General features: G+C 40.3%; 3 protein-coding genes across 3 annotated transcripts; 2 read left to right on the forward strand and 1 right to left on the reverse strand.

Annotated features, from left to right (window-relative positions):
• Window positions 1–29283: 29283 nt before the first annotated feature.
• On the forward strand, window positions 29284–29856 carry LOC141601781 (uncharacterized). Its single transcript, XM_074422084.1, has one exon. It carries the CDS (start codon window positions 29284–29286, stop codon window positions 29854–29856), a length of 573 nt encoding a protein of 190 aa, XP_074278185.1.
• An 18-nt stretch (window positions 29857–29874) lies between these two features.
• LOC141601782 (uncharacterized) lies at window positions 29875–30579 on the forward strand. The gene has a single exon (XM_074422085.1). The coding sequence runs from the start codon at window positions 29875–29877 to the stop codon at window positions 30577–30579; it is 705 nt and encodes a 234-aa protein (XP_074278186.1).
• Window positions 30580–33572: 2993 nt separating this feature from the next.
• On the reverse strand, window positions 33573–34040 carry LOC141601783 (uncharacterized). Its single transcript, XM_074422086.1, has one exon. The coding sequence runs from the start codon at window positions 34038–34040 to the stop codon at window positions 33573–33575; it is 468 nt and encodes a 155-aa protein (XP_074278187.1).
• Window positions 34041–72089: the final 38049 nt, after the last annotated feature.

Consider the following 72089-nt stretch of genomic DNA (forward strand, 5'->3'; position numbering starts at 1 on the left):
GAGTGTTCGCTTTTTTCTATTTAAGTATAATTAAGATTACTACGAACGTTCTTGCCATTTGGCACGTCGCACGTATAAGTTATTCTCAGAATTTCGATGATAAAAAAACGTTTATAGTTAACTAAGTCATTACAAAATATTCAAACAAGTGGCACGTACATCGCACGGGCATTAAATCTAGTATATATTTATAAAAGTGGCTTTTTTCAAGCGATTCTAAGCTGTCCACATCATCAAAAATTAATTTAGGAAAGTATCATAAATAATATTTTTTAATATAAAAAATAAAGTAAAGAATCTTTTAATTATTATGATATACAACAACAACAACATCAGAGCCTTAATCCCAAAATGATTTGGGGTCGGCTGACATGAATCATCCTTTAGAACCTTCCATGGGTGAACGCACACCTCAAAATGCAAATAGAAAAGGGAAAATGAAAAACAAAGGGAGAGCGAAAATGTAATGCAAAGTCAAGTTAAACTTACAGGTTTTAAAATCGAATTCCGGGTTTCTTTTATAAAAACTTAAAGTTTAAATCGAGAGAAAAGATTAAAACGATTTTGAAAACCGAAATAGAATTAAGGATCGGAATGTCTTAAAAGTAAACCAAGTAAAATATATAAGAAAGTGGTTGGTAAAAAAAATGTAATAAAAGGGAGAGAAGAACAAAAAATTTAATTTTTTAAAATTAAATAAAAACACTAAATATGTCAGAAAAACATCAAATACTAAAAATCCACATGTATCCTTTCCCTCCATTGTGCCCTCTCCGTCACCATACTCTCCTCAAGCCCCAGAAATCTCATATCGTGCTCTATCACTCTCAACCATGTCTGTCTCGGTCTTCCTCTACCTCTAGGGACCTTTTCTGTTCTCCAAGTCTCCAGCCTCTTAACTGGTGCGTCCATAGGTCTCCTTCTCACATGGCCAAACCATCTTAGTCGGTTTTCCATCATCTTGTTCTCTATTGGCGCCACTTTTACCTTTTCCCTAATCATCTCATTCCTTAATCGATCTTTCCTTGTATGTCCGCACATCCACCTCAACATACGCAACTCTGCCACACTCATCTTTTGAATGTGACAATATTTCACGGCCCAACACTCGGAACCGTAAAGTAAGGCAGGCCTAATTTCCGTGCGATAAAATTTTCCCTTTAATCTTTGGGGCATATCTTTGTCGCATAAAAACCCTGAAGCACTTTTCCATTTCAACCATCCCGCTTTAATTCTGTGAGCCACATCTCCATCTAACTCCCCATCTTTTTGAATAATAGATCCTAGATATCTGAAGAAATCTGATCCCTCAACCACATTCCCATCAAAAATAATACTCCCCGCATCTGTCGATCACAACCCCGCCACCTTAGTGAACTGACACCTCAAATATTCAGTCTTACTCCTGCTCAGTCTTAATTATTATGATATATATTAAATAAATTATATTCAAGTGATTTTTTTAATTTTTATATAAACACTTTTTACATTTCATTTGAAGAAAAAAGTATCGTTAAAAAAATTATAAAAATAGTATAATTAGATTCGTGGTAAATAATGCTAATGTTAGAGTATAGATTTAATATTATTTGAATATATTTAAGATGATATGCTTCTTAGTATTTTATATGTTCCACATTGAACATATAAAAATAATAAAATTGTCCCATATCGAAATATTAGCATAAGGTGGAGTGATCCTACGATTATAAATAGAAGGCATCCTTGGAATTTATTTATCAACCCCAAATCTTTTGAGTCTCAATTATTGTCTTAGAGAGTTTTTAAGAGTTTGTATCATTATCTTCACAATATAATATAAAAAATATTGTGGAGAATGTTTTGATTATTATAATAATATTTCCTATATTAAAATAGGTTTAATGTTTATAATGTTTTAATTATCCAATTTAATGAGAATGAGAATATAAAAATGAGTTAGGTATGATTTCATTACAATAGGTCTAACTCACTGAATATTAGTCAAACAATTAAGCGGACAACAGTTGAAATCCAAGTATAGCAAAAAGCTCATGGTTCAGCTACCATCTTAGCTCTAGGAACTGGCAACACACTCATAATAAAATGCTACAAAAACATTTTACTAAAAGACCCATAGGCCATAACGGCTTATGTAGTCTTAATACCAAATTTATTTGTATTTTATTATCACGAATTTTTATTTGAGACGGAATTATCCGTCTTCAATCTTTTTTTGTTTAAATAGGTACTTAAATTAAAAGAATTACAAACAAAGTTCATACATCAATTAAGAGGGGGTAGGAGGTCTGACTCCAAATAATAAATCGTTATTAAATCGAGTTGGATATCGAACTAGGTGCGAAAAAGATGATGTACTTCTTAGTATGCTATATGTCACACATTGAAAAATAATGTAGATGTGGTGAACATACTACGTATAAATAGTAGAAAAGGTGGAGTCATCCTATTATAAATAGAAGAATTGTCCCACATCGAAAGATTAACATAAGGTGTGCTGAGTAGAATTGTCCCACATCGAAAGATTAACATAATGTGGGGTGATCTTATCACTATAAATATGAGTCATCCTTGGAGCTTAAATATCAACCCAAAATCTTTTGAGTCTCTTAAATATTGCCATAGATAACTCTTATAATAGTTTGTATTATTATCTCCACAATAGTGAAATTTATTTGTATTATAGTTTTGATTTTGGTGGTTTCGCAATTATATATTATATATAGTTATATCATCTCCTTTTCTACTCAAATTTAGTAGTTTAGCAATAAGTTATTTATTTTTTAATTTTTAAGCTGAATTTTTAAATAACGAACATAAATCAGTAGTATACTTATTATATAAGAGAATTTAAAAGAACATTACATAATGTTAATTTTTCATGTTAATTTTTCAAGTTTTAACATTTTTTCATTTAGAGAGTCCAACCCTTAAAAACTACTTAATATTTATAAGAAAAAAAAAATGTTAAATTTTGTACGTAAGAAAAACTTTGGACTTTAGATAAGATTAATTTGTTAGCAATAAGATAAAATTGCACAAATATTACCTATATACGTGCAAAAAAACTTTAGACTCTAGATAAGATTAGTTTGTTAGTATTTGCTCATTATTAATCGGATTGGATGTTGAACGTACGAATATTAACATATAGTATTTGCTCTTTTTATTAAATATAACCACTATTAGATATAATGAGTAGCAATTGTCCGTATTTCGGGATTCGGGTTGGATGTCGAGCTAGGTGTGAAAAATATAGTGTATTTCTTAGTATGTTATTTGTTCCACATTGAAAAATAATGGAGGTGTTGTGAATATACTACGTATAAATAGTAGAATTGTCCCACATTAAAAGATTAGCATAAGGTAGGGTGATCTTTGATTATAAATAGAAGTCATTCTTGAAACTTGGGAATCAACCTAAAATATTTTGAGTCACTTAACTATTGTGAAAGAGAGCTCTTAAGACTTTCTATTATTAACTGTTAAAATTAAAATTTAACAAACTATAATTTTGTTGTCACTAAATTGTATGTTTGCTTATAGTGGCCAAAAACATATATGGTTTATCGTTTACGCCTTTACGGTGGAATGATAGCAATAAGGTGATCATAGGCGTATACATTACATGTGCTTTGTGAAAGAAAGAATATAAAATGAACTCTGTGTATCAGTAATTAGAAGATTAATTATTATTAATTCATATTATGTAAGATGGTCTTATTAATTGAACAAAAAAAATTGAAATGACTTATTTAAAAGCATGGCATGTGTAACTAAATTGTCCATATTTGAAGGGTAGGTATATGGTTCAAACAAAATATCTACTCCCTCCGTCCCAGTCAATAGTTTATATTTGCTTTATTCCCCCTCACAAAATACACCAAATGTAAACTATTCATTAATTTCACACATGTCTTTATATTAATCATAAGGGCTATCAAAGTGTCCCGATTCCCTTACACCTATGATGATTAATACTTGGGGTTGTTTGGTTCAACACCTCGGAATGGAATGGAATAGAGTTTGATAGTATGGTGGTATGAGGTTCTAAATCCATACTTACCTAATCTTGTTTGGTTCACTACAAGTTATAGAAGGGGGAATAGAGTTTGAATCCAAGGGGGGAGGGTGGTATGAAATTCCAAAGGGTTGGGGTGGAGTTAGAATCCATTGGGTATCTAACTTCGTTCTAAAATCATCCAACCAAACACTTGAATGGTGTCAATCCATTCCATTTCATTCCAAATTAGCAAACCAAACACTCTTTAATAAATTTTGCTAAAATTCGAGATAACAAAGCTTTAGAGGCTACTTAATGCTTAGAATCAAGTACGTATCAACAGACCATAAGGGATTAGGATACAACAACAACAACAACATTATCCCAGTGTCTCAATGGCTCCCGCAAATTGCGGTGTAAAGGGGGCAGGATGTACGCAGCCTTACCCTTGTGTTAAAAACACAAAGAGGCTATTTCCGAATTACCCTAGATGAAAATTGCGTCGAGAACTGCATTGAAGGACTGCTACTTCACAAGAGAAGGAAGCACAACCACTTTAGTGAGCCATTTTGTTTTACTCCATCATAATCCAGAACCAAAGAGTAATGAGTCTTTGGCTCCATTGGAAATATGGAAAACCATAAGGGATTAGGATATTTCATTTTTTTTAGAATTATGTGACACCCGAATTTGAACTTCGAAACACCTATTCGATAATTTTCTATAACTTAGTTTTAAAATAATCAAGGTCATTAACCCGTACGAAGTACGACCTTTCAAACTAGTGGGTAATTATACTAATCATGCATTTTTCTCTCTTAATCATTGACCTAAAAATGACCCGAACCCGGATTAATCCGGCCCGCTTGACTTGAATAACAAACCCGAAAAACACCCGAAATGACCCGATAATATGCAGACCCGAAATGAGCCAACGTTAATTGGCACGACCCGCTTAACCCATTTTTTAGGTCTAGTTCCAAGGTTTAGTTGTTGACCATCGTGGTACAACAATGTAACTGCATCACTAATTGAAACCGAGTGGATTTGTCTCTCACTAATGAGGTTTTTCTCGTGTGATTGGACTTCTGTTAGGGATCTCTTGATTCTATTATCTGGTACGATTTCCCCAACTGGTTGTTATGTATCTATTGTGAAGTACCGAAAAATAGTTTTAAACCCGTGCAGAAATTGCATGGGGTGCTTCTAAAATTTTAAAATTAAAAGTTAATTAATTTGTCAGGTGTAACATCAAGGAAGGGCACAGGAAGCTTATCCTAAAGAGTTGGGCATCTTGCTGCAACCCTTACCAGGAAGGTGGCTTTAACATCAAGGAAGTCTTAGCTTGGAATAAATGCATTATTTTGAAATGGATCTGGCATATTGTGCAGCAATCTGATAGTTCTTGGGTTACATGGAATCTCACTTACAACATCAAATCAGGGGACTTTTGGACTCTGAATCCAAAGAGCTACTATTCTGAGAATTGGAGATGCATTCTTAAAGTTAGGAATGAATTACTGGACATTGCAGGGGGAATTTGTGATGCTATTGCTGTCTTGAAGAGTTGTATGCAGCAGAATAAGCTTAAACTCCATTTGCTGTATGATAAGTTCAGGTGCAGGGGGAGGTTTGCTAGTTGGGCAAGGACTGTTTGGACTCGTGCAGTGCTACCTAAGCATAGTATTTTTATAGTGCTTGCTATGCAGCAAAGACTTGCTACTGTAGATCAGCTTCAGAGGAGACACATACTGATTGTGAACCGTTGTGTTCTCTGCAAGAAACAGTGTGAAACCCATCAGCATTTGTTTTTCAAATGCAGGTTATCTGCTTCAGTTTGGCAGGGGATACTGGCTTGGATGAACTTAACTGGTAGAACCATGAATCTCAGAAAGGAATTGCATTGGATTGTTGCTAGGAGGCATAGTAGGCATTGGAAGGCCAAATGGTTTGTCAGCTGTCTCAGTGCGTAGGTTTACAGCAATTGGGAAGAGAAGAATTTACGAATTTTTCAAGACCTAGAGCATGATATTGACTATATTATTAGAAGGGTCCAGTATGTAGTTAGAGTAAGGTTATTGTTTGTTACTCATTCCTCATTCGAGGATGACACAGTTGGGTCTCTAAATGTCTAAGTAGTTTAAGCTTATTGGTTTTACTTTTGTAAGATTTGCCTTTATTCCCTATATGGATGAATATACGACTTGCTTTTCTTGCAAAAAAAAAAAAAAAATTATCAGGTGTAGAATAAGATCAAAATAAATATAAGCATGTGATGAAACTCGTCTTGTTTTTCATCTCGTTTCAATTAATATACTCTCTCAATCTAATTTTTATTGTCCCTATTTTCTTTTCTGGGAGCATTTAAGGATAAGTGGTGATTACCAACTTTACCCCTTAAATGAAAGAAGAATCGAGGTTTCAATTTTATGGTGGTTATGATGGTAGTTTTATGTGCAAAAATGCACGGGTTTGCTATCTAAAAATTGGGGAGGAAATATATAGATGTGTATAAGTTTATATCATATTATTAAGTCAAATTTGTTTAAAAATTTAGTCAATTAAGGGATTATAAAATCTCGCCTTAATATTTAGATGTATAGGTGAATGTGTGAGTATAAAATTTATGTGTTCTATTTTTGTTTTTAATAAATTTATTTACCACAAATCAACATTTGAACACATAATGCCACAAATTAAATTAAATTCTTAAGAATGCATACTATTCAAAATAATTAGAATAGGTTATATATAAGACATGGATTTTTAATTTGTCTTTTGTTTTTGTTTGTTCATTTTCTATTATTAATATTTATGCAAAAAAAAAAATACAGAGTATAATATATGGTTTTATTTTTAATTTGAAACGACTGAGACTATAAAAGACAAAAGATAAGAGATTAATTTGGAAAGACAAGTAATTAAACATGAAATAAACATGGAGGACCTCATATTTAGAATAAAAAAAGTGTGTTTTTTAATTCCTTAAAAACAGGGGATGATAGAAATTGGCTAAATAACTTGGCTTTTATTACTAGTAGAAGCTTCCAACTGTCCAAGAAATTTAACTTATTGAAAAATTTCAAGGTATATCTCGAGTGTATAAGATGTACACTTTAATTAATGAGAAACCTTAATTTTTATTTTACAAAAATTCTTTTTTATTATTTATAGAAAATGTGGTCAATTTTAATATTTTCACTAGATCGGGTGTAGGTGTGTACCCAAGAATTTATCATTTTCTTGTCAAACTTTAGATTAGTCTCACTATACACGGATATATTCGTCTAAACTGAAAGACGTGTCAAATATGCTTAAAGTGGTAACATTTTTGGGCCCCACCATTCAACTTATTGCTTGTCTTATGCTTAAAGTGGGTGGATATTTGGCCCGTTTATACCTATAAACGGATATCTCTCGTTTATAATGAGAACTTGTGATATCGAATGTATAAGATTATCGTACACTTTAATTAATGAAAAACCTTAATTTTTATTTTACTAAAATTCTTTTTTATTTATAGAAAATGTGGTCAATTTTAATATTCTCACTAGGCCGGGTGTAGGTGTGTACCCAAGAATTTATCTTTTTCTTGTCAAAGTTTAGATTGGAGTTAAAGATGAAACCGAAAACATGGAGAGAATCAGAGAATGTATAATCGGTTTTGATAAAGGCAAAGTTGACGTTAACAAGATCAAACCAATCAGTCTGTCAAATATAAGAAAGAATAATTAGTCTTACTTAAGACTAAGTGTATCCGTCTTATTAATAAGACGGGTCATTTTGATACAAAATTGTAAATATGGGCCGAGTAATAGAGAAGCGGGTTGGCGGTTGGCATTTATTACTACGCATATAGATATGCGGCTAAAATGACTAAAGTGTTCACTTTTCAAAAATATGCCTGACACACTCAACATATCCCGTCATTTCACCTTGTTTCTCCCTCCATTTTTCATTTCTCTCTCTGTTTTCATTTCCCTCTCTTCACTCCTTCTTTACTCTCTGAAAATAAAGCTCCATAATTAATTAACAAAAGAAATGGGAAGGAAAAAATGGCAAAGAAAACCCCTCCCAAAAAGGCGTCAAATATAATTGTCGAAGAGGTTCCATTGAGGTCAAACGCTACCGGAAGGAGGAAGGTTTTTGTTGAAGAAGAAGCTGATGAAGAGGGAGAAATGGGTAATTGGAGGAAAACTGTTACCACTTTTTTTTTGCATATTTTTCTGTTACAAATTTGTGCATGCATTAGGGGAAAAACTGTGGATCTGTATGTAAGCTTCAATTTTATGTTTATTTCAATATTTCTATTAATTTTTTTTATTTTGACTGGTAGGAGATGATGTTGTGACGACAAACGATAAATTTTGTGTGGCAAAAAAAGGCCGTCCAAAATCGGTTATGGGCAAGAGAAAGGATGTTGTCATTGAAGATGATGTTGATGAATCAGACATTGAAGATTCTAAAAGTGAAGGAATAGAACCACCACCAAAAGTGGTGGAGAAAAAGGCTTTGTTAGAATTAATAGGGGTGTGATAGTGGTATTTGGGCCGCGTATAGTAATCGTTGGTGAAATTAGCGGAGTTTTTGGAACGATTAGTGAGCTTGTACGATAGTTATGAGATATGTGACGGAAATTTATGTGCCAGAGATGCGTGAAAATGTGGAATTGAATGTTGTGACATGAATAGTGAACACGTAGGTGTTTGCTATAAGTTAATGATGACGGGAGTCATATACGAGTTTATAAATCCACAGTAATTACTATGATGATAGTTATAGTATAGTTGAGTTATAATTCGAGACATAGCATATAGTAATGCGTGTATGCCTTGCTTGTTGGTTGAAATTTTTCCGCTGCGTAATGTTTGATTCGTGCAAGATGAATTGCTTATGATAGAATGTAAGACATGATTGAGTAATTTGTTTGAAAAGTATGTATTTATGTGATGAGTGAAAGGAAGAATTGATGTTAATTATATGCTTCCAATTGAAGTGAACACGAGTTTAGTAGTAACATGTAAAGTAAAATTTAAGTGTAATATGATGGCATGAATATGTTTATAAATAATTCGGGGGCAGGTAAACCGAGTTAGGTAACTTATATAGCGTAATGTGATGTGCATCTTATTCGTTGGGAATTGCATTTTGCGCGATAATGGTTGTAATACGTGATGGAGTGTGACAATTCGTGCCAAATTCCGAACTAAGTTTGGAATCGACACACAATGTTGTTTTGCAGGAATCTTCAAGTTACTTCGTACTTCTGACTGAGTACTTAACTATTCTTCACCGAGTGCGAGTGCTTACTCGACCGAGTAGACCTCACTTGATCTAGTTAGGAAGCTATGGCGTCGGGATGTGGGGAAATTTCCTACAGATACTCGACGAAATAGCTCCTACTCGATCGAGTAGGGTGGTACTCGATCGAGTATCCTAGGCACTCGATCGAGTAGGATGGTACTCGATCGAGTACCCCAGGCACTCGATCGAGTAGGTTACTGTGCAGTGAATCCTACGGGTTTCTTAAAACCCCTAATCTTTCTATTTCTTCTTCTTATTCCCCTATATTTCGAAACTCCTAAACTACTCTCAAACCCTTATTTCCTCTCAAATCCTCTCATACTCTTGGGTTAGTGGTGATTCTTGGGTTAATTTCTTTGCATAATTTCGTTTCTTTACTTTGTTAATCAATCAAGGTATGCTTTTCTTCCTAATTTATACGATTTATTGCTTTGAATGTGTTAGAATAGTGAAATAATCTGAAATTTTCGATTCACATGGGTAGGTTGTTGCTTTTGATAGTTGAAATATGAATCACATGCCTCCTTTCCATGTTTGTTGGTGACTAATGGCTGTAAATTAGATTAGAAATTGCAAAATTTGAAACCGAAATTTCTAGGGTTTCCAAAAATTGAAATTGATTTTTGGTTGTTTTACAATGGTTAGATGGTAGAATTGAGCCCTATGTATCGTTTATATCATGTAGAAGGATAGATTTTGATGATTTTACTTTAGAAAGTTGCCTTAAAACTCCGTCTTAAAAGTGCCACAAGTGGAAATTCGTGATTTATAATTGGAATTTGGTGTGGTACATGACTGTTTAAGTGAAGATTTAACTTCAATATGATAATAGAGATGATAATTGATGAAAATATGCCCAAATTATCACAGTTGTAAAGACCGTCTGAAAATTTTAGTTGAGTTGTTGGACATAATATGAAGGTGATGATGATATGTTATAAGTTATTCTTTTTTTCATGAACTAGTAAGAATGCCTCACATGTGATTAGAAGTGTGTTTGGAACAACTTTTAGGATCATGCTAGGATATTCAAATTTGTTGAGCATATGTAATCACCATGGTAAATTCCTTTCATAACGATGGCTTGTAAGTAGGGGTAAACGGAACTCATATGTCAACTTGGGGAAACTGCTGGTGAACGTGTGTACTTAGCTTAATATTCAAAGTTAACGGCATAAATTATGTGCTTCACATGCTGAAAGTTGTTGATAAATTGGTGTGCCTAACTGTGTATGTTGAATTCAAATTACATGAAATAAATGTTTGCATGTTTATACAAGTTGTTTGAACATATGCCTAAAGCAGATGCCGAGACTGAACCTTGGAACCCGCCAAAGTAAACGGGGGAGGGGTAATCCACCTGAGATGGGGGAAGGGAGTGGACCTGTGGTACCCGCAGTTCCAGAATACCCTTCAGTTGTTTTTGTTGATTTCAAGCAGAGGGAGCGTTTTGTAGCCTTACAAAAACGCAAAATGAGACCTACGAGGTGTATAGACACTACTTTGTTGGAGGAGTTGGAGATAGAGACGGATGTCCGTCACATTTTTGAGACCTTGGGTCTTATGGGTTTGTATAGGCTGAGGAAACACTCTTATCCTTTTCTCACCTTGGAGTTTATGAGCTCCTTTATCTATGACCCCGCTGGCCAGACCGTTGAATTTCGGTTGATGAACACTAGTTTCTTGCTTTCTATGGACCAATTTGCTTCTCACCTTGGGTTGGCCAAGCCACCCAAGGACTCCATCACCGATATCCCAGCTGAGTGCAGTGTATGCCGCCTAATGCCTTGTCTGACCGGGAAACCAGCTCCTACCTCAAGCAACATGCTGATTAATGACGTTCAAAGATGTTACTTTGAGGGTCTTTCTTCGTTCTCTTTCAAACCTCCTTTATGACGAAAGGATATCGAAGGTGAACAACCATGAGGTGTTACTTCTGATGTCTTACTTGAACCCGGAGCGGACCAGGAAAGTGGTCTTTAATGCTCCTTCCATGGTTTGTGCCACCCTTGACTTGATGGCCACTGCCTCTACCCGGTACTTGAGTTGTGGCGCTATCGCCACTCGGTTAGCTGAAAAGCTAACCTCTTTCGAGGCTTCTTCGGAGTACGTGCCTCTAGTTACCCCAGTGCCCACCATGGACCGTGAATACTATCTCGACCTGAAATGGTTGAGGACTTTGGCTGACGGTAGCCTAGCTTGGAGGGTGTGGGGCATGAGTTGGATGAAGATTCCAGCTCCTGAGCACCTCCCACCCACGGAGCCCTTGGAGCCGACGGTAGTGACGGTGGACTCCGATGATGAGGAGGAGGAGGAGGAGGATGATGATAGACCCCGCCATCTGCAGACCTACCTCATCGACGACACCATTCTCGAGGTGATGCCGGAGCCGACAAAGGGCGAGAATGCATCGGTCGTGGAAGTGGAGTGACCTAGGTTGGGGAGAGGACCCCGTCGAGTGAGGGAGAGGACCTCAGAGACTAGACCACGGCCGGTGGCACCACAGCAGCAGCTGCCTTTTCCGTGCTACCCTTACCTCGACACCCCGGAGACGCGATCCAGCTACTTGGCGGAGAGAGTGTCATCTACTTTGACACTCAGGAACATGCACGAGATGGCGTACACTCAGGGGATAGGGACCGAGGGACCTCACCCGGTTTGGTGGAGTGGAGTTGGGGACTACTCAAGGGTTTTCCATTCCTACGGGGTGAAACAATCGACGTGGGGGACACCTCAGTCCTTTGCCTACGGTGGCTTGACCCTGTGGTACGTGAGCCCAGGAGCAGGAGCAGGAGTTGATGCGGGTGTGGGTTCATCGGGTGCGGGTATGTCTGGAGGTGGTGGGGGTGATGATGAGGTGATGGTTGAGAAGCAGCAGCAGCAGCAGGAGGAGTGATACTCCTCATTTCTATCCTTGATCATGATCGTTAGTGGTAGATGTTGGTAGCATGGTTAGATTTTTTTTAGTTTTTTTTAGTTGAAACTTTATTTATGGATATGTATTGTTGGCCATAAGGCCGGATTGGTTACTTAACGTTGTTGCAGGAATGATTTTGGGGTCGGGAATTCATCCCGGCTCAAGTTATGTGACGGTCATGTATATATATATGTTGGTCTATGACAGGTGTTAGAGGAATTTGGCCTGTAGGTACTCGACAGAGTACCCCGTACTCTATCGAGTAGCTGCAGGGAGGAAGGAGGAAAAGTTTCTGATCTTTGGGCTACTCGATCGAGTAGCCAAGACACTCGATCGAGTATCATGGCACTCGATCGAGTACCGCTACATACTCGATCGCGGTACTCGATCGAGTTGCACTGTTACAGGAGGTTTTCGAAAATTAAAAATGTTCAATTGTTTTATAATTGCAAGTTTCATATTTAACGTGGTGGTTAGTGCTTAGTAACATCTTTGAACCGTTAATTATCTATGTTGGAAGTCGTGCTTGAGTGTTCTATGCATATTTGTCCCAGTTAATGAACCGGTGATAGATTCTTTTGCTTAAATGTTGCATCCGCCTTGTTCCTATCTCATTACTGGAATTACATCTTCTCACACGTTTGTGCATACCATTTTAACGTGCCTTCTAGACGGCGGCTAGTTATTCCGGTGGCTTGTGTATGATTTCTAATTTAACGAGTATATAGTTAGCGAGTAATGTCCATAACAAATAATATGGTTTTCTTTAATGTTATGATGCATATAATAGGTAATATGTGTTGTAATTTTGGTGGTGAACTTCGGGGATGAAGTTCCTTTTTAGAGAGGAAGAGTAATGTCGCGAAAATTATCGCGAGATAAAAGGCTGATTTCGAAATTATGTTTTGCCTGCTTATAAGGTTTTGTTGTTTAATTGTAAAATTTTCTAGTACCTTGGTTACTTTACTTGTATGAAGTGAAATTGGTTACCTCGTTTGTGGAGTAATTCATGCGTTGTAGTGAAAATGATAGAATGAATTGTAAAGGACCGTCATAAAGAGTTTTACCTCGGCACGCTGCGTCGTAATAGAATGAATCGAGTAATACGGTGATGTTAATTGTGCAGTATGAGGTTGATATGAGATACGTTTCGGGTTGATAAATTGTTGTCACATGATGACCGATGGTTGTTTGTGTTGGCTCATATGGCAAAGCCGATGTTTGATACATAATCATTAGTAGGAATTGATGCATACATGTAAGAGTGACAATCAACGGTGATAATGCTTGCATGATAGTGGTAAGAATCGATAGGTATAAATGTAGACGGTGATGATGATGACATGGGGGGGGGGGGATGGTATTTCCATGGAGTAATGGTTTGAGCGGGAAGATTGGTGAGGTCGTGTTGTTTCCGTGTCTTGAGCGGGAGATAGGTGAGTTGAACTTCGGGGACGAAGTTCTTTTTAAGGGGGGAATACTGTAATACCCGCCCTTTTAGGGACCCTTTGACCAGCGTTGACTGACCTTGGGAGCGGGAGTAGTCTTAGAAAAGTGTGCCAAAACCATCTTGGGGTGCGTGTTAAGAGTGGTACTCAATAGAGTAGAGGCTACTCGATCGAGTAGCTAGGTTACTCGATCGAGTGGGGGGCTACTCGATCGAGTATGTTGGGTACTCGATCGAGTACCGAGTTTTCAGCGAGGGTTTTATATCGCGTTTTGTTAAATCCGCAAATCACTTCCGCCACTTTCCTCCTATCCTTCAGTCGCCTCTTTCCCTTCCCTTCACCTCAAAACCCCCATGGAAGCCTTTGGAACATCCTTTTGCCTTAGGAGAGCGTCACTTGTGTCGGGTAGCGGTCTCTTGCTGAGTTTTCTCTCTAATAGGTATGTCATAATCATCATCCGTGTCCTTGTTCTTTTAGTTAGGGTTTGCTTGTTAGTAATAGATAATTATATTGTGGTTATAGGCGTTGCTTGGTCGCTGGACATGTTGTTTGTCGGCATGGATTGGTTGCGGCCGCTTAAAGGTAGGTTCGCCTACCCAGTTTCTGTAGATGGTCTAGTGTGTCGGTCGTTGTAGTTGTATTGTGATCGTTAATATCGTAATTGTATTGTGACGGCTGTGGTTGTGATGGTGGTTGTTGTCTCTGGTTCTCAAGATATGTCTCGGCTGAGTGGGGTCACTTGCGGGAGTGGCTTCACGCCCAAGTTTCGCCCTTCGTGGAACCCGCCACGGAAGGGGATGTGCACATTAATGGACAGGGTTATCGCTCGGTATGATGAGCGGGGATTTGGTGGGTACGGCTGCGGTCCCCCACTGGCAGGACTGGTCCAGTGGACAGTCTGTGACAGAGTTGGTTGGATTATCGTGATTGTGTGTGTGAGTCTGATAGCATCGTATTGTGTTGATAGTTGTAGCTGTTAATATTGTGTCTTATCTCAGTACTGACCTTGTGTGGTTATTTGTTTGTTATGTGTCTGCCGTGATCCCTTATGGTGAGCAGTCGGTCTTAGCAGGTGTTGATGTTGTTGATAGTTGGAGTCCGGGCAGGGATGAGTCCTCACGAGATATGATGGTCATAGCGAGTAGCCTTTGAGTTGTATCTTTATATCGTTTATTGGTTTAAATCGCTTGTAATATAACTTAATAGTTCTTTTATCGACATTTGATTATTACTATACTCGGGCAACCGAGATGGTAACGCCCTTATATCCTAAGGAAGGCCTGGTTAAGGCTCCTCTGAATATGGGGGTGTTACACATATTCTGCACCCGCTCCCCGAGTCAACATATTGAGCAAGGTCAAAGCCAAAAGACAGCAAGTCAACGTATTAACAGCCTAACCGACAAAGCCTGTCGGCCTGTCACTTGGATCTCGGTCTCGGCAACTAGCCGGCCGAGAGGCATATCCGCGTACTCACATCCAGTCCCCTCGGCATGGAGTCAACCAGGCCAGCCGGCCTGCCATGGGTCCCTCGGCCGAGGGTAGAACAGTCTTTCCACCTGCTAGCCACTTGGCCACTTGGCCACTACGTGACAAAAGGTGAAAGTCTATAAATACTCCACTTCTCTCATTGAGAAAAGGATCCCAAAAACATCTAATAAACTGGTATAAAACTCCCTTATCTCTCTACAATATACTTTGCCAAGTTAACACACAACTTAATCTCTTTAAGTTTACTGACTTGAGCGTCGGAGTGAGTACGCTCGGTACCAAGCCGAGCCCTCAGTTTGTTCATCTTTACAGGAGAGACCGAAAGGAAGAGACAGGCAAAAAGACGTCATTCATCACGCTTACGTGGTCATAAATCCTGCTCCGGAATTACACCCGGAACAGAATTTATAGTGTCCAGACTTAGCTTCTTATTATGTTTACCACAAGCGAGTATCTCACTTTAATAAAATAAGGAGAGAGTGGTAGTGTTACTCTCTCAAACTCTTTTATCTTTTACTCGTTTATTTCACAACTTAACTATTAGTTTTTTGGATCGACATTTCTATACAAAAAACATGATTTATAGCGAAAGACTTAAATAATATATTTTTACTATTAGCAAGGAGTTAAGGAGATGTGACTTATGCGAATAAAAATTCTAGAATCAATACGAATTCGATACATATAACCATAAAATATAATTATATATCTTATGTTCTTGATGAACTTTTATGTGAGCCATTTTAACAATTATTCTGATGCATATTTTGAAAATGTCACATTTTATGTTCTAATAATATATTCTGTGATACATATAAGATTAAATTTGAGAGAAAAGTAAGATGATATTATAGGGAGCAAAATTCTAGAGGGGAACTCCCGTAATTATTATTAGTAGTAGAAGATGGAAAAAACTAAATACACGTTTTATGGAATTACACAACAAAATAGAAATTTATGCATATACAATTCCAAACATAGATGTTTCTTTTTCATTAATCCAATATTGTAATAAAAACAATACTATTATACTCTGTAAGAACTATTACGTTTCCTAATTAATGAGAAAATAAAATATACAAAAATCATTTAAAAAAACACTTATCTAAGAATTATTGTGAATTACATAAGAATATATTTTATTTAAAACAAAAAAATATTTGAAGGATTAAGAACATTGGAAATCGGAACACGAATTGGAGAATAAATATCGGTTTTTTTTAACAATAATCACGCAAAATATTTACTCCGCTTATAACCCTATTAAAATGTCAAAATGACATCTCTGCATCATACTTCAACACTTTGACTAAGCAAATTGATTTGTAACCAATTAGACAAAATTAACATAGAAGAAAAGTGTAAATACGGAATTAAAATGTATGAAATAGTGAAAGACAATATAGTATAATTTACAAACTTTTGGCAACTGATATTTTAATGATTAGAATGTATAATATATAATGTAAATTTTCAACCACTTATTTGAGATTCATGCTATCATTTGATATTGTATATACACCAATATAGAAAAAGAAAAGGCGACAAAAATGAAAAAGTCATTCAAACCAAACAAAAATATGTAAAAAAAATTCATACTCATAATACCAATTTCATGCAATGTTATTGATATGTGAGTATATATCATCCTCGTGCAATTCGAAAACACAAAACTAATAAAGAAGATTCTAATAAATTCAATATATAATAAAGAAAAAATTTTATAAAATAATTTATTTATCTATGTGCATACTAAATATTTTGATTAAAATGAAATTATGATTGTTATATAATGGTGAGGGGAAAGCAAAAAGATCATCATTATATAAAGGTAATAAAGTTAAATAAATGGATAAATTTATAACCAAAGTTATGAGAGGGAGATAAAAGGTTTGTATCAATTTTTTATTTTTTGATTTTTTTTAATGTGTGTGTGTTGCGACATATATTTTTTTTTTAAAAAAAATTCTTTATAAGCATGTGACATATGAAAATCGAAAATGACATTTTTTATGACACATGGCTTAGTAAGATGTTTAGTTTTACATTTTCATAATATTGTATAGAGGTGGCATGGAACTATTTATTTGAAAATTAAAATAGTGGTACAAAATTAACTCTATCAATTGTATTTAGCCAATGTCAATACTTTTGTAGTCTTTTTTTTTTTTTTTTTACAAAATATAGTACAAAAGTACGTGATTGTATTGACAATTCTAGTCTCACAACTTTAACACTATTGTTATATAAAGTTGAGAATACAAGGATCAATATTCACATTAACTAAACATAATTGTACTTTTGTATTATATTTAAAATTTACATACCCTAAACTTAAAAATCAATAAAATATTTTAAAACTCAATTATTTAGTAAAAAATAAAACCCCGACATTAAAATATCATCATTTACTTTTATATTTTATTGTTGTTAATAAATTTACTCTTAAAATGAAAAGACAAAATTTAATGTTTGTTAGTTTAATGTTCCAAATTCTTTTTACCTTTTTTTTTAGGTGATGATGTGGCTTGCTAAATCTCTATTAGAAAGAAGAATGGTGAGTTTTGGTGCTTTAGATTGTCTTTTTATATTATTTATTACTAGATGTTGTCATATATATAACAACTTGGTTAAATTGTAATGTGGTTACAAATAGTTAAAATGACAGAACAAATATTAGAATTTTATGTTGTTGTAATATGTATTCAATAACAACATATATGTGACTATTTTGAATATTTGAAATTGTAATTTCTTTGTCAAATGGTAATATGTTCATATCTGTGTCCAATGTTGATGATAATGTCTCCATTTTATGTGACAATTATGAATTTGTTTGTTCAATGTTCCCAGGTAAAACTATCAAACCAAAACCACTAAAAAGTGTGAAGCCAAGGTTTGAAGTTGGGGAAACATCAAAGAGAGTGAAAGAGAAAATGATTGTCCGATTGAAGAAGCCAGTGGAAGAACAAATGGAGAGGAAAAATGCTGATGTGAAAAGGTTGGTAGAAAAGGAGAAGGAGGTTGAAGGTCACGGTAACCAAAGAGCGTTGTACGAGCTGATTCTAATGTTGAGACCTGCGTAGAAAAAAGCATAGAGGATATAAGGTTTGGTGGGCTTTTGGAGTTGAAAGCAAATGCATTCTATCATCTTATGGCAGACTCGTTGATGGAGTGTTATGATGACATTTAGCAAATGTTTATGTTTAGTGAAAAGACCAACTTTGTCATCACCAAACATGATGTGTACGACGTGTTCATGCTGCCATGTACAGAGAGGGATGTGCATTTGACATCTGGAAAGAAAAAGGACAACCCTGATCGGGGTTTGATAATGTCATGGAAGGCGAGATATAATGTGGCTCCAAGTCATGAGATATCACTAGATAAGGTGAAGAAAGAAATGCTGGGGTTGGTAGATGGTGGCAATTTGTTTAAGAAGTTATTTGTACTGTTCCCGATGAGGTCCTTCTTAGCGCCCATGGTGCACAAATGTGTTGATCAGATCTGAGGCTGCTCCGAGCGGTGAAAAATGTAGATGACATAGTGAGGCAGGATTGGTGTTCCTATGTTATACTTAGGTTGAGCGAGTCCGTTAAATCATACAAGAAGAATGACACCACGAATGTGGGTGGCTGCCTACTATTTCTACAACTGGTTTATTTTCACCGCTTGAGCTGGAGGAGGAAACCCACAAGTCGTGAGCTGCCTTTGGTGAAGCATTGGACATACGGCGATATCAAGCAAAGGGTGAAGGAGGCGAAGGTTGCATACAGTAGGAATGGGGGGCACTTTGGTATAGGCGAGTGGCAGATCGAGTTTTACCCAATATCATGGAATCAGCCTAAAGTGTTTTACCGCCTGCCTGTGGAGGACCCAAATACGTTAGAGGAGAATGACCAAGGACCATAACCCTCCCTCTCCCCGATGGACACACTAGGTGGATCAACACCATACACTAGAATTGAATTTTCAGTTGAAAGTATTATGGCCCTTGTACCCATAACCAAGACAAACTCTTTCTCAAATAAACGAAACAATTCAATTGTGTACACCTGAGAGGCGTGTTTGTAACACTACGGATTTTCTTTGGTGACTACTCGACCGAGTAGAGCCTACTCGGCCGAGTAGTGCTGCTGTTGTGAGTTGTTTTGGTTCTGCCGATGAATACTCGGCTGAGTATAGTGAATACTCGACCGAGTAGAGGATACTCGACCGAGTATAACTTTACTCGGCCGAGTATTCGGTCTGGCGAGTATTATTTTGACGGTTTGATTAGGGAGTGTTTAAAATTATTTTATATCGCGCGTCAGTTTTCAAAACATCATTTCAACTTCATCATTTCTACATTAACCCTAATCTCTCCCTAATCACTCCCTAATCATCCTATAGCCTTGTTGTTTGTGAAACCTTTGGAGTCCTTGCGCACAAATCCTCATTCTACTGTGGGTAAGTTTTATTCTACGTTATTTGTATTCGTTGGGGTTACTGTATAATTACGGAATTGGGATTATGGGGGTTGTGAAATGTGTAATTGTGTAATGTGATTATGTTATAGGAGAAGACTTCGTAGAGGAGCCTTTCTGAGTGTGCAAGTTCTTTTCCACTGTTGATTTCTAAGGTAGGGTTTCCTACTCAGTTTACTGTTCTTGTAAGACATGTTTGTTGTGATTATTATTATCTGTTGATCATCAAAGTGTAGATATCATGTGATTGATTGTGGTGGAGTCACTTGCGGGAGTGGCTTCACACCCTAGTTCGCCCTCCGTGGAACCCGCCACGGTAGGGGATGTGCACATTAAGGGACAGGGATTGTTGTCGCTCGTTGAGGAGCTGGACTAGGTGGGATCGGCTGCGGTCACCAACTGGCGGCGAGGATTACTGCGATGCGATGGGTAATCTAGCGGGCTACACACTTCGATGTGTAGTCGATTACTGTGTGAGAATGGAGGATTGGGAATTGGCAATGATCAGTGGATTTCTCCGTTTGTTTGTCTTAATGTTTGAGTAATACTGACCCCGTGTTGTTTGTGGAATCTGTGGTGATCCATGCGGGGATGGTGAGCAGGCTTGACAGGTATTGCTAGTGTGAGCTTGGGGACTGTCTTGGGAGTACCGTTATCATCAGTCATAGCATCACCATCTGAGTCTTAGATTGGATTTCTTTTATAGTTAAACTTTGGAGTTGTATTTTGTAAACTAGTATTTGGATTTGGGATGTTGTAAACTTTATGTTTTACAGTACTTTAATAAATGTGCTCAGTTCAGACGCTTTTGGTATGTGCTAACCTCGGGCAACCGAGATGGTAACACACTTTCATGGTAGGGTGGTCCTGGTAAGGCACCTTGGTATGAGGGGGTGTTACAAAGTGGTATCAGAGATGAAGATTCCGGCACCTAAACAAATAAATTTAATGAACCTAGGGAGTCTAAATAAAATGAACCCGGGGAGAGTTGTTTGGAGCTACCGCAAAGACTCGGGAGACGTCCCGGAGTCGCAAATTGGCCCTCACTAACTCGAGCCGGTAACATGGGGAAGTGTGATGAGAGTTAGGTTTTGTATGCATATGTATGTGAAGATGCATGTTGGTAATAAGGATAGTTGAAGGTGTGTGTTGAGAATTGTAAATGTGGTGATGGAAAAATGGAGGATGTGACGGGTGTATGAATGTTTGTCTTGTTGGAGTTAGCGTATGCACGATTTGTATGCTTATATGATTATAACGTGGCATTAAAGTTCTTGATATTTGAATCGTATGCTGATGTGATTTTAACATGGCATTAAAGTCCTTGATGTTATGTGTTCGTTGCGGGAATAGTTAGCATGATAGAGAACTTTATACTGTATACCCGTGTATTCTGTGACTCGGTCGAGCAGGGCAGGTACTCGGCCGAGTAGGGAGCACTCGGCCGAGTAACCAAGCACTCGACCGAGTATTGTTTGGCAGTGATTACCAGTAGCTACTGTATGTGACAACTCGACCGAGTAAGAGGTATACTCGACCGAGTAGTGGCTACTCGGCCGAGTGTTGTTTTACTCGACCGAGTGTTGTTTTCGAGTTTTTGAATTTCGCTTCTGGAGTCGAAATACTCGACCGAGTATCTAGGATACTCGACCGAGTAGTCGTTACTCGACCGAGTATGTTTCTATACTAGGCCGAGTGTTCTTTGGGCGGAGGTTACTACGTTTTGAGTTGTAGGCTTTTGTGTTTACGTTTCCGTGTTTCTTGTCAGTTCAGTATGCCGCCCAAAAGAACTCCCGCGCAGATCCAAGCTTCGGAGATGACTCTTGATGAGGTTGCTCGTATGATTGAGCAACAAGAGGCTCTCCTTGAAGCTCTCAAAAATGTGGGAAAGGGGAACGAGAAGTCGATGGATGCAACTCAGCTCAGCATCATGATTGCTCGCTTCAACCCTCCCACATATGATGGGGTAGGTGAACCAAAGCTACTCGAGAAGTGGCACCGTGAGATTGAAGCTCTCATGGAAATGGTTAAGTGCCCCGAGGACATGATTGTTGAGCAGGTAGTGTACTACCTAAGAGGTGAGGCTGCAGTTTGGTGGCAAAATGTCAAAGAAGATGCTAGAGCTTATTACCAGGCGGAAGGAGCTATTCCTTGGTCTGGGTTGAAGAGTGCTATGAGAGAGCAGTTTGTGCCGGAGCATATCCGACACAAGATGAGATCCGACTTTGATTCCTTCACCATGACCGAGGAGATGACGGTCACTGACTACTATCATCGGTTTTTGGAGCTATCTCGCTATGTTGAAGACATGCAGCTAGGACAGAGAGGTTTGGCTCTCCGTTTTGAGAGGGGTTTATCTGCTAAGATAGTGAGTCGTATGCCAGCTGGGGTTACTACTGCCCTCAAGGACGTGTACCTGAGAGCGGGTCAAGCTGAGAGAATGGTAGATCTCTGAAGAGAGATCGATGAGAGGACTGCTGCTGAAAAGAGGAAGGCTGATGGTGGAAACAACGAATGTATCGACCAACAAGAAAGGGAACTTTAGTCATGCTAAAGCTTTTTCTGGGGGATCTGGTTTTTCGGAAGGATCTCGTGGCTGGGGAAAGAATGGGGGTCGGAGTGTGAGTGGCAACTCTAATCTTACATGCTTCAACTGTGGTGGGATAGGCCACAAAAGACGGGAATGCACGAGCTACAAGCCCGGCAATGGTTCAGGAGCTCGGTCAGGGAATTTTTCTCAGGGGCCGACTCAGAGTTTTGCTAGTAACCGACCGGGAGGTTCATGGGGAAACAGAGGTGGACAGGGCAACCAGGGCGGTTACAACAACGGTGGTGGTGGCTCTTATCAGCAACAGAACAATAGCATCACTCAGGATTCGGCAGCCAACCCAAGTACCTCCAATGCTTCAGTTCAGGGTGGAGGACAGAAAAACAGTGGAAAGCTCTTCATGATGGACAAGCAGGAAGCACAGGATGATGCTCATGTAGTTACCGGTACCTTTCTTGTTCATAATGTACCATCCTTTGTTTTGTTTGATTAGGGGCTACACATTCTTTTGTGTCTAAGAGTCATGTTGTGACTATGGGTTTGGGGAAGTTTGAGGTTGTAAAAGATGATGTGTTCATACCTTCGAGGGAGTCTGTGTCGTGTCTCAAGCTGTATAAGGGGGTATCCATGGTAGTTGGAGGGGTAGATTTACCAGTAGATCTGTTAGAGTTTCCTATGGATGGGTTCGAGGTGATTGTCGGGATGGATTGGCTGGGTAAGTATGATGCCAGGATAGATTGTCGGCAAAAGAGGGTGTCCTTAAAGGGTCCCAAGGGTGTTAAGGTGTACTATAGAGGGTTTGTGGTAAAGCCTAAGTGTAGGTTCATAGCTGTGATGACTTTAAAGTCATGTTTGAGGAAGAAGTGTCCCTTGATTCTTTGTCATGTGAGAGATCACCGAGTAGAGCCACCGACAGCTTCTGAGATATCTGTGGTGAGAGAGTTCGAAGATGTTTTTCCTGAAGAGATACCGAGTTTGCCTCCCAAGAGGGATGTTGATTTCAGCGTGGAGCTTAAGCCGGGAACGGGTCCTATATCTAAAGCACCATACCGTATGGCACCTAAAGAGTTGACAGAGTTGAAAAAGCAGATACATGAGTTGCTACGCAAGGGTTACATCAGGCCTAGTGTGTCACCGTGGGGAGCTCCAGTTCTTTTTGTAAAGAAGAAAGATGGGAGTATGCGACTGTGCATTGATTACAGAGAGCTCAATCGTGTCACAGTGAAGAACAAGTATCCGTTGCCGAGGATTGATGACTTGTTTGATCAGCTAAGTAGAGCAGGTGTGTTTTCCAAGATTGATCTGAGGTCGGGATACCACCAACTGAGGATAGCAGATGAGGATATTCCTAAGACAGCGTTCCGATCTCGATATGGTCATTACGAGTACGTGGTGACGCCTTTTGGGTTGACCAATGCGCCAGCAACTTTTATGGATTTGATGAATCGGATCTTTACACCGGTTTTGGATAGGTTTGTAGTTGTTTTCATCGACGATATCTTAGTCTATTCTAAGACTAAGGAAGAGCATGAGGAGCACTTGAGGATAGTTCTGCAGACTTTGAGAAATAATCAGCTTTATGCCAAGCTATCCAAGTGTGAGTTCTGGTTAGAGGAAGTGGCTTTTCTGGGCATGCTATATCTAAGAAGGGGGTATCCGTGGATCCTAGTAAGATTGAGGCCGTTACCAAGTGGGAATCGCCGAAGAATGTTGCTGAGATTCGGAGTTTCTTAGGCCTTGCTGGCTACTACAGGAGATTTGTGAAAGATTTCTCTACCATAGCGCGACCTATGACATCCTTGATGAGGAAGGAAGTCAGATTTGTTTGGGATGAGAGTTGTGAGACGGCGTTTCAGACCTTAAAGGAACGCTTGACCACAGCTCCTATCCTAGCCTTGCCAGAGGGTTGTGAGAACTTTGAGGTATATACAGACGCTTCAAAGAATGGTCTTCGTTGTGTTTTGATGCAGGGAGGGAAAGTCATAGCCTATGCTTCGAGGCAGCTGAAGCAAAATGAGGAGAACTACCCTACTCATGATTTGGAGCTGGGTGCAGTTGTGTTCGCTCTTAAGATTTGGAGACACTACCTTTATGGAGCAACTTTTAAGGTGTTCTCTGATCATAAGAGTCTAAAGTACATCTACACTCAGAAGGAGCTTAACATGCGACGAGAGGTGGATGGAGCTGATTGGGGATTATGATATGGAGATCATCTATCACGAGGGTAAGGCTAATGTTGTTGCAGATGCACTGAGTAGGAAGAGCGTTCATTCGCTATGTACAGCTATGTCCTTGCTGAAGTTGAGGGATGAGATGTCTAGTTTGGGGATCTTTATGATTCGAGAGGGGGATACCATCGGGGATTTGACGATCGAGCCAGAGTTGTATGCGAACATCAAGAGTAAGCAGGAGCTTGATCCTAAGATTCAGGAGTGGAAGTCAAGGGTAGAGAGTGGAACGGTTCCCAGGTTTTCTATCCATCCAGATGGGAGTGTCCGTTTTGATGGGAGATGGTGTGTTCCTGAGGATGCAGAGTTGCGGAGAGTGATCTTGACGGAGGCTCATTGCACTCCCTATTCAGTTCACCCAGGTGGTGACAAGCTTTATAGAGACCTTAAGAAGACTTTTTGGTGGCCAAACATGAAGAGAGATGTAGCTGAGTTTGTAGCCAGATGTTTGACCTGTCAAAAGGTCAAGGGTGAACAAAGGAGACCACAAGGTAAGATCCAGTCTTTGGGTGTACCATAGTGGAAGTGGGAGTCGATCTCCATGGACTTCATTGTGGGGTTACCCAGGTCACAACAAGGTAACAACATAATTTGGGTGATTGTTGATCGGTTAACCAAGTCAGCCCATTTCGTTCCCATGAAAGATACTTGGTCTAAGATGCAGCTGGCATTGGGTTACAGGAGACATGTGGTTCGGTTACATGGTATACCTAAAGATATCGTTTCTGATCGTGATGCGAGGTTCATATCCAAGTTTTGGCAAGAGCTGCAAGAGTTGATGGGTACGACTTTAAAGATGAGTACAGCTTTTAATCCGGCAACCGATGGTCAGACAGAGCGGACCATCAAGACCTTAGAAGACATGCTGAGGGCATGTGTTATGGACTTTGGGGGCAGTTGGGAAGACAGGCTTGATCTGATCGAGTTTTCATACAATAACAGTTATCATACAAGCATTGGGATGACACCTTTTGAAGCTTTGTATGGCCGGAAATGCCGAAGTCCAGTTTGTTGGGATGATAGTTCTGAGACGGTAGTTTTAGGGCCACAGCTGGTTCAAGATATGGTTGAGCAGATCCAGTCAATTCGGCAAAAGATGAGAGCAGCTCAAGATCGTCACAAGAGCTACGCTGACTTGCACCGCAAGGACATTGAGTTTATGGTGGGTGACAAGGTTCTTTTAAAAGTGTCACCTATGCGAGGTGTTATGAGGTTCTGGAAAAAGGGTAAGCTAAGCCAAAAGTTTATAGGTCCTTATGAGATTTTGGACCGTGTTGGCGAGGTGGCCTACAGGTTAGCTTTACCACTAGCTTTGGATAGAGTGCACAATGTCTTTTATGTATCCCAACTTCAGAAGTATGTGAGCGACCCGTCGCATATCCTTGAAGTGGAGAACATCGAGCTTGATGAGTCCTTGTCCTACGCCGCGATTCCTAAGGAGATTCTTGATCGCAAGGTTCGTAAGACCCAGAATGGTGAGACGGTCTTACTCAAGGTCCTTTGGTCTAATCATAATGTGGAGGAAGCCACATGGGAACCCGAGGAAGCTATGCGAGAACGTTTTCCTAACCTTTTTGATCAGGTATGTTTGGTGACGGGGACGTAACCGTTGTCTTTTTAGGGGGGTAGGAGATGGTCGCGGTCGTGTTTTGTTTTGTTTGTTGTTTTGCTTTGAGTCGGGGTAATGATTATGTGGTGACTTGTATAGTTCCTTGGTGTTGATATATGTGGTTAGTATAGTCTTGTGGCGTAGTGTAGGGCTTTGTTTTATAGTAGAGTGTGAACTTCGGGACGAAATTCTTTTTAAGGGGGGAAGATTGTAACACTACGGATTTTCTTTGGTGACTACTCGACCGAGTAGAGCCTACTCGGCCGAGTAGTGCTGCTGTTGTGAGTTGTTTTGGTTCTGCCGATGAATACTCGGCCGAGTATAGTGAATACTCGACCGAGTAGAGGATACTCGGCCGAGTATAACTTTACTCGACCGAGTATTCGGTCTGGCGAGTATTATTTTGACGGTTTGATTAGGGAGTGTTTAAAATTATTTTATATCGCGCGTCAGTTTTCAAAACATCATTTCAACTTCATCATTTCTACATTAACCCTAATCTCTCCCTAATCACTCCCTAATCATCCCAAAGCCTTGTTGTTTGTGAAACCTTTGGAGTCCTTGCGCACAAATCCTCATTCTACTGTGGGTAAGTTTTATTCTACGTTATTTGTATTCGTTGGGGTTACTGTATAATTACAGAATTGGGATTATCGGGGTTGTGCAATGTGTAATTGTGTAATGTGATTATGTTATAGGAGAAGACTTCGTAGAGGAGCCTTTATGAGTGTGCAAGTTCTTTTCCACTGTTGATTTCTAAGGTAGGGTTTCCTACTCAGTTTACTGTTCTTGTAAGACATGTTTGTTGTGATTATTGTTATCTGTTGATCATCGGAGTGTGGAGATTGTTGTGACGATGTTGGTGTGAGAGTGTTGAGATGGCTGTGATATCATGTGATTAATTGTGGTGGAGTCACTTGCGGGAGTGGCTTCACACCCTAGTTCGCCCTCCGTGGAACCCACCACGGGAGGGGATGTGCACATTAAGGGACAGGGATTGTTGTCGCTCGTTGAGGAGCTGGACTAGGTGGGATCGGCTGCGGTCACCCACTGGCGGCAAGGATTACCTGTTGCGATGGGTAATCTGGCAGGGCTAAACACTTCACTGTGTAGTCGGTTACTGTGTGAGAATGGAGGATTGGGAATTGGCAATGATCGGTGGATTTCTCCGTTTGTTTGTCTTAATGTTTGAGTAATACTGACCCCGTGTTGTTTGTGGAATCTGCGGTGATCCATGCGGGGATGGTGAGCAGGCTTGACAGGTATTGCTAGTGTGAGCTTGGGGACTGTCTTGGGAGTACCGTCATCATCAGTCATAGCATCACCGTCTGAGTCTTAGATTGGATTTCTTTTATAGTTAAACTTTGGAGTTGTATTTTGTAAACTAGTATTTGGATTTGGGATGTTGTAAACTTTATGTTTTACAGTACTTTAATAAATGTGCTCAGTTCAGACGCTTTTGGTATGTACTAACCTCGGGCAACCGAGATGTTAACACACTTTCATGGTAGGGTGGTCCTGGTAAGGCACCTTGGTATGAGGGGGTCTTATAGTGTTGTAATAAGCCTACTAGAGGATACTGTAGGTTCATATACCTATAATTAGACTTTTCTAATGGTGAACAAATTAACATTTTAACATAAGTTCATTGAGATCTAGTGCATGCATAACTAAATAAGAGATGAAAAGGCTCTTCTAGGGTTTCTCCTAGGGCTCTGTCTAGGGTTTTGTCTTGGTGATTCTCCTCTGTTTCGAGGCTTATCTCACGTTCCCATACGTGAGATTAGGCTTTTTCTACTTGTTTTTCTCTGTTTTTTCTGTTTGTGTATACAAGAAAGGCTTTTTTGGGATGGCGTCGACGTCGAGAAAAGGGAAGGAAGTGCAGCACAGTGGTGATACTCTTGCATTTGAATGGGACAAGGGGTCTGGAGAGGAGGCAGCGAAAGGGGATCTAATGCTGGTAGGAAATATTTGGGCTCAAAAATCCATCAATGTGAGAGCGGCACTGGATACAACGATTAAGTTATGGAATCCCAACAAACCTATCATTGGAAACATTGTCGATGCGAAAGAAAAAACGTTCGTGTTTCGATTTGGAACGGCGCGTGATAAGGAGAAGGTGCTCGAGAACCAACCTTGGCATTTTGACAAATTCATATGGTGTTTCAATGAGCCTAACATGTCGGGTAAGATCAATGATACTCCTCTTTATCATGTTGCGTTGTGGGCAAGGGTTTATGATTTACCAATATCGGGGAGACGAAGTGAAATTAATGCTAAGAAGATGGGGGCGTTATTGGGAACTTATGTTGGGATGGAAGTAGGACCAAAACCAGAAATGGATAAGGGCAGTGAGGATAAGAGTTCTACATGAAGTGCGTCGTCCTCTGAAGGCAAACATACCAATAAAAATGAAGTCGGGGGTGGTAGTGCAATTCGAAGTAAAGTATGAAAGACTACCCACATACTGGTATGGGTGTGGGGTGTTAGGGCATGGGGAAAAAGATTGGGACGATGGCCCATATGAAGAGGATGAATTACGGTTTGGGGAATAGGTTAGAGCATCACCCTGGAAGATTACAAAGACAGCCAAAGTGGAGGTGGGAAAGGCCATGCGGTCACTGAGTTCTGCGTTTGAAAATGAAGGGAGACGGGAGAATGATGAAGCTATAGATAAAATGATTTAGAAGTTACAGAATATTGCGGTTGGATTTAGGGCAAAGAAGAAAGGGGAGCAGGGGAGTGGGGCAAAGGAAGGCGAGATGGAGCAACATGGGGAGAGTGAAAATAGGGAAGTGGAGGTCCAGATGCAGGGGGAAAGGGGGAGGCAGGAGCAGAATGTGAGTGCTGTTCAAATGGAAGGGAGGAGGAAAGGAGCAGAAGGAATGAGGAATTGTAGAGAAAGGGGGAACATCAGAAGAATGCAGCGATAGTTGGTGTTCAAACCAGCTATAGGGGATGGGAGGAGGCGTCTATGGAAACTGGTGGGGGAGGCGTGAGGGAGGGAGAACAACTACTATGTAGTGAGGTGCTTGTTCAGAGGAGGGATAGCGAGAAGGGTCGAGGTGCGGGGAAGACGAAGAAATGGGTGAGAACGGAGAGGCACGGCGTGGAGGGAGGAGTACCAGGGGAGTTGTTGAAGGTAGGAGAGAAAAGAGCTAGAGGTGGGGACGGGGAGGGCGTGAGTGTGAAGAAAACAAAATGCTATACTGACGGGGGCGTCATGATACCTGAGGCGGAGGTTGAGGGAGCTCAACCCCGCCGGGCTCAATGAGTCTTTTGAGCTTAAACTACCAGGGATTGGGCCACCCTGATGCAGTTGGTGCACTCCGCCATTTGATTAGGTGGGAGGCCCCGACCATGGTGTTGTTTTGCGAGACGAAACTAAGTGGTCGTGAAATGACGACTGTCCGTGCCAAATTCGAAGGGTATGCGGGCATGGAGGTTGATAGTGTGGGCAGGTCTGGGGGTCTTGCATTTTGGTGGAAAAAGGAGATAGATTGCGAGTTTGTGTCGGCTTCTGTACATTATATGGACTTCGTTGTTAGGGAGGAGGCCGGGGATTGGAGAGTGATGGGGTTCTACGGATGGCCATCAGTGGCGGATAGGCATCTTTCTTGGGATTTGTTACGCATATTGGGGCGACAATTGACACGGCCTTACGTGTGTATTGGTGACTTTAATGAGATTCTGTATGCAAATGAGATGAAGGGAGGCACTCGGGCACAGTGGCAGATGAACAATTTTAGAGAGGCAGTCGAGGATTGTAATCTGACAGATATTCCTTTCGAGGGGTATGAGTTTACATGGGATAACGGACAAGCAGGGGAAGCAAATAGGTAGAGCAGAATTGACCGTGCTATGTGCACGGAAGAGTGGCGAGAACGATTTCCATATGCCAGGTTGATGCATCTAGAGCGTGAGTGGTCCGATCATGCACCACTCAAGCTCTCTCTGGATCGAAGGATAGGGGGAGTGGGGAAGGCATCACAAAAGTTCAGGTTCGAGCAAGTTTGGATAGGGGAGGAGGGGTGCGAAGCTGCGGTTATTAGAGGGGTCAATCGAGGAGGGGAGGACATTATGGATGTGCTGGATGCTTGTGCGACGGAATTACAATCTTGGAAGAAAATTAGCATTAGGAAAATTGTGAAGGCTATTGATAATAAAAGAAGGCAAATTGCTCGTTTGAACTCGGGGGGTAGGACGGTGGAGGAAGTTCAAAAGAGGCGGAAACTAGTGCGGGAAGTAGCTGATCTTTGTCGTCAAGAGGAGCAGTTTTGGAGACAGAGATCTAGAGCACTGTGGCTCAAGGAGGGGGACCGTAATACTAGCTATTTCCATCGACAAGCAGGGCAGGGTAAAGCGAAAAATCACATTGCAAAATTGGTGGATGATGAGGGCACTGTACGAGTGGGGAATGAGGCGGTCTCACAGGTGGCCACGGCGTATTTTGTTGATTTATTCCAAGCTTCACCAGCTAGGGAGTTTAGGGAGGTGTTGACGAGTATGGAGGGCAGAGTGACAAACGACATGAACGCCATGCTACAGAGGGAGTATAGAGAATAGGAGGTGTTGGAGGCCTTAAATCAAATGCACCCTTTGAAGGCCCCCGGACCGGGTGGAATGAATGGGTTATTTTATCATACCTATTGGCATGTTGTGGGTCCGTTGGTGACGATTACAGTGCTTGGAGTTCTCGCGGGGCAGCCTATGTCGGATGGACTGAATCACACTCATATCGTTCTAATCGCGAAGAAAAAGGCTCCGGACAAAATTCGAGATTTTCGACCTATTAGTTTGTGTAATGTTGTTTATAAGCTCATATCGAAGATTCTAACTAATTGGTTGAAGCAGTTCTTGGGAGATATTGTTTCAGAAAATCAAAGTGCATTTACACCGGGGTGCCTGATCACGGATAATGTCCTTATAGCCTTCGAGCTATTTCACTACATGAAAACGACGAGGAGTGTAGAGGGTCACATGGCTGTGAAATTAGATATGGCAAAAGCCTATGACCGAGTGGAATGGGATTTTTTGAAAGCTGTTATGCGATGTATGGGGTTTGAGGATGCTTGGGTGAACCGGGTCATGACCTGTGTGACCACGGTTTCTTCCTCGGTGTTCATTAATGGCAATGAGACGGAGGTGTTTCAGCCGAAGAGGGGGCTGCGCCAAGGGGATCCCTTATCTCTGTATCTATTTATCTTATGTGCTGAAGTCTTGTCTAATTTGATGCGGAGGGCGATCGTTAATTCCACCCTTCATGGCATTAAACTTTCGAGCCAAGCACCGATGATATCTCACCTCATTTTCGCAGATGACAGTATATTTTTCTTGAGAGCCTCAGAGGCCGAAGCTGAGCAGGTATCTAATATACTCCGTGCTTATGAAAACGCATCAAGACAACTTGTGAACCTCGATAAAACAACGATCCCTTTTAGCAAGGGTGTGACGGAGGAGAGGAGGGTGAGGGTGGCGAGTCGTTTAGGAGTACAGGTGGTTGATGTACAAGCTTATTATTTGGGTCTACCAACTGTTGTGGGTAGGTCTAAGCGGCCCATAACGAAGATTATACAATATAAGCTTCAAAAAAGGTTACAAGGGTGGCGTGGGAAGTACTTGTCAAGGGCGGGTAGGGAGGCTCTTATAAAGGCAGTAGCCAATGCACTCCCTACTTATGTTATGAGTATTTTTAAACTTCCGGCCTCGTTTTGTGACGAATTGAGGAAGCTTGTGTCGCGGTTTTGGTGGGGGAAAGAAGAGGGGAAGAGGATGATAACATGGGTGGCATGGAAAAAGCTTTGTCGACCAAAGGGTCTTGGGGGTATGGGGTTTAAAGACTTCTATAAATCCAACCAAGCTCTTTTAGGCAAGCAAGCTTGGAGACTCATTACTTCGCCGAACTGTTTATGGGCCCGTTTAATGAAGAGTAAGTATTACCCGGATGGGTCCTTTTTGGAAGCGGGAATAGGGCATAACCCGAGCTACACATGAAGGAGTATTGTGGGGGCAAGGGAAGTTGTTGCGTTGGGTATTCGAAAAAGGATAGGTGATGGCATGGGCACACTTGTTTGGCGAGATGCGTGGATTCCCATGACACAAACAGGAAGGGTAGTGTCCCCGTGTAGGGCAGGCGCTGAAACTATGAAAGTGGCTGAGTTGATGCGTGAAGATGGCGAGGGGTGGGATGAGTCGAAGTTGGCTGAGTTGTTTATGCCGTTTGAGAGGGAACGGATCAGGAATATTAGGTTGGGGAGGAGGCAACGGGAGGACTCGTGGTTCTGGTGTGTTGAAAAGAACGGAGATTACAGCGTGAAGTCGGTATATAGTGATTTTAGCTTGGAGGAGACATCGACAAGGATAAAGGAGAAGTGGCTGTAGAATAAACTTTGGCAAGCTCAAGTTTGGCCCCGAATTAAATTATTTTTCTGGCAAATGTGTAATGATGCGATAGCTACTAAGGTGAATCTCTCGGCTAGGGGCGGCATTGAGGATATCATGTGTCCTTTATGCCGAAGTCTTGCGGAGTCGTGCCTTCACTTATTCAGGGATTGTCGGGTTGCTTTGGAGGTATGAGAGTCTTTGCAGGTGGGACCGATAGAGGAGGAAGCACATATGGGTATTAGGGACTGGGTAGAGGGGCGCTGGAGGGAGTTGGATGTGCGTGGAAGGGAGTTGATGATGGTGGGATGCTGGGCTATTTGGAAGGCGCGCAACCGTGTGATCTTTAAAGGGGAGGGAGTTGTGGGGAGGAATATTGTAAGCCGAGTGGTAAGTGTTATGGAGGAAACAAAGGGAGGACGGATTCAGGGGTTAACAGAGGAGGAAAGACGGGAGCAAAGGAGGGAGAATGTGGGGATAAGCGGTTGGCAAGCTCCGGAGCCGGGTTGGGTAAAACGAATGCCGATGCCGGAGTTAAAGAAGGGATAGGCGTGGGAGTTGGAGAGGTTTGCAGGAACGAGGAAGGTGAGGTCCTTTGGGGACTGTCGGTCTTTCGAAAGAAAATTTGGGAACCTCGGATGGCGGAGGCGGTGGCGATCTTGGATGGTCTTGAAGAAGTTGTGGTTGCAAGCCATGAGTCGGTCATTGTGGAAAGTGATTATTTGGAGGTTATTGAAGCTTTGCAGCAGAAGAAGACGGGTCGTAGTTCGTTTTTTTATCGTGATAGATGATATTTTAGACATTTGTTCTTCGTTTAGAGAAGTTAGTTGGTCTCATATTAGTCGTAAGTTTAATAAGGCAACACATGTATTAGCGCATGCCGTATCAGAAGTAGGGAAAACTGTATGGATCGGGGACTTGCCGGAAGTTGGTGACGGGTTGATTGGTTAATGTTTTTTTTTGATAAAATGTAAGCTTTCATTAAATCAAAAAGAGAGCGTAACCATACACCGTGTTGGTACGACCCAACAATGGATCAGACTAAACACGCAAACACAACAAAAAGAAATAGGCAAGGCCCAAGCCACAAAATCCGACACTCACACCGACACTCACACAACTTACCCTATTTCCTTCCAACAACAAAATTCAGGAGTGAGATGGACAGCGGCGGCATCTCAAGCTCCGCATAACGCATAGATCCAATGATCCTGCACTTTCTTCCTCCTCGCCACAACTTTAGCAATCCAGATCTTCATTTCTTTGATGATTTCAGTAGCCACTTTTTCTGGGTTGATGATATGAGCCTCATGTTTGCTGCGATTTCTTTGGTTCCAGATGGAATATATCAAAGCATTGATAATTCCATTGATAGTATCCTTCTTAACCTGAGATCCAGGAATGTTATTCCGCCATGCAATCACATCGTCTCGAGGTAAGGTGACACCCATCCATTGTTCAACTTTATTAATGATTCTTTGACTGTATTTGCAGGAGAAGAAAAGATGCTCCAAGGATTCATTCCCATCTCCACAGACAAGGCAGGTAGTATCAATGTCTAACCCAAAGCTTTTCAATTTTTCATTTGTGTTCAGACCTTTATGAAAATAGATCCATGCGATGAAACTGTGCTTGGGAATAGTCATTTGATTCCAGACCAGGGATGACCAAGTGACTTGCTCATTTCTATTTCGTAGATACTCATAACCCTTAGCAATTGTATATGTTTTACCAGGGATGTTATCCCATTGCTTTTGTAAATAGGGGTCAATAAGCAGATCTTTCACTTTGCAAATTTTTCTCCAGTACCAGCTGGTGTCTTGTGTCGGGACATAAAATTTCCAGTCTTGAGCTTTAAGATAGGTGTGACTAACTCACTTAACCCAAAGGTGATCAGGTTTTGCATATAGCCACCACAAAAGTTTGCCCAGAGCAGCCCTGTTCCAAACTAGGTCATCTTTAAGCCCTAGACCCCCTTCAGATTTAGGCTTACAGATTTCAGACCACCCCACCAAAGGAGTCCTCATGTACTCAGTGGACCCATCCCAGAGGAAATTCCTGCATATTGCTTCAATTCGTGCTATAACTCCACTTGGCAGAATGAACATTTGTGCCCAATAGTTATGGTAAGTTTTCAACACTGCCTTTATTAGGACTAGCCTACCAGCATAGGTTAACTTCCTGGTGCCTAGACCCCTGATTTTGTTCATGAGTTTCTCAATAATGGGAGCACAGTCAGGGGCAGTCAATCTAGTAGTTTTGATGGGGACTCCCAAGTATCTAAAAGGGAGATTCCCTTCCACACACCCAGATACCTGGAGAATATCATGTTTGATATCCTCTCTGACCCCATTAAAATACACATTAGACTTACCCTTACTCATCTTCAGTCCTGAAGCAATAGAAAAAGTAGAATATGTCCTGAGAAGTACCATGATGGACTGCACATCTCCTTTGCAAAAGAGAAGGAGATCATCTGCAAACATCAAATGAGTGAGTCTCAATGGCTTGCACAAAGGATGATAATGAAAACTCATTGTCTCTGTGGTAAAGGCTAGAAGCCTGGTTAGGTACTCCATACAACCGTGAAAAGAAGGGGTGAGAGGGGGTCACCCTGTCTAAGCCCTCTCTTCCCTTAAAAAAAACCAAAGCTATCTCCATTCAAACTCAAAGTATAAGTAGCTGTAGTGACACATTGCATCACCCACCCAATAAAAGTCCTTGGAAATTTTAGAGCACTGAGCATTTGATTAAGGAAACTCCACTCCACTGTGTCATAGGCCTTCTGAAGGTCAAGTTTGAATAGACATCTGGGGGAAACATTTCCCCTAGAGTACAACCTAATAATGTCCTGACAAATCAGGATATTCTCCATAATACTTCTCCCCTGTATGAAACCCCCTTGATTTTGTGAAACCACCTCAGGTAAAATAAGAGCCAATCTGTTACAGAGGACTTTAGAAATGCATTTATAAATAACATTACAGCAGGCAATAGGCCTAAATTGAAGTACTGTGGATGGCCTATCTACCTTTGGAATCAGAGTCACCATTGTGGCATTTACCTGCTTGAGGAGTTGGCCAGTTCTAAAAAAATCCTGAACTGCTTCAGTAACATCAGACCCAACTATCCCCCATGCATCTTTATAAAACTTACTGGAATATCCATCTGGTCCTGGTGCCTTATCATTGGGAATCTGATGGATAATATTTTTAATTTCCTCCTTGGTGACTAGAGCAAGAAGTCTTTGTCTCTGAGATGCATCACAAACTCTCCCCCTCCTCACTATATGCACATTCACTGGAGTAACTTCACTCTGAGAACCAAGCAGGGAGTGATAATACTCAAGAAAAGCATGCTGGATCCCTATCTTGGAGGTGTGTAAGACTCCCTTATAGTCCCTGATCTCATGAACAACATTCTGGTGTCTCCTAGCTTTAATCATCCCATGAAAATAAGAGCTGTTTAGGTCTCCCTCAGTGAGCCAATGTGCCTTGGCCTTCTGCTTAAGGAATTCCATGTTAGCTTGCTGTGTGTGGCTGACTAACTTGCTTGTCTCATACTCTAGCTGCAGTAACTTCAGATCTCATGGGCATGCTTGTAGCTGTTTCTGAATATGAGTTAGGCTAGCCATAGCTTGCTCAGCTGCATTCTCTATGTCAGAGAAATGAGACCTGTTTAACTCTTTAAACTTTGGCTTGAGGCTCTTCAGGCGAGAAACAAGTCTGAACATTCTGGTTCCTTTGATTTTTTGCCCCCATGCCTGAGCAACAATATTCTGGAAAAGAGGAGAAGTACTCCACATATTAAAGTATTTGAAGGAACGATTGCTCTGTCCATCTTGGTGCCCCCAGCAACTATACACGGTGTGTGATCATAAGTACCCTCAGGTAAGAAATTGGCACACAACTGAGGGAAAATATCAGCCCATCTTGGGATTGGTTAATGTTATCTTTACCCAGTTTGGGTTTCAAAAAATAAAAAAAAAATAAAAAAAAATAAAAAAAATAAGAGGTGAAAAGTAAAATAATGTTCCTTATATTATATATGGTTCGAAAATAAGGCACAAATAAGGACACCTTCCTTATTTGTTCTTGAGCTTTAAAAGTATGGATGATCCTCCAACCTCAAATATAGAGATACTCCTTAACAATTGCACCCAAGACTATTTCCCTTAAAACTAATATATAAATTAACTAGATTGATATATTAGTAACCTTTAAATGATTCTTACAATATATATTACTACACTAGTAATAATATTTATATTAATATTAGAATATATGATGAACAATTTTTGGAGATTCTAAAACTATTTTAGAGAGATGATGGAGAAGAGAATAAGAATGATAGAAAAATTGTGAAAATGAAAAATAGAGAACAAATTCTCTACGTAGGAGGGGGGAGCCGGTTTGGGGAGTCATGGAAGGCCAATGCATGGCCTTCACCCTTTTTCCTTTTTCTCTTTTCTAAATATTAGGTGTGTAAGGCTATGGTTTAGGTTAATCATTATGTTTCATTTTAACATTAAAATAAAACATCCATTAATCCTAAAATCCCTCCATTATTTCGGTCATTTTAGATAAAATGAACTTCCATTTTATTTTGTCAATTTGTCATTTGTCACACAATATGTCACATGTAGCATGTAACATGTTATTAATTAATTTAATGCATATTTAACAATTAAATATCATTATATAAATTAATTAAATTACATATAACAAATTGTCTAGTAATTCTTGATCACATAAATAAAATGGGTCATATAATTATAATTCACAACATTTTGCAATTATAATTAATCAATCATTCTTAATTTAATTGTTTCACAAACAATAACGAATTTTAGTAATAAAATCTTTTAACTACTTAAATAAATCTTATTTAATCAAATTACAATAAGATATAAATATTCTCACTCACAAATGAATTGTTCAAATTTAAGGAATTGATTAACTTGTATCGATATACAATTAATCAACTTATCTATTAAGGTAATTATCCTATAGGTGTGACCTTAAGGGATCAACTGATCACCACCGTCTAACGTCGGTAATGTCAAACTCTAGTTAGCCAATCATTACTGATAAATGTTGATCAGTTGACTATATAAATGAATCATCCCTTACGTATTCTTAGTTTGAGATTTAAACATGTGATCGCACTATTGTTGGGGACACATACTCCAACAATATCCCACTTGTCCGAGACAAGTGTGCGTCACCAATTCTCTTGTCCTATTACAATCTCCCACTCAATGCAAGGTGTCTTTCAGGTAGTACTTGCATTTGATCATATATTGAGTGGTTTCCTCGATCTGGAGAGTAACTGTCTGACCGGAATTATCTACCGTAGATACGTTTCGAGCGTGCCGACGCATTTTAAGTTTATTACTCCTCGAGTGGCCCTGAGATTTCAAACAACCCTGACAAAGGGGTGGACAATTCTTATCGCACTATTCCCTTCGTACAACCACAGTTAATCATAACCCAAAATATACTCATTTGACTTCAGTTACGACAGTCGTATAGTATAAATCAAAGCCAATCAGAATCTTGTGCCGACTTGGGCGAATAGTCTCTAGTCAAAATAATTGACTCATAAGAATACTATAGTAGCTCTTGCCACGACCAGGCTTTATGAATTTCCAGAACTCTATAAGTGATCACTGCCCGACAGAGTGTCCCATACAATCTGTCTATGTGATCGGCTAATCATCCTATATGACTCTATGGCACTTCAACTTGCCATCAATCGCATCATACTCTAGTTACTTCGAGACGTCACCTCTTATAAGTAACTAGGGGCGCATACTATGTCAATCCAGTTCACTTCAATGGGGTTCAATATTGTCTCAACAACCCATTTGGATATAACAAAGTAATGTATGAGTTTAAAGAAACTGAAACGATAAATTCGATTATCATATATGAATAGTCAATACCTTATTACTACTTCATATCTTATAATCTATAGTGTACATTTTACACTAGTTAAATTTCAATAAAAGCTTGGTAAGTGGATATTCTATGTATCCATACATTCCAACTTTATGAATTGCTATTTCCTCCTATTCAATGTTATTTCTAATGACATGAACTTGTCTAAGTAGATGTCTAGTCTTCTTACTAGACTTGGGCTCTTATACTTGGAAGATGCTCCCACTGTTATCATATAACTTGTGATAAAGTCTTTGGTAGAGGGATCTATTCTCACTCCCTGTGTTGACCATCTTATCACAATGTACTTAGATTATGTTTGTAGAACTTGCAATGGTTGAAACTAAAACATTTCTCTAGTAACTTACTCCTAAGTCAATAAAATCAGCCTAGGATTTCGATAAATCCTTATAGGTTTGAAAACTAGAGTTTGTGCAACCCTTCAACACACAACTTAGTATATCATCCAAACATAAGAACAAATCCTCATTCTCCTCAAGAATATTAATGGATGTTCTTCAAGGCTTTCAAATGACCTTCATTCGGATTAACTTGTTATTGACTTATCATGCTCCAAGCATGTGATTCATCAGGGCATATGCATATAATGGCATACATAATCGTTCTAATGGTGGAAACATTAGCAATCAATTTTATGTGATCAATAACTCATTGGGTTCAGTGAATGACTATGACTCTATCATGGTAATTCCACTTTCATCAATATGAATAACCTACTCAACCTTGTTGATGTTAAATGAAGAATCTTATCAATACAAGCTACTTATCTAAGTGCCACTCTAAAATTCCCTATGTCATAATAGATTTGGAATTTTGGAATGCATTATGTCATCTTTTATTGAGAAATGAAAACTAAAACACTCCTTCGTAGTGTTAGCATGTCCTCCTCAATGAGTAATATGACATTAACATGGAAGACAATTTCTCCCACTGAACTTCATGTCTAAACGTGGCAATTTGACTCCCACTTAAATCCATGAATACACATGGCTTCTCGACAACTCGAGTGAAACCATTTTTTTTATAACATGATCAAAACGATGATTCCAACTTCTTGATGCTTGCTTAAGACCATAAATAGATCTCTTAAGATTGCTTACCATGTTAGGATTTTTAGGATGTACAAAACCCTCAGGTTGTGTCATGTAAACTTCCTCCTCTAAATAGCCATTTAGGAAGGCGGTTTTGACACCTATTTGCCATATTTCATAATCATGAAATACGACAATCGCTTAACATAATCCGAATAGATCTAAGCATGGCTACTAGGGCAAAGGTTTTATCATAGTGTAAACCATGAACTTGGGTGAAACCTTTCGCAACTAGCCTCGCTTTGTAGACATCGTCATGCCTTTCTATACAATTCTTTACCGTAAAGATCCATTTGCATTGAAGGGGCCTCACACCTTTAGGCAAATCAACCAAGTCCCACACTTGGTTCTCATGCATAAATTTTATTTCGGATTGCATGGTCTCTTGCCATAAAGTTGAATTTGGACTAGAAATTGCAGCTTTGTAGGTTACGGGTTCGTCACTTTCCAAAAGTAAGACGTCCAATTCGTCGTCCATCTCGATGATACCTACGTATCGATCGGGTTGGCGACTAATTCTACCTGACCTCCTAGGTTCGGAAGGAACAATAACTTGATTAGACGATGAAGGAACATCTTCTTGCATCTCTTGTCCTTCTTGCACCTCTTATCCAGTTTTTGGTTCTTGAACTTCGTCAAGTTCAAATTTTCTCCCACTTTGTCTTCTAGAAATGTAATCCAATTCTAGAAAAACAGCCTCATAAGCCACAAACACTTTTTTATCATGACGGTTGTAGAAGTAATATCCACGAGTGTTCTTTGGATAACCTACAAAGTAACACTTGTCAGATTCAGGTGCTAACTTATCGGTAGACTTGTTCTTTACCTAAGCATCACAACCCCAAATTTTTATATATGACATGTTTGGGACTTTTCCCTTCCATATCTCATATGAAGTCTTATATGCAGCTTTGGTTGGACATTGGTTTAATGATTTTATGGCCGTTTGAATTGCAAAACCCCAAAACGAATCTGATAGATCCGTTTGACTCATCACAGATCGAACCATATCTAGTGAGGTTCGATTTCACCTTTCGGCAACACCATTGAGTTGAGGTCTGCCAGTTGGAGTGAGTTGTGATACAATACCAAAATCTTTTAAGTGAGAATCGAATTTATTGCTAAGATATTCTCCACCACGATCGGATCGTAGTGCTTTAATCTTCTTATTCAATAGGTTCGCTACTTCTTTTCGAAATTCTTTAAATTTCTCAAATGCTTCACTTTTATATTTGATCAAGTAAATATGCCCATATCTACTTAAATCATCGGTAAAAGTGACGAAGTAGTCATAATTTTCCCTTGCGGTGATACTCGTTGGACCACATACATCGGTATGTATTAGTCCCAACAAATCACTTGCTCGTGTCCCTTTACCACTAAAGAGGGCACGAATCATTTTTCTAATGAGGCAAGATTCGCATATTCCATATGATTGGAAATCAAACGGCTTAATAATTCCAGTCGACACTAGCCTTTTAATGCATTTCTTTTTTATGTGACCTAATCGACAATGCCAAATGTACGATTCATTTGGTTCACTTGTTATGAGTCTTATGTCATTGTATGTCATAGATATCTTTAGTTGAGTTGGAAGTGTCTAAAACATAAATACCATTAATAGAAGTGGCTTGGCTCACGGCCAAGTCATTTTAGACAAAACACAACGATTGTCTTTTGATGGCGAAAGAAAATCCTCCCATGTCTAACATAGAAACGGAAATAATGTTTTTAGACAAAGTGGGTACATAATAACAATTATGTATATACAATTTAAAATCACTTAGCTAAGGCAATCACATATGTTCCCTTTGAAATGACGGCTACTCTAGATCCATTTCCTAATCGGAGATCCACGTCATTGTTGCTAAGTGCTTCCACACTCCTTAACCCCGACTATAGTAACAAGTCCAGCTTTGATATCACCTAAATACTTGGGGCAATTTCGCTTCCAATGGCTCATGACATTACAATAATGACATTTATCGTAGGATTAGGCACCCTTTTTGGTTTTGGTTGTGGTAGTCCCACTATCCAATTCCATTCCATAATTTGGTTTGGGTTTCTTACCCTTCTTTGCCTTTCCTTTAAAAATACCATTACTTCTTTCAATTGCAAGGACATTCTTGCTAGAACTCCCACTCAATTTCTTATTTCTCCTTGCTTCTACAAACAAGGATGCCATGGAATTAGTGAGATTATCTTCACAAGATTCTCTTACCAAAGAGGTGGGCATGGATATGGGAGTGGGAGGTGTGGAAGTGGTAAGGTAGCAAAGATTTCCGTCCTCACCAATGCCAAAGCGAAGTTCTCTAGTCGTATCATTGTCATATAGGGAGCATTTTCATTGAATGATTGGAGTCACAAATCAATGGTGATCGGTGTAAGCGAATTAGATGAATCCATTGCAGGAAAAATAACTACAAAAACGGAGATGAAGGAATTATAAACAATTATCGTTATAATACTTGTAAACATTAAGACAAGTATAACATTTATATATTGACCTCAACCGAACTATAATAAATGAGTCCGTGATCCAAAATTCATATTAACTTGGATGTGAGCCAACGGGCCCTCTACACCTTTACTAATATAACTTGGTGGGTTAACCCTCTGACGTGAGCGTGTCGTTGTACACCCAATCAAAACACATTTATAATACTCAACAAACAACTAGTTAGTGGTAAGTCGAGGTCGATCCACGGGACGGTGTGCTTTGGGTTCTAAGTCTATCTATCTCAATTTATGCTAGTGTCACAATTTGTTTGGGTTTGTAGTTGTGTTCTAGACTAATGAAAGCAATAAAGTAAAACAAACAATAAAGCAAATAAAGGTGTAAACAAGTATTAAAGAGGACTAGGATATCATGGGTTCGTGGGGGATTCATGGGAGTTGATCATACAAACATGTTCACAAAGTTGCAAGCAATTAATGTTGTAAAGGAACCGAGTTGGTTTATGTCTTACGGTTCTTAGGAAGAGTTGGGTCCCGAAGCCTAATCGATTAGATTGTACAACACCTACAAGTTGACTTACTTTCCTCCTAATCACTTCTATGCATGGTCTAACAAGACTCGGGTTGGTTTATATCTTACAAGTCAAGTTGAATAGATAAGAGATGGTTATAAATGCAAGGATTCATAGGCTTAGCATTTCATCAAACATAACATGTGCATAGGTTGATATCACAACAAGCAAGCAAATTTATTATGAAAACATATTAGATTAAGCATGAATCATCCCCCATGTTGGTTTCCCCTAATTACCCACTAATCCTAGTTTAGTAACTACTCACTCATTATCATAGGAAACATGTCAACAAGATTGTCAATCAATTTTATCAAGTATAAACATGATAAGAGAATGAGGAAATAAACAATTAAGAGTAAAGAGTAAAGGAATTATACCAAACTTGAGATGATCCAAATAATAAAGCAAAGAATAAAAGAAGAGAACTTAATTGATTGATGAATGGTTGTCAATCCTCCAATAATAACCCAATAATCTTCAATTACTCAAAAGTAATAAACTTGAACAATAATTAAGTAGATATTAATGTGAATTTTGTGGAAAGCTTAAAGAGTAATCTATTCTAATCTACTCCTAATCTAGTCTAAGAGGATTTTCTAATGTGGAAGCCCCCTTTGATTATCATCAAAATGGGGTATTTATAGTAGTGCCTCATTAGGTTAACTAAGGCTAAACTAGTAATTAACAATTCTAAGGTCTAAGCAGGGAATCGCTAGTATTTCGGAGAGATGGGCATCTTTGCTGAGGACGCCACGATCCGCTCGTCCAAAAGGTAGGACGCTCGGATTCTTGCATGGAGAGACGAGCGACTGAGTGGTTGGGATGCTCGGATTCAGGGCTTCTGGGACGGGCGTCTTAGCTCCTTGGACACTCGGATTCCTCTTCAGAATCTTTCCCTTTGCATCCTTCTTATTATTGCAATGTTAGTTTTTTGTTCTTTCCCTTCCTTCAATACTCGTTCAACCAAGATCATCAAGGTCCTTCCAAATAGGCTCAAGAGACGGGAATTTTCCGCCTAATTGTCTCCTTTCCTACAAATCAAACACAAAGCAACAGGAAAGCAAAATAGAAAGTATTAGACGGGTAAAGTAGTTATGAGACGCTATAATAATATGCAAAATAGGTTCAAGTAGGGGACTAAATGTGCGCAAATGTGAGTCACATAAAATATCCCCAAACCGAACCTTTACTCGTTCCGAGTAAAGAGGTGACAAAAAACTAGACCTTTACTTAAACTATCCTAATAACATAGCCGATGTGAGACAATTAGCGGGTCTCACTCCGCCACTTCAACTCACAACAAGACAACCATGAGGTAGGATGCCTTCTTGCAAGGCAAGGTGGGTCTTCCCAAAATGGCGACACATCCAAACATTAAAGAACACAAACTCAAGTAATGGATGCATCTACAAAAGAATAGCCACTTTCCTCATCTAAGTGGCGGAAATTATCTACAAGGGAAGCAATTCAAGGGTACACACTCCTTCATAGATGCAATTTCTTCAAACTACTAAGCCTAGAAGGATACCAATACATCACCTCCAAGTTGTGTCAAGTTAGGGTAACTTTGTCCTCAATCGTTAAATGCTTTTGTCAAGAATAGACTCCCTATGGTGTTAGAAATACTGGAGGATCGTGGAATTCCCCCTCTTGCCTAGACAAGAAGAAGGGTCGTCCCCTCTCTACCATGCACAAAAGTGGATACGATGGATAAAGGGATCATTAGTATTTGAGTTTCATATGGGAGTTTGCTTTTGTTGTTGTTTTTCCCCCCAATTTCTTGTGGCATATAACATTTGAGAACACTTTCTTTTGCCATTTCTTTTTGATTTTTGGCATTTCAATACTTGACTATTTTTCAACTTTTCTTTGCATTTTCTTTTGAACATTTTCAAAGTCACCCCATATGTAGTGAGGGTGCTTATATTTGAAGCTTTAGGAGTCTATTTTTGCTCCTCTTTTTATTTGATGCAATTGTAAACTTTTTTGACTTTTCATTTCGATTCTTGAACTCAAATTTTGAACAATTTTTGTGCCCATCGCATTCCCTTTGATGACAAAATGTATGGTAGAACATGGATGAATGATGGTTGCATGGTTTTAAGGGTCGCCTTGGAATAAACGGTAGCCAAGGAGTTATCACACCACAAGGTATTCTTGACTTGGCCTTAATCCATGGGTCAAAGGATACTAGCATGACACATCCTAGGGTGTTTTACAAGTATTCTAACAAGCAAAGTTTTAAGAAGAAAAAGCATCTACTAGGGCCTATATACACTTGTCAAGCTTCCCAAGTAGACGGTTTCACAAAATTTTTCTAACATGCAACTATATGTCATGATGCAACTAACATATATACATCCTAATGCATATGCTTCTACCAACTAGTATGCCAAATAAACTAAATGCAATCCTAAATTCACATTGTTTATACCGCATCAATCAAAATAAAGCCACATAGTCATTAACATAAAGAGGAAAAAGGAGATTGGAAAGATCATACCATGCAGTCTTCTATATCCTCATGTCTCGGATGTGGCATAGTCGATAAATGTGAAAAAGGATGAACAAACACAATATATACAAACAATATATACAAGGCTACACTACAAAGGAAATGAACATGTTTTTGGATTTTTAAATTTTTCAAATTTTTATGGTTTTTGATTTTATGAAATTAAAAGACATGTTTTTGTATTTTTCAAATTTTTTCAATTTTTAAGCATTTTTGGAATATAAATTCCCATCCCTCACTTTATTTTGGACATTGTCCTCAATGTACATGTAAGAGTAGGAATAAAAAGGAAATACATGTTTTCGAATTTTTTGATTTTTGTTTTTTGAAATAAAGTACAAATGCAATGATATGATATGAATGATTGCATGCTCTAACTAAATGCAATTCTATATGACATATATAACAAATGAATGCAATATAAACTACACTAGGTGGTGCATGTTTTCTAGTAACCTATGATCACCTATGATCAAACCTCCCCAAACCGATTTAAACATTATTTCTAGTGTAGAAAAGAATAGGATTGGTCATTAGTGACTATGCATGAATTCTAGTCTATATGCAACTATCTACATGGGGTATATCACAATGCAAACTATACTTGATGAAAATACAATATGAAATATAATACAAGCACATGTGAAGGCTAAACTAAATGCAATGCACTATACAAAAGAGAGAGGGAGAGAAGAGTATCATACAAATGGAGGTGGTGAGGTAGGCATCTCTTACTCGTCATCATCATCTTGGTGGTAGCCATACCTACTAGAGCTTCCTTGACCAGATTATCCTCCACCTTGACCACCAAAGTTCCCGGCTTGGTTCCCTTGATTAGGGAACAAAAGATGGGGTTGAGCCCAAGATGGTCGAGGGCCATTAGGGTCGATATATCCTTGTTGTGCCATTTGGTAATACTGAGGATAAAGGGCCATGTAGTTATAGACCCTCCCTTCATGCACCCCAAGATCAACTCTATTCATAAGTTTCATCAAGTCATGCATATCCGGAGCATCGGGGATTTGTGGTGTGAATGGCGTATGAGGAGTAGGGTACGGTGGGATAAGCACATAAGATGGTGGGGGAATGGGCCTTGCCGGTATCCCACGAGGTTGTGGAGGTTGGCGGGGTAGTTCTTCTCTTAGAGGGGGGTTGGCGAGGATTTGGATGTCGAGAAGGTAGCTCGGCCTAGGCGAATACGGGCTCAATCTTGGGTCGGTACCGGGTATATTCCACCACGAAAGAACAATAGAAGTGCACCCTTTTGTGAACCATTCTACACTCCCTTCTTGAATGTAGGCACACCACCAGTGGTGGTTGAAGACGGCGTCCTCATCAATCAAAGTACTCCCCTCAAGGGATGTATAATTCCCATGGGTGTTGAACCCGGGACAAAGGTAGTTTGCCAAGATAGTAATTAGACCTCCCATCACGAAGGTCTTAAGTTGGGTGTTCCCTTGAGAGAAATCATAGAATCTCGTAAGCATCTCAAGGGGGGTATTGAAGTTGTACCTCCTTGTCCCCCAGTCATTTAGATAGGACTCAAGGAATGTCAAATCGAGGAGAGTGCACCTATCTTGCTCATATCTCCCATTAATTGTGCCGGCTACGAAACGTTCGGTGATCCGAATCAGCGGATGTTGAATAGCAAAGGTGTAGCGTTGTTTTTGGTGAATGAAATCCCTCCCAAAAATAGCCTTCCATACTAGGTCCACATCATAATCGGAGGGTTTGTTGATGTTGTTTGTTGGTACAATAAGACCAAAAATTTGAGCAAATTGGTCAAGTGATAGGCTATGGTCAATGTTGCACAACCTAAACTCCATACCAACATTCACCCTCATGTTCGAAACAATACGAAGGCTACTCTAAAATTCCAAGGTATGGCTAAGGTACGTCTCTTCATGGGCATGGAATAATTTCCCTATCCCTAGACTGTCAAAGAACATTTCGGTCTGGTACCTTGTCCCTAGGGTTTCTAACACCCTAGTATCAATAAACTGAGTCGGTTAGTAATGCTTACCTAGCAACTTGACGAACTTGGTACGGTGGGCATCGGATGTGAAGAGTACCTCCGGAAAGTACTCAAGTTGCTCCACCCCTCCTCTTATCACGGGATAAAAGTTTCTTGGTACCATCATTTGTTGAGGGGATGAAGAAGATGAGCCCTTGCGTTTATTGGTAGCGGCTTCAACAAGCTTCTTGGCTTTTCCCTTGAGGTTCATCATTTTCGATTTGGGAAAGTTAGGGTTTTGTTGGTATTTGTTGAGAAGGGAGTGTTTTGGGGATGAAGATGAGTATATTGTGTTTAGATAAGATGAGGAAATGAGGGATAGTGGGGGTAGTTTTATAGAAAAGAGGGGTAGGACGAGCGTCCTCGGGTCGGGCCTGGGCGGATAATCTGAGGAAAACGCAGGAATCCGAGTGTCTTCGCGTACGGGACGAGCGTCTTCTCCAGGCGGTCCAAGCGTCGTGTGAAAAATCCGCTCGGATTTCGTTACAGGATCTTGCCTTTTCTGGGAGGAGCAAAAGACGAGCGTCCTCGCTTTGGGACGAGCGGGTAAAACGGGACGGGCGTCCTCTTTAGAATCCGCTCGGATTCTAGTTCAGTCCCAAAATTTTCTTCAGGTGTCAAGCAGGACGAGCGTCAAACTTGGAATACGGGCGTCTTTCTCAGGACAAGCGTCTTGGGCATTAATCCGCTCGGATTTTGTGTCAGAACTGAACATCACCTAGAGGGAGGCTGAGGACGAGCGTCTTCTGCTGCTCTTCAAACTTTTCTTTCTTTTCTTTTGAAAGACCTTACCCTTGCACCCTTTTGATATTCCTCCTTATCTTTCTCTGAAATTTTACTCAATAAGAATGTAAGAAAACTCTCTCTCACTACTCTCATGCAAGAAATTGTAAAAAAAAATGCGAAAATTTATAATATTATACAAGGTAAAGGTCCTAGAAATATCTTACAAATGGTGGTTTGAGATAGGACTCCACCAAACTAGTTCAAATTGTAGAGATTCTTGTCCATAGAGCTCAAGGCTCTTAGAAGGAGATCGAAAGCTTGTGAACAAGCTCCAAATAAGCATAAGTATGGTTTGCTTAACTTCAAGACGAAGCTTGGCCAAGGGAATTTGTCATTCATTCTTGTTTTCTTCCTCTTCTTGGCACTTGAATATTCACGATGCTTCAAACCAATTAGCCCATGATTCTTGTCATTATAACGCAAGAAGTATGGTTCATGGTTGTCCGGAGACTTCCACTCACTACCTTCTTTTTCAACTTTGGTGACGATGATAGCATTCGAATTTATCAATCCTTCAAGAGTAGAAGGAGAATTCATGACCTTGATGACCGAGTTCCTTAGAAGTTGACATTGTGGGTGGCAAATTTCCACACGTAGCTTCACGTGCAAGTTTCCTTTTGAGCTTTTCCACCAAGTACCCTTTGTATGATGCTTTGACTTTTTGAAGAAGGTCCACCATATTGTGGACAGCGGGGGCCCACGGGGGCGCTTGGGAGGAAAAGAGAAACAAGCGTTTGTATTTTGTATGGAGTCGCCACCAATTTTTATGGGAAATTGGAACCGTTCGAATACTCGTGTCATGTCAAGACACAAAGTAGTGACATGAACACTAAGCAATCGTTACCCTTAGCATTCTATGTCTAGAAATGATACTCGTGGATGCCAATAAACACGGGTGTTCAAAGATTACTGGAGTAAGGGGTGAGGGTACGTATTAGGAAGCTCTTTTGATCGAACACCTAATCCCGCCCGCCTCGATAGCGGCCTCTACTAATGATTAGGGAAGTTATTCGTACTTGATATATCGTCGATTGTATGCATGCAATGCAACATCCAAGTTTTAATCCTAGCATGTGAAGATTAGACTAAGTCGGTTGACAATTAATTAGCAAACAATTAATGTCGAATTGGGATTTAATGCTCAATTACATGTGAAAACATACAAGCAATAAAGGAAATACAATAACTATAAATTACAATAATGAAAATTACAATGATTACAACGGATTAGGCGATTTATGTCGAAAATACCATTAAAACGGATAATTTGAGAAAAAGAATAAAGAAATAAAAATATTAAACAGGAATTAGGCAATAATACGATTAATAGTCAATTATACGTAAACTAAATAAACTAGGTCAAGGCAAAAACGGAGTTCAGGGACATAATTCAACCCGGAACAGGCGCAGCAGAGCTGCGTCCTTTGGAATAGGCGCAGCAGTTGCTGCGTCTGTTCCTGACCTGAATTCCGGCTGTGAAGCCGGAATTGGATGTTGTTAATACTCATTGGTGAATTTAATGATTGATTAAAATTATTTACTCGGATGAAAGTGATTAATGGGTTATTTACATATGAATGGGTCATAGAAACGATAAAACAAGAATAAGACGGAATTAAACGAATTAATATAAGATGGATTAATTACAGGAGTGAAAGATATTAACAAGCTAAACAAATTAATTGGATGAAACTAAACATGATGAATTAATGAACATATGACGAATATGACAATAGACGGATGAAAACTATATCAAAGACGAATTCCAGAAACCCAATATTGATGAATTGAATCTCTATAACCCGGAATTGAATTTAATGACAAAAACCCGCAAATATTGATTATAAGGGATTTAAGTCGGATTTGTGATGATTAAAACATATTAATGATGATGATTATAATATACATGTGAATTATATGCTATCCCGATGAAGAATTAACAAACAAGCGAAACAAGTAAAAGAATTTTGACGAATAATAGAGGACGAACGAAGAAGAAAGGAAGCAGGAACTGCGGCAGCCTCACGAAGAGGCGCAGCAGGAACTGCGCTCCTTCGAAGAGGCGCATCAGTTGCTGCGTCCTTTCTCGACGGTTATCTACTGGAAATCCGTAAAAAGAGGTTTTAAAGCATGGTTTTAGAAATCGATTTTAATGATATTTTCGACATAAACCTTACAATTGATGATACAATAATTAAAATACAATAAATAAAAGGAGATTATACACCCTCAGACTTACATGTTAACGAAACGAGAAGGACTAAGATATCAATTAGTGATGCTCGACGCGAACGTAAAGAAAGTGCCCTCGTAAGAGGAAAACGATTAGATTAATTAAGTTGATTGATTGTGGAGTTGGTCAAATTGCTCGGTCATGTAAACGAGGCTGGTACTCAGAAGGATCCGAGCTTACGTGGTCGAATGTTCAAGCACGTAGACGCCATAAAGTAAGAACAAAAGTCTAGAATGCAAAAGGAGAAGAGAAGGGCGGACACTTGCGTGAGAAATATGAGGAGCGAAGGCTCCTATTTATACTAATCACGTGGAGGAATTAGGGTTTCAGAGACTCTTTGGAAGTGAATCTCGGAAAGATATGAAAAATATACGAGAAATACGCAGAAAAGGACCTGGGAAGAGGCGCAGCAGCCACTGCGTCTCTTGGAAGAGGCGCAGCACCTGCTGCGTCTGTTCCCAAGGGGTTTCCTCCTGCGGAAGAAAGATTTCTGTGTTTGAGTTATGGTAGGACGGAAATAATTCGGTTTTCCTTAATATCTTATGCGAATATTACGGGAAATTGTTTACCAAAAGACAAAAATTATGGAATATGGAATAGAAATATCCGGAACATTGCAGAACATTCTGACTCGGGATTTAATGGTTATCAGAAAATGGAGACGGTTTTAGGTCCGGACTCCAAATGTACTCTAATTACTGTCAAAACGACCGTATCGGCACGTAGATGACAACTAAGAGGTAGATATTAATGTTTGAGCAATCACTTGACGATAATCTTACGAATTGTCACAAATCGTTCCGCGTACCAAACATGCGGCCCAATCATCACCGGGTGGTTTGCGAGAGGTGCAGAAACGAGGTATCTACAGAGCCCCCACTTTGACTGAGGCTTGGACAAGGCGAAAGTCAAAGTATAGCCATCAGGTCAATCGAAGATTACAACCTGACGACTATGGCGACGCGAGGCGGCTCAAGGGGTCTGAACCAAGGACCTGTCGTCGGGAACATTTTAGAGTCTGTCGACTATCGGGGAGGGTCGTTTAAAGTCCATTAGACTACGTAAGGAGGCTCGCCAGCCATAAGAAGAGATCATACCTGAGACTTCTTCTCGAGATGCTTCCGGGGGTGCATAGGAGTTAAGGTTAAGCATGGGAGCTAAGGTTAAGACCTAAAAGATATATATGGGTTGTGCTAGGGTATGGGGCCCTAAAGGAAAGCATCGACGGGAAGGAGGCCAAATATAAATTCAACTTAAGGGTAACTAAAGCTTGGGTATAGGAACTCTATTGGTTTGGGAACTTCTGGAGAACGACCCCTTTGTCGAACTCCGCGAGGAAACACGAAATATTGTGAGTAGCAGGACACAGGCGGGAACTGCTTGGGTATTCTTCGAGAAACAATTGCGAGTAGCAGGACACAGGCGGGAACTACTGAGGGGAAATCTGCTTAGGTAGATGTCAATCCTCATGTCTTGAGAGGGACAGTACGTCCGCTTTCTCTCGCTGGAGACATGATTGGGAATTATTCTTCTTGTCATGAGAGGGAAAGTGTATCCGCTTACTCTCGCTGGAGACATAATGAAGGTGTGTCGAATTCTGTGAAGGAATAAATGCTTGTTGCGACAAGCAAAAGGTCTTGGAAGGAATAAATAACATGCGACAGTCTGCTGCTGGCTGAGGAATGCGGGCCGGAACGAAAGAAAATCGTCAAACGGACCAAGAGAATAAAATAGCATCGGGGAAGAGGCGCACCAAAGATGGGCCCACAAATAACGAATTCATAACGAATTTTTGAAAATTCGTATGGAGGGAACACAAGGAAGAGGCGCAGCAAGAGCTGCGTCTCTTGGAAGAGGCGCAGCGTCTGCTGCGTCTATTCCCCAAAGTGTTATTTCTGCGTAAAAACGCGATAATCAGAGGTTTATGTTCATTATTTCGAAACACAAATCACACAATTTCTCTCTTAAATCATCACCATTTCCGCCAAGGTTTGATCCAAAAGCTTACATTAATCATGACTAATCGAGGTATGTGTCTCATTCCTGCATTAATCGTCTACATTTACTCAGTTTTGAGCCCAAAAAATTAGGGTTTATGACCCATTTGATCGAAATTTTGGGGCTTTTCCCCCAAACGCATTTGCCTTGTCAAAGTGACATTAGAAATGGATAATAGGTAATACTAGGAACATAACCATGTATTTGTCTTGAATTTTCGTTGAGTTTTGAGCCTTTGAATGAAATTTGAGACGGTTTTACAGCTAAACCGTAAATTGCTTCAAAAATAGCCTTAGGATTGCCCATTTGCGATGAAACTTGATATTCGGGATCCTTGAACGATGGGTAAACTTTCTATCATCTCAGAATTTTGGTTTGTGACAGCTTTTTCAGGACACTTTCTAGGGCATAATTGCCGTTATAACGAAATGCTGCCGAAATTTCGACTCGAACCCCGAAACTAGGCTTCAAATTAGGCTTGACTTGACCCAAATTACCACATAAGTGATCGGGTAGGTGGGAATACGGCCAAAGATGGCGAGAAAAGAGCGATTTTAGAGCTTCTGAAGGCTCGAAAATCCCTTAAACAAGGCTTGTCGTCACGTGACGCGGCCTAAATTTGCTTTAATGTTGCAGGTGATGAGGCTTCTACTTCTGGGAGAGCTACCATGGAGATAGACGCTGCTACTGTCAAGGAGGCTTTAGAGCAGGCCTTCACCGCTGCGGTGATGGCTGCTGGGGACGAGGTCCATGAGGAGGAGGCTGTCGAGGAGGAGGAGGCCCCGAGACGGGCCAACGTTGGGCGAGGAGGTCGTCAGCTGAGAGGAGCTCCTGCGTGGGCTGAGACTTGCGAGAGTAAGCACCTGCTGTGGGCGGCAGAGGGTCACCTATCCTACAGGACGGTGAAGAGTTTGGTAAATAGGAATTCACTACTCATTACTCATCCTCTTTGATTCACTTGTTCAAATTCCTTTCAAACTTCATTCAAAACTAAAGATAACTTTTGTTTCAAATCACAATAGGAGGCCGGGAACATCAGGTCGTTCTCGGGTTACACGACAGCGATGGAGCACTACGAGCGGCTGTCGGCGGGACATCGCGAAGAGGAAGCTGCGGGCTAACCTTAGCCTGGTCCGCGCTTTCTTGGACCGATTCTGGGATACGACTTCCACGTTTCACATGCCTTTCGGTGAGGTGGGAGTCACTCTGGAGGACTACGGCATGATTTCTGGTCTGCCGTGCGGGACTGAGGAGGTGGAGTGGCCGGAGACTGCCATGAGGGTGGACTCGGCCGAGGCGAGGAGGTTGATCGGCTGGAACTTGTCGCCGAAGGTCATTCGATCTTGGGTTTGATACCCAGCTCCTACGTTCGAGACTACTTTGCGGGAAAGACCCCGGCGCTGGTGACGATCGACGGGAGGGAGACGGCTCCTCCTCCCTGTACAGCTAAGCAGAGGGCTCGTTTGTGGCTCTGGTGGTTTCTGTCTTCGATTTACCTTGGAGACAAGGGCGAGAGGCTGTCGACGAAGCTTCTTCCCTTCCTTTATGACCTGAGTTCCCTAGGGCGTTGGGACTGGGTCACTGCTAGTTTTGCGGTCCTCATCTGCTTCATGAGGGCCATGGTTCGTCCGGAGTTGATGGAGAAGGGGACTTCTCCTGGTGCTGTCGGGCCTGGACTACTGCTGGAGGTATGAACCTTCCTTTAGACCAAAGTAAATTCCCTTCTTTATCGATTCACGAAAGATCGTCATTGATTATTCTGCTTTACAGGCGTGGGTGTACTCCTACTTCCCGGGCCTCGCGCCCAAGAGGACGGAGCCGCTGGAGAAGGCCTATCCCGTGGTGAGGGATTGGGTGATGTGATGGACGAAGAGCAAGCGTTCTTCTCACAACGTCTACCGGCGGGACGTGAACGCTCTTCCGCTGGACAGCGTGAGTATCTCACTTATATTCACTTGCTTCTTATATTTGCCTTTAATGGATCATAGGGATGATCTTTGTTTATCTTGTCACAGTGGGTGCCCAGACCTTGGGTGGAGTACGCTGGAGCACCTCCTTTCGTGGCTGAGGTCCTTCGACCTAGGAGCCAAAGCCGACTGCTGTTGAGGACGTCGATGGGTCCTGTGTGGTACTTGGGCGAGCGCTTGGCTCGTCAGTGCTCTCGGGACGTGTTGACGGTTCCCGTCGATCCTCCCAGGACGATGTTTAGGGAGCCTTCGGAGGCCGAGAGGGAGGCGGACTTGGCTGGTGCCAGTGATGACGCCCTTCTTCCTCCTGGCGAGGACTACTCGGCGTTCCTTTACGGGAGGTTGGCGTACTGGCCGGTAGTGGTGAGCATCTTTTATTTTTCCTCTTGATTTAATTTTGAGAATTATGATGAAAGATCATCGATTAATGAGAACCATTTGTCTTTGTAGGAGGTCGAGGCGGCAGGCATCGAGCCCCCAGAGTACCCCGAGACCCTCGAGTACACTGACGCGACCGGGAGGACGACGATCTCCGAGCTGCGTGACTTTGACATAGCTGTGACGGATGCTGGCCTGGACGACTGGCAGCATCTGATTCGGAAGGTAAACCCTCTAACTTGTATAACTTCTGTGTAAGAACACATTTGATTGAGTTTGTTCAATTGTTGAAAACTTCTTTTTGAAAATGCAGGTTGCGCCGTCTCGGTTTGTGGCGTTGTGGAGGGTGGCCAACCGGCTGCGAGCTACTGCCGTCGAGGCACTTGTCGGCGGTCGAGGTCGTCAGGTATGAACCTTGCGCCTATTTCATTTTTTATTTTTGATTTTCCGATTTTGCTTGAATCGATTGACATGAGCCAATTTATTGTTTACAGGGTGACCGCGAGTTGGAGCGAGAGTTGACCCAGTCTCGGGAGGAGACAACTCGCTTGTTGAGGGAGCTCGAGGTTCGGGACGCCGAGATTGCCGTTCTCGCGGCAAGAGTTGAAGAGTTGGAGGGCGCCCAGCAGTAGTTTTGTGTAGCTTTTTGCCGTATTTTGTACATTTGTACATTTGGACATTGATTTGGACATTTTTGGACTTTGTTTAGGGCGAGAGCCCCCAGTTTGTTGTACATTTCCTTTGTTTGGTGTATATACGACGGCCTGAGTGCCTTTGCTGCTGGGTTGTGTTGCTTGTATCTGCAGGTTAGTTTTGAACAGGTTTGGTAGATGACGGTTTACGCCGTCATGCTGCCGAAATTTACATAGAAAACACGCAAAGCATACATTTATATATACATATGGCCTTAATTAGCGCAAAGCGAGTGACTCAAAAGAATGCAAAGAATGCAAAAATTTTGCCGGAAATGACCGGACGGTAGGGAGGGTTACCCCCTAAAAAAAGAAAAAAAAGAAATCTATAAGTTAGAAATGTAGAAATGAAATTAAGAAATTGAAATTAATATATAAATGTTGAGATTCGGTAAAATAAATGAATTAAATGAGAAATATAAAACTAAAATAAATTAAAACGAAAATTATTCTCTAAAATGATGAATTAAAATGAAAATATACAAGTGTGATAAAATGGCAAAAATGTCGATGTCGCCTCGAAATGCGTGCCCGCGAAATTAGGAAACCTGAAACATGGTAATCTTCTCGTATTTACCAAAATAATAACCCGTAGGAATAGGAAATTATTTCTCATGGAATTAGGAAAGATCCAACGTGGAAAATTAGTATAAATTAGTATAAATCTGTTCTGGCGGATTTTTGGAAATAGAAATTAGTATAAATAGAAACGTCAATGGAGCTTTTATTCACATAATTCTTCCGTCTCTTCTTCGTCTACTTACATAAAATTCTCAAAATAAATTTTTCATCATGAATACTTTGGAGATCCGCTTGAAGGAATGGACCAACGAATTTTCGAACATGGAGAAACATGATATAGGTGCTTATAATTTTGGGTCACTGTTGAGTTTAAAGCTCATCAAGATTGTTAAACCATTCTTGGATGCTTGCCTTGACTATTGGGACCCGAATTACCATGTTTTTGCGTTCCCTGGAGGTGATATTTGCCCATTTCCTGAAGAAATTGCCGCTATTGGTGGGTGGGATCCCGAACACTTGCCTGCCATTCCTTCTACTTCGCAAGGGTACAAGAGAAAATTTAGAGACTTGCTTGGATTGACTAGACTTGAGGTGGACCGTCTAGTTACCTCGAAGGGGGTGAGGATGCTGGACTTCATAGATCGATTCATCAACAGGGCCGACCCCACCGTTTCTCATGTTGCTAGGCGGAGGGCATTTGGCTTTTGCTTGTTGCACGTGTATGTCTTCCAAGGGCATGTTGATGAAGACTTGAGAGGTGATCCCCGTCTTCTGGGCCTTGTTGAGCAGATGGAGCTGCGTAGGAGCCCAGCTTGCTTATGCTTAGGAGAGATTATTTTGGGCTTGGATAGTGGGAAATCCAACCGCGATCTACCGTATTTGGGAAGCCCCGTCCTTCTGCAGGTAAAAGACGTTTTTCTTTTTCTGTTTTTCTTTTTTCCTTTTTTTCGTTTTTTTCGTTTTCGTTTTTTTTTTTTTTTTGATGTCTAATACCCGCTTTTGGTAGGTTTGGCTTATGGAACGGCTCCGATTGATCGAGCCCCCAGTTCATGTGCTTTCCTATCATGCCTGCTCGATTGCGATGAGGACGAGGTTGTACATGGTGGACTTCACTCGGGTCTGTGATTACTAGAAGAACAAGCTGAAGAGCGACGATGGCCCGTTGATTAGGTGGGTCGTACCGTGGTGGCACCTCAAATCCGTCACTGGAGTGTCTTCTTTGGATCCCACTAGGTCCGTGCGCATTCCTGGATTGGAGTTTATGGTGTGCATCTTTCCGGAAAGGCTGATGAGACAAGTTGGGCTGAAGCAGACGATCCCGAGGCTTGATACCGTCCCGCAGAATGCTATGGCGCTTACTACGGAGAGCCGAAGAGAGTGGGCCATTAAATGGGCTCAAAGAAACATGTGGTACTTGAATTTCTCCGCCAATGCCTTGTGGGTGTCGGATTCTTATCTGAGATGGAGAAAGGCTACTACTCCGGAAGAGCGCGAGAGACTGAGGAAGCGCGAGCCCGTTGACTACAAGGTGCGCGAGGTAGAGAAAGAGAAGGAGAAGCATCTGACAGAGGGAGAAGAAGAAGCCGGGTTTCAAGTTGCTCATCCTTCGAAGAAACCAAAGTCTACTCCTGTCGCGGAAATGGTGATTGGCAAGATTGGAAAAGCTAGGCCTCAAGAAAGACCGTTGGTTATTAGGTCTGAAGTGGCGCAAGAGCGTCCGGCTCGAGGCCGTGACAAAAAATATGATAAGAATGACAAGGGCAAGGGGAAGATGGAGGAATAGCCCGAGTCTTTATTTATTATTTGATTATTATTATTATTTATTGTTGTAATAAAAAGGTGGGGTTTTTAGAATCCTAGCCTATTCTATTTTTATTATGTAGCTTACTATTATTGTTAGAAAATGAATGAAATAAAAAGGTTAAATGGTTATGAAACCGTTGTGATTTTCTATTTATTATTCTTGTCGAATTTCAAATGCAATGCAAATGTCCTTCTATTTACATTTTAGATATAATGGGTTGAATCCTGTGAAGGATTGCCTACGTATTCACTTAAAAAAATGAAATCAAACCCTTGCGCGTAGTTCGAGTAAATGTAAAAGAATAATTGTTCTAAGCAAGAGCTTATAATGAACTTAGAAAATAAGCATGAGCTTTTGCTTACTCTGAAGGTGCGAATTTAGTTTATTTGATGATACGAGGATGACAAATTTGTCAAAATGCAAGAGCACAGTGACATTAGCTTATTTCAGCTTGGCCAGGGGCCGTTTATTTAGTGCCACAAGAGCGACACGTGGGATTACGCGAGGCGCGTTTTTGTTCCTATTCTAGGCATAGTATCGTTTTAGTTGGTCGAGGTTTGTTGGGTTTGAAAACTCATTCCCGTCTAGGTCTGTTATTCTAACCGCACCCCCTGGGAGTATGGATTTGACTAGAAATGGTCCGGCCCAATTAGGTTTGAATTTTCCCCGTGGGTCAACAGGTAGAAGAGCTCTAACCGATTTAAGTACTAAATCTCCCTCTTTGATGTTTCTTGGCCTAACCCTTTTGTTGAAGGCTCGTTTTATACGTGCTTGATATGTTTGGACATTATGCAAGGCGTGTAGCCTACGTTCATCCAGGAGGATGAGTTCTTCATATCTATCCCTCTTCCAATCGGCTTCCGGGATTTGACTTTCGAGTAAAATACGCGAGGATGGTATTTCTAGCTCGACTGGTTGTACAGCTTCCATGCCGTAGGTCAAATAGAAAGGGGTGGCCCCAGTGGGCGTCTTGACAGATGTACGATACCCCCACAAAGCAAAGGGTATCTTGCTTGGCCAATCTCTATAGTTGTCAATTATTTTCTTGAGAATCGTGACAACATTCTTGTTTGCCGCCTCTACCGCGCCGTTAGTCTGTGGTCTATAGGGCGAAGAGTGGTGATGCTTAATCTTGTATTTGGCTAGCAATTGCTCGGTCTCAGCTTGGAAGTGTGATCCATTATCACTAATGATTTCATGTGGGCAACCATATCGACAGATGATGTTGTTTTGTATGAACTTTGCCACATTTTTAGCTGTAAGACTAGTGTAGGAAGCCGCTTCTACCCATTTGGTGAAATAGTCAATTGGTACTAGGATGAAACAGTGACCTCCTGTTCCGGCCGGGGTTATCTTCCCGATTATGTCAATTCCCCAAGCAGAAAATGGCCAAGGAGATGTCATTGTACAGAGCAATGAAGGAGGGACATGTTGTACATTCCCGAAGATTTGGCAATTGTGGCAATGTCTTACGTATTTGATGCAATCGGATTCCATTGTGGTCCAATAATATCCCAAACGTGTGATTTTCTTCGCCATCATGGGCCCACTCATGTGAGGACCGCATTCTCCGTCGTGGACTTCTTCCATCACCTTTCGTGCCTGTGAATGATCAAGGCAACGTAGGACTACACCAAGAGGTGTTCTTTCGTATAATTCTCCTTGCATGAGAACGTATTGGGAAACTAGTAGGCGTATAGCACGTTGTCCCCTCTTGTCCATATCCGGTGGATAGGTACCATTAAGCTTAAAATTCAGGATTGCTTGGAACCAGGGTTCCTGCGCGATTTCTTCTTCATCAGTGATTTGGTGGACATAAGCCGGCTCTGACCGTCGTTCGATGCACAGAGGCATTTACACCATGTGATCCGGCATGTTAATCAAAGATGCAAGTTTCGCAAGAGCGTCTGCAAATTGATTTTCTTCCCGAGGTAGGTGTAGGTAGGTTACGTGATCAAAGAATTAAGCGACTTGGTCTATTCTAGCCTAATAAGGTGCGAGGCTTTCGCTTCGGATTTTCCAAGATCCTGTAACTTGGTTGATGATCAGTGATGAATCCCCATGTACTCGGAGGTTTTTAATGCCTAAGCTCACCGCCGCTTGTAGTCCAATGAGACAAGCTTCGTGATTCTGCGACATTGTTTGTCACCTCGAAGTTGAGTTTGACATAAATTGGTGTATGCTCGCCTTCGGGAGAAATGAGCAACACTCCTATTCCAAATCCTCTTAAGTTTGATGCTCCATCAAAGTAAAGGTCCCGGGAGTCTACATCGGTTTGGAGTATATCCTCGTCTGGAAATGACCAAGTATCTATTGTTTGTGCGTCATTGATAGGATTTTCTGCGAAAAATTCGGCGACGGCGCGACCTTTTATAACTTTCGGTGGCACGTATTTGAGGTCGAATTCGAGAGCATCGGGTCCATCTTGCTAGACGTCCGTTGAGGACGGGTTTCTCGAAGAGGTATTTGACCGGATCCATTTTGGAGTATATTTTGACGGAGTAGCTAAGCATGTAATGGCGTAGCTTCTTCGTTGCCCACACAAGAGCGAGGCATGTCTTTTCGAGTTGTGAGTATTTGCACTCGTACTCCAAGAACTTCTTACTAAGGTAGTAGATAGCTCTTTATTCACTTCCTACAGTTTGAGCCAGCATGGCACCCATGGTCGTTTCGATTCTTCGTGAGATATAAACCAAGAGGTTGATCTCGTTGTGGTGGCATGAGCACTGGTGGTTTAGCCAATATCTCCTTGATTCGATCGAATGCCTTTTGACAATCATCATCCCACATGGTGTGGTCTGTTTTCTTGAGCTTCTTGAAGATAGGCTCACAAATCATCGTAAGTTTCGATATGAATCGACTTATATCTTTGCACTTTTCCCGGAATCCTCGACTTCTTTTTTCTTTTGAGGTTGTGGCATTTCGATCAGAGCTTTGATTTTGGAAGGATCTATTTCTATACCTCGTTGGCTAACAACGTATCCCAGGAGTTTGCCAGATGTTATCCCGAATGTGCATTTCTGAGGATTGAGTCTCATGTTGTATTTTCGTAGCCTTGCGAAGAACTTGCGAAGGTTCGCAATATGTCCCTCTCTTTCCTTGGATTTGACAATCATGTCATCTACGTATACCTCAACTTCTTTGTGCATCATGTCATGTAGGAGTGTAGTTGCGGTGCGTTGATATGTAGCTCCGGCGTTGATCAATCCAAACGGCATTACCGTATAGCAATAGGTTCCCCATTGAGTGACGAATGCGGTCTTATGCATATCTTCCATGGCCATTTTGATTTGATTATAACCCGCATATCCATCCATGAAGGATAGTAACGCGTGGTCAGCGGTATTGTCCACCAATATGTCGATGTGAGGTAGAGGGAAGTCATCTTTTGCACTTGCTTTGTTTAAGTCCCTAAAGTCAACACAAACACGGATTCTCCCATCCTTTTTTAGTACGGGTACTATGTTAGCTACCCAGTCAGAATACTCGGAAACTTTGATGAACCCGGCTTTGAATTGCTTGTCAACTTCTTCCTTAATCTTTAGAGCCCATTCTGTTCTCATTCGTCAAAGCTTCTGTTTTACAGGTTTAAAACCTGGCTTAATCGGAATTCTATGTTCGGCGATATCCCTGTTGATCCCTGGCATGTCTTTGTAGGACCAAGCGAAAACGTCTTTGAATTCATTTAGGAGGTCTATGAAATCGGCCCTTTCGGTAGAGCTCAAGGTAGTCCCTATCCTAAGTTCTTGGGGTTCTAGTTCGGTTCCTATATTGATGGGTTCGGTGTCCTCTATTACTGGTCCTCTGTCCCCTTCTTGTAGTATTTCTTTGGCTACGTAGGGAGGTATTTCGATCGAGTCTGGGTCTTGGTCATCCTCAGTATCATCGTAAACAGAATTGCACTCAAGATAACACAAAGAGTAAGCAGAACCTGATTTATTCATATTAAAATTTAAGTAAAGTTGAAACAAAGAAGCCTACTGATCTATGGTCAGTGGCGGCAAAGGGACAGTGGTTGGGGCATTTCCCGAACAACTGTGACTACTCGAGGCTAAGCTAGGAGAAACAAAGGGAGTGGGGATGACGACAGGAGTAGACTCTCTAATGACTTCTCTAGACTCCGACTCTGACTCCGACTCCGACTCGAACTCATCGTCTTCTGGTTCTCCTTTGAACATCTCTCCTTCTCCAGTGGCGAGCTTGAAGAGTCTTCCTTGATTGTTGGTCCACTTGATTGATTTTGTCCATCCTTTCTGCTGTCTTGCGTTGGTTTCTGTGATTAACGCGGTGGGGTTAAAGCGATCGTCTTGAAGTATCATGGTAATGATCTCATCCTGCGCGGCCCTAACGAATCGACCATCTCCAAACAATAGGCTAACAGCTTGTTCGTCTAAGCAAGGTGCTTGACGGGCTTTGACGGTAGGAACCGTTTCTGGTGGGATAAAGTAGCAATCGTGAAAGATCTCGATTCCGGCTAGCTTTCTCTTGAGATAATGCCAAGGCTCGGGAAATCCGTGAAAGAGTTCTAGACTTCCTTCTTGAACAAAGTACCCATTTAAAGTAGGGAGATAGGGTCACATTTGGACTCCTACGTGCTTACGGTTTTGGACTTGGGCAAGCATTTCGAGAACCTCCTCTTTTGTGGGTTTGTACCCTAGTCCAAGTGGTATCCTCTTTGAGTTGCCTTCCTTGTATGGTGCGAAGGTGTTTCTTCGAGTAGGGTTTAAAGGCATTCCAGGGAAGTATCCCTGGGTTTTGAGTATGTGGTTGACCACCAAGTTGGAGTAGGGATCATAGTATAAGGGTGCCAATTCGCTTTCTATGACGCTCATGCTTTGGAAGCCCCCAAGTTCATATACGGGATCCGCAAGGACTTGATTGTTCGACTGTTTTGCGATTATCGCCTTGATGGGTGACGAAGTGATCGTCACTACTTTGCCATTTAATGGGATCTTGATCTTTTGATGAAGGGTGGATGTTACCGCTTTGGAAGCGTGAATCCACGGCCTTCCCAGAAGTATGTTGAAGGAAGCTTCGATGTCCACTATTTGGAAGTTAACCTTTCGTTCAATTGGCCCTTTGGCTACGGTTAGGTTAACAAGTCCTACCACCTTTCGTCGTGTACCGTCATACGCACGCACACCTTGATTGGTAGGGGTCCAATTCGACTCTTTCATGCCTAGCTTGTATGCCGTTTTGAGGGGTATGACGTTGACTGCAGAGCCATCATCTACCAAGGTCATTGGCACATTCTTCTTTAGACAAATGACAGTGATGTATAGAGCAAGGTTGTGACTAGCGCCAAAAGGTGGTAAATCTTCGTCCGAGAAAGTAATAGGATTACTTAGCTTCGGTGATACTTGGAAGACCAAGTTGACTAAATCTTCAGGAGTGGAGTTATGTGCTACATTTAGTTTGGCCAAAGCTTGCAGTAAAGCTTGGCGATGTGGGAATGAGCTTGCTACTAATTGCCAGACTGAAAGATCAGCCTTTGTCTTCTGTAATTGCTTGAGCAAATGATCAGTGGAGTCATCTTCGTTGTCACTTGGTGTGATGACGTTGGTTGGACCATTTTGAGTAGTGCTTTGATATGGACGATCCGAACGAGTTAGGTGGTCCACATCTTGGTCTTCACCATTTTGGACTATTTCTTTGACTAGGGAGTTTTCAATGAGATACTCGTCCTCATCATCGTCAGCCCAAACTCCATTGATTACAGTTAGTTCCCTCATTCTCATGATGTCACCTTCTAGTCGTATGATTTGGTCGACTAGTTTATCAACTACGGTGACTACTTCTTGCATAGTAGCATTTTGAGAGAAGATTAGTGGCACATGTTCTTCGGGTGTTGCGTTGGGATCATGTAGAGTTGTCACCCCCAAACTTGTCTACCCACACTCCTTGCCCATGTGATGAAGTCGGAAATGGTAGGGGAGATAGTAGAGTAGAGCCCTTCATTCTCGATTGCATAAATTTCATTTTCGATTGGAGAAATGAGGTGTGAGCAATCTAAGGTATATTCATCACTTGTGATCACTAGAACTCCAAGAGGATTCTGAGTGTTGTTGGGTTTACCTCCCGGTGGTATTGGTAGTCGACCATCTTCAATCATATCTTGAAGCACGTTTTTCAACTTGTAGCATTTTTCTGTGTCGTGCCCCTTGCCCCTATGGTATTCGCAGTACGAATTCTCGTCCCAGAATTTGGACTTCCTTTCGGGTTCGGGAGTAGGTCCGATGGGTTGGAGTTTACCTTGCTTCATTAACCTTTTTAAAGCGTTGGAGTAAGTTTCCCCAAGATTTGTGAATTTCCTTGGTGGGGTACTTTTCTTGAATGGCTCGAGAAGGTTAACTTCATCGGTCTTGCTAGTAGAGCCGTATGAACGACTTGTGGAACCTTGATATCCTCGACCTACCGTTTTGGACAAGAGTCCTTTACGGATGTCATCTTCAATCCTTGTCCCTAGTACGGTTAAATCCTTGAAAGTTTTGATGTTTTGGTATCTCAAATGATTGACATAGATGGTTCTGAGATTATCCACAAACTTCTCCACAAGGGTAGCTTCATCCGGGCGTTCAACTAGTTGTATACTAGTCTTCCTCCACCTACTTAGGAAGTCGGTGAATCCTTCTTTGTCATTTTGGTTAAGAATCTCTAGAGTACGCATGTTTACTTGGATCTCGACATTATTCGCATATTGTTTAGAGAACTCAATTGCGGCATCTTCCCAAGTAGCGACCTTCTTGTGATCTAAGGAGTAGAACCATTGCTTCGGGATGGTGTCAAGAGATGAAGGAAAGATCCTTAAGAACATCTCGGGTTTGATGCCTTTGATAGACATGTAATCCTTGAAGGCACGGATGTGGTTCAAAGGGTTCTTGTGTCCCTTGAACTTAGGGATATCCGTCATATTGAAGTTGGTTGGCAATTTGGAATTGACGGCCTCATACTTGCGATTGTTCTCCCTATAAATGTCATCCCCCTTTAGGTACATCAATTGCTCCTCTAAGTATTGGAGTCTTTTCTCAGCTACAGTCATCCCCATGAGAGGGTTTTCATCCTTGGATTCATTATCAGAGTCACCTATTACTTCACTTTCATGAGGGGGCAACCTTCCCTCTACGGCATAGATACGGCCTTCGATGAGCTCAAGGCGGTCATAGACTTGGTCTTGGGTAACTTGCATTTGGGCTAGCGTGGCTAGGATTCGATCATTACCATCTTGAAGTTGGTGGAGATTTGTTTCGCTGGATCCAGGCATCTTGAAAACTGGATAAGAGATTGGCGACGAATCAAAACACGATCGACCATTCTAACACACTTGCTAAAAGAAGAAATGTTTTGACTTGTGAAGTGGGTGTGTGCCACTTGTGTTAAGTGAGTTTTGAAGAAAGACAAGGTTTTTTGAAAATGTGTGTCCTAGTCAACTATAGTGTAGTTGTAGGAGTGGACTCGAAGTGAGGTTTTGAAATGGGCTTGTGGCCCGAATTTTGACACGACAAACGGACAGAGTTTTGACCGGATTCTGCGCTAATTGAAAGCCTTTTTCGAAATTTTGTTTGAAAATGGGTTTTGATTTTTGAAAAATCGTCATGGTTTTGTTTAGAAATGGTGATCACGTAAGGTACACACATTTATACAAGCATTATAACGGGATGCTGAGTGCATTTAAAAGGGTTTTGGTTTAAAGGGTGGGTTGCCATACCGAACCATCAAACCCGAAGTCTGTGGAGAGGCTCGTACCAAACAAGAGTAAGGCCGATTCCTAGTCCATTTCCTCAAGTAGTGAAGGCCCTTGATACAAACAAGAGTAAGCATCATGGTATGGATGGCGTCAATCGCTATCCATCCTTAGGCCCAAATAAGAATTAGGACCGTTTAGACGAGACAATTGGTCGAATGGGTTGGGTTGGGCCTAGGAAGGCCGAATAAAACGGTCTAGGAAGACCGAGTTATGAAAACCGACAATTGTCTTGTACAAACTATTCCCTAACCTTGTTCAAGTTTCACCCTTGCTACACGTAAGGGTATTATCCCCAGCGGAGTCGCCAAACTGTGGACAGCGGGGGCCTACGGGGGCGCTTGGGAGGAAAAGAGAAACAAGCGTTTGCATTTTGTATGGAGTCGCCACCAATGTTTATGGGAAATTGGAACCGTTCGAATACTCGTGTCATGTCAAGACACAAAGTAGTGACATGAACACTAAGCAATCGTTACCCTTAGCATTTTATGTCTAGAATGACTCTCGTGGATGCCAATGAACACGGGTGTTCACAGATATCTGGAGTAAGGGGTGAGGGTACGTATTAGGAAGCTCTTTTGATCGAACACCTAATCCCGCCCGCCTCGATAGCGGCCTCTACTAATGATTAGGGAAGTTATTCGTACTTGATATATCGTCGATTGTATGCATGCAATGCAACATCCAAGTTTTAATCCTAGCATGTGAAGATTAGACTAAGTCGGTTGACAATTAATTAGCAAACAATTAATATCGAATTGGGATTTAATGCTCAATTACATGTGAAAACATACAAGCAATAAAGGAAATACAATAACTATAAATTACAATAATGAAAATTACAATGATTACAACGGATTAGGCGATTTATGTCGAAAATACCTTTAAAACGGATAATTTGAGAAAAAAGAAAAAAGAAATAAAAATATTAACGAACAGGAATTAGGCGATAATACGATTAATAGTCAATTATACGTAAACTAAATAAACTAGGTCAAGGCAAAAACGGAGTTCAGGGACAAAATTCAACCCGAATAGTAGCAGCAGAGTCGTCCTTTAGCATAAAGCGCAGCTTCTTTGCGTCTGTTCTGACTTTGAATTAAGGTGAAGGCCGGATTGCGTGTTGTTAATACTCATTGGTGAATTTAATGATTGATTAAAATTATTTACTCGGATGAAAGTGATTAATGGGTTATTTACATATGAATGGGTCATAGAAACGATAAAACAAGAATAAGACGGAATTAAACGAATTAATATAAGATGGATTAATTACAGGAGTGAAAGATATTAACAAGCTAAACAAATTAATTGGATAAAACTAAACATGATGAATTAATGAACATATGACGAATATGACAATAGACGGTTGAAAACTATATCAAAGACGAATTCCAGAAACCCAATATTGATGAATTGAATCTCTATAACCCGGAATTGAATTTAATGACAAAAACCCGCAAATATTGATTATAAGGGATTTAAGTCGGATTTGTGATGATTAAAACATATTAATGATGATGATTATAATATACATGTGAATTATATGCTATCCCGATGAAGAATTAACAAACAAGCGAAACAAGTAAAAGAATTTTGACGAATAACGAGAGGATTTAACGAAGAAGAAAGGAAGCGAGAAATCGCGGCCCTCACGAAGAGGCGCAGCGAGAATGCGCTCCTTCAAGAGGCGCGCGATTCTTGCGTCCTTTCTCGACGGTTATCTACTGGAAATCCGTAAAAAGAGGTTTTAAAGTATGGTTTTAGAAATCGATTTTAATGATATTTTCAACATAAACCTTACAATTGATGATACAATAATTAAAATACAATAAATAAAAGGAGATTATACACCCTCAGACTTACATGTTGACGAAACGAGAAGGACTAAGATATCGATTAGTGATGCTCGACGCGAACGTAAAGAAAGTGCCCTCGTAAGAGGAAAACGGTTAGATTAATTAAGTTGATTGATTGTGGAGTTGGTCAAATTGGTCGGTCCTGCAAACGAGGCTGGTACTCAGAAGGATCTGAGCTTACGTGGTCGAATGTTCAAGCACGTAGACGCCAAAAAGTAAGAACAAAAGTCTAGAATGCAAAGGGAGAAGAGAATGGCAAACACTCGCGTGAGAAATATGAGGAGCGAAGGCTCCTATTTATACTAATCACGTGGAGGAATTAGGGTTTCGGAGACTCTTTGGAAGTGATTCTCGGAAAGATATGAAAAATATACGAGAAATACGCGAGAAAGGGCTCGGGAAGAGGCGCGGCAGCCCACTGCGTCTCTTGGAAGAGGCGCAAAGACTCTGCGCGTCTGTTCCCAAGGGGTTTCCTCCTGCGGAAGAAAGATTTCTGTGTTTGAGTTATGGTAGGACGGAAATAATTCGGTTTTCCTTAATATCTTATGCGAATATTACGGGAAATTGTTTACCAAAAGACAAAAATTATGAAATGTGGAATAGAAATATCCGGAACATTCCAGAACATTCTGACTCGGGATTTAACGGTTATCGGAAAATGGAGACGGTTTTAGGCCTGGACTCCGAATGTACTCTAATTACAGTCAAAAAGACCGTATCGGCACGTAGATGACAACTAAGAGGTAGATATTAATGTTTGAGCAATCACTTGACGATAATCTTACGAATTGTCACAAATCGTTCCGCGTACCAAACATGCGGCCCAATCATCACCGGGTGGTTTGCGAGAGGTGCAGAAACGAGGTATCTACACATATCATCTCCAACAATCATTGGCTCCATGGTAGGTGTCGAGTAGTCTTCATGGGAAATAGGGAAGGGATATTCATCTTCATGATAAGATATTTCGAATATCTCAAGGATAGGCTCCTCAAGCAAGGTGATATCATAAGTCTATTCCTCTCCCCTATTCCAAAGGTCCTTGTAAGACACGTATTCTTCGTAGGCCTCTTTTATGGTCTTGTCATCATTACTATCTTCATATGAATCATAAATGGGCGCTTCTTTCAATTCTCTCTCCAACATCCCAATGTTCACCTCAAAAGACACACCCTCATACTCACAAAGGCTAAGAGTATTTGGCTTACTCAACCTCATGTCTTCTTCATCAAATATCACACTTTCATACTCACAAGAGCTCAAGGAGGTCGGTGTTGGGAAATGTGTCCTCAACAATAGTGCGATCATATGATTTAAATATCATTATTAAATCTCATTTTAAAGAATACAATTGGGAAGTATTTATACTGTCAACTGGTCAACATATATCGGTAATGATTGGTGGCTAGAGTTTGACATTACTTGTCGTGTGACGGTGGTGATCGATTGACCCCTAGGTCATACCTATAGGGCAACACTCTTAATTGATCATTTAATTAATCGTGTAATGTTACGAGTTAATTAAATTACTTGAAAAATTGACGAACGATTTTGGAAGTAAAATTTACGTATCAAATTGAAATGTGATTAAATGAGATACGGTCTGAGTAATCGAATTGTATCATTACTCGGATGAAATTATTGTTTAAAGAAACAATTGAATTTGAATGAATTATTATAAATACGATTTATAAACTGGTGAAATATTTTGGTACAAGTAATTTTGAATTACTAAGTTGATTGTTGTATATGACGTATTTTTATTAATGCGTTGATTTTTAATATGTTAAAAATACATAACAATTTATGTTACATATGACATGTGACATATTGACATTTGACAAAAATAATATGGAATCCATATTACAATAAGTGCCGAAAATTGGATGTGATTTAGGCTAATTGTGGTTGATTAAATAAGTGGAAAACACAATCATTCTATAGTGAGCCTAGCCATGCAACCCTAGTTTGCATTGTGAAGGCAAACAAGGGCATGCATTGGGTCTTTCTCTTCCCCCTTTCTACCCTCCTACCCGGTTTCACCCTAGGAAAGACAAAAGGATTTTTGTCTTATATTTTGATAAAAACACTACATGCATTAGTGTGTATCTATCTATCATTATTCATTCTTACTTCTTAATATTTTAGAAAGAGAAAAACCTCTAAAAATCCCTCTCCTCTAACCGGTTTAAGAGAGTAAACACCAAACAATTTTTGGTTCAATTTTTCACAAGATTAATATTCTACTAGCTCATATAATATTAATTTGATTAAGAGTAAGCCTTGGGTATAAAGCTTAGGGAGAGTTCCTATACTTGGATCTTGTTTCTTCCATTAAAGGAAAGCTCAAGAACAAAAGAAAAGGAGATTTCTTTTGTGCCCATTAAACCGAAATACCCATTGTAAGAATAATGATTTCTCCTCTATTTTTCCATATTGTTTGCATGCATAAAATCCGTATTTAATTTTATGACAAATTAATTAAGACATATATGAGTATGTTAATATGTATATGAATCTACTTTTCCTTCAATCGGTATCAGAGCCACGGTTGTTTGCATGCAAATCGGTTAAAGGTTTTTCCGAGTTATAAGAATAACAAATAAAACTTGTAATTTTGTGTTATTGTGATATATCACGAAATTAATCCATGCATGTTAATATTTTTGGTCCTAAAATGTTTTAGGATATTTTTGTTAATTTTATGGATTTTTATTGTTCATAATTTACTATAATGGCATTTAAATGTGATTTTATGAGTAAAAATGTCATTTTTGGTCTAAAATTAGCTATACTTCGAATTTTCCATTGATTTTTGGATATGTTGTCATATATATTATTTTGAGATAACCTGTAAATTTTCATAATTTTTGGACTTGTTATGCTCGAAAAATGAATTTTTCATTATTAAATTCGGATTTAAGTGAAAAATAGGTTAATATGAGTTAAATTTCGAATCTGGTTATAGAAAATTAATATGTTGTCACATGCAATTTTAAAAGATGTGTGTAAAATAATTGGCTATAAAGAAGTCTTTTTGCATGATTTATGGATTTTTGAAGAAAAATAGCATAAATAGTGACATTATTAGTGGAAAATTAATAAAACATAATCTATGACTTAAGAAAAACGTCTAATGTTGCATTTTTATTATCTTTTTCAGATCTAAAATTGAAAAGTTAATGAAAATAATTTTTCTATGTTTTTATGATTATTTTATTAAAAAATCGATAAACCGCAACATTGTTTTTCCGGAAAAATTTCGAAATTTTTAACCTAAGATTTTGAACATTATGAGTGTCATGATAATTTTCCAGAATGTTCATGAGTTTAAATTTCAAATTTCAAATTTATTTGAAATTTTGTGATTTATTTGAAGTTTAATAGCTTATTTTTGTAATTTTTGGTCCATTTATGAACAATTTTGTAAATATGGGTTAATTATGGTCAAATTATTAGTGAAGACTAAATTTTGAGTCCTAAGAGGTTAGGGTAATTAACTTATGCATAAATATGAGTTTATGTATTTTTGTGATTATAAAAATGTTGATATCACGCAAATCCGTAAAAACCGAGTAATATACGATATTGGCTAATTAAAGGCGATTTAGCATAAAATTGAGCATGTTCATACATATTATAATGCTGCATTTTTCTTTATGATTGTCATAATTTTAATTTATGTAATTTTGAATTATGTAATTTTGAATTATGTAATTTTACTTAGTATGGCCTTAGATTTTTAATTGGTATTTCCCGAAATGTATGGGAATATCGATTCGGTTGTAATTTTATTGTGATCTCGTATCACCGTTATGTAATTTAATAGATTTATTTTATTTTAGTTACAAATGTATAATAGGAAATTATGTAATTTATTATGTAATTTTATTCATTCCGGAGTTCCCAAAGACGGATTTCTTCAAGAATGGCGATACATAAAGACGGTGTTACCTCGAGATGCGTGCCATAACCGAAGTTCAAGGGACCAATGGAGTTGGTTTCCGAATATGTAATAGTTAAATAGTTTTTCTATTTTAGGAAAGGCCATACTAGGATTTATTTATCTTTATGCTTGCATTTTATTTTATGTCACATGCATCGCTAAATCGCCATAACTAAAACATGCATCTTTTATCGAGTTTATCGACCGTGTCAATTCGAATTATCGTGGTTCACCGCTTTAGTTCACTTAAAACGTGATAGATAATAAATTGACATGACCTATCGCTAAAACAAACAATTGAGACATAGCCTTACCAAATAGTAGAAACCATGAAAACCTATTTCGCGAGGGAGTGCACTCGGCTACCCCGGGGTACAAACCTTGCTACGTAGGGGAAGTGGGTGATAAATGTCTATCCACCGAATTCATGTTGATGAGGGTTGCATCGGCTACCCCGTGCCTAAGTTGATGTGGGTTTGGATAATGGACACATTTATTCGAAATTTGGATTCTACTCAACAAAAGTTATTGATAAGGGTTGCATCGGCTACCCCGTGCCCTTGTTGATGTGTTTTGGGCTATAGATAAACATTAGAGTAATTTTATCGACCAAGAGTTCTAAAAGTAGAATCGATTAAAAGGTTAATCCACCGAGTTATATTGATAAAGGTTGCATCGGCTACCCCGTGCCTAGGTTGATATGAATTTGGGTCTTGGAATCATTTATTATAGTTGGGTAGAGGTCACTATATAAATGTTCATATCTTGTTAATTTGCAAGTATGATTTAAAAAGACAAATGTTAATATTTCCTTTCCTCCATATTTGTAGTGCATTACAATGAATCCAACAAATGCTACCGCACCGATAACTATTGAGTCATATCACAATGTTCTTGACAACATATGCTCCAACAACGATTTCGATACAACTAGAGAACTTCATTTCGGGATAGGTTCGGATGGAAACCTTAACTTCATCACCTCTTCTAAACCACCTACTACTACTAGATCTCGTGTGAGTCCGTCTGCGGAAGACTACCTCATACAATCTATAGGGTCTTTGTCTCTGGAAGATAAAGATGCCAAAGCTAGTGGGAGCTCTAGCAATCAAGTTCTTGCTTCAAAGGGCAAGAGGTTCAAGAAGAAAGGAAAG

Source organism: Silene latifolia, chromosome 9 (genome assembly GCF_048544455.1).
Source record: "Silene latifolia isolate original U9 population chromosome 9, ASM4854445v1, whole genome shotgun sequence".
Classification (NCBI taxonomy): Eukaryota; Viridiplantae; Streptophyta; class Magnoliopsida; order Caryophyllales; family Caryophyllaceae; genus Silene; species Silene latifolia.

Excerpts from the sequence above, each read along its gene's own strand:
- LOC141601781 (XM_074422084.1), top strand. The coding sequence starts at position 29,284 with ATGAGTCTTTTGAGCTTAAACTACCAGGGATTGGGCCACCCTGATGCA.
- LOC141601782 (XM_074422085.1), top strand. The coding sequence starts at position 29,875 with ATGTGCACGGAAGAGTGGCGAGAACGATTTCCATATGCCAGGTTGATG.
- LOC141601783 (XM_074422086.1), bottom strand. The coding sequence starts at position 34,040 with ATGACTATTCCCAAGCACAGTTTCATCGCATGGATCTATTTTCATAAA.